Genomic DNA, 72,089 nt, shown 5'->3' with positions numbered 1-72,089 from the left:
GGGTGGCTAGTACTACCCCAACAAAATGTTGGAACTACATAGACATGTACCCCGTCACATGTGCCTCTGCCCTCCGAGAACACACCTTCTATGTGCTCCAGCACCATTATTGACACTGTCAGTAGATGGACTACGTAATTACAGCCCGATGTGGAGGCTGCCTTAAACACCGCAACACAATTCCTGTGTTTGGTGCGAAGGTTAATCCGGGAAGTATGGACTGCTTGCGTAAGGCGTCGCATTATGTTCAGTGATGAATCGCGGTTTTATGATACCCCGTACCACCACCGTGGACGAGTGTGGTGGCAACCTATGGAGATATACCAATAATTCAATGTTACTTCCGAGTTACCCCTGTTGTGAGAAGCCAACAGATATGCCTTCAGATGACGCCAGGCAGTGACTGAGTGAAATCTACGTATCAACTGTACGTCACGGTCATCCTGGATTCTCACACGTTTCCTTTCATCCGACGAAATGGTGGTGCCACTTTTCAACAGGACAATACCCGGCGAAAAATTGTACGTACCTCTATGAACTGTGTGACGCACATCCCTGGCCACCAAGGTGTTCCTTAGTGGGAATGGAGTTCATCCGCTTTTGGTCTCGGCTTCCTCAACTTCTAGTGATTTAAACATTCTAGGTGTGGACTCTCGGATCGTGTCGATGGGGATAAAGGTCAGCGTGTGATGCTGCGCCTTTACCTGAAAGCAGTATTCTGTGCAGGGAGTCACGACGAAGAGCCATTCACTTGAGGAAGAAAGTGAAATATAGTGTGTAATTGGCAGCGCAGAGTGGCCGCGCGGTTAGAGGCGCTATGTCACTGACTGCGCGGCCCCTCTCGTCAGAGTTTCGAGTCCTCCCTCGGGCATGGGTGTATGTGTTGTTCTTAGCACAGGTTAGTTTAAGTTAGTTTAAATAGTGTGTAAGTCTAGGAATCAATGACCTCTGCAGTTTGCTCCCTTTAGAATTCATACACATCTGAACATTTTAGCTTGCAATTTTCGACCATTTGCATCTGCTTTCAAGCCTCTTTATGGTAATTTATTATCTGCAAGTAAGCTGATAAATTTTGCAATTTGTGTACGTAAACTTACGAACACTGTTACTGAAATATTTATTTGGAGGTAGTGTTCACGATTCCCGTCCCCCATCAACTCTTGCCCAACTAAGATCTGTGCCTGCAGGAATCAATCACCGTTTTTACCGCGGTGAATGGCAAATTTGCGAGTGGTGCATGAACTTGCCGTATTGCAGTGGTGGAATATGTGTCAGATGCTACTGTGGAGACCTAAATGTGGCCGTTTGCATTGTCGTGAGACCATTGACGATTTTCAGCGACACTGAATTCAGTATGCGTTATCGACTCACAGGAATTCCAGCTGGGAAGAAGATCTTCCGTTACGTCATCGACGTCCGCTTCTATGAATGCAGGGTGAGGCAGCGAAGGCAGGCTACCCCAGATATAAACGGAATGAATAAAAACGAGAAGTATTCCAAAAGTATGTCAGGTGATCAGTAAGTAATTGATGGTAGTCCTGAATGTATTCCCTCACATGTAACTCAGTCTACCGACTCTTTGGGAAAGTAATGCAGTTTTGGTTTGATACAGTAGTCGTTTGCCAATCGGTGAGAGCGGATGGCAACGGCAGAGACAATCGTAGATCCTGCCAGTTGTAAAGAGCGCGGTGTGATTAGATTTGTGCTGGCAAAAGAATCTTCAGCTGCTGAAATCTATCGCGAGTTATTCCAAGTGTATGACCTGAAATAATGTGCGACAAACAAGTCGAAAATGGTGTCGAGAATTTCAAAGTGGCCGCACAAATGTTCGTGATGAACAGCGGGGTGTGCTAGGACCAAAAACATCGTTGATGAAGTGAACCAAAAACTTCGAAGTGATCGGCCATTGGCGGTTAATGGTACGGCTGATGAATTCCAAAATGTTGCTCCAGCCTCAAATATCACAAATTTTGTGGGGGGATGGGTTCAAAAACTGCTCACTGATCAGTACAAAGAGCAAAAAATGTGTAGCGCATGACTTTTTGGAGGGCTATAGACGAGAGGGAGATAATTCGTTTTCCCGCATTGTTATGGGCGACGAGTGACGAATATAGTATACTAACGCAATATCGAAACAACAGTCAATGTGGTGGCGCCATGGAAGTTCATCCAAAACGAAACAGTTTAAGGAATCTCCGTAGGCGAATAGAAAAATGTTGGCTACACTGTTTTGCAAAGAAATGGCGACGTTTTGATTGATTTCATGGACAATGGATCAATAGTTACAGCTGACGTATACTATGAAACCTGGACCAAACTGAGACGTAAGATCGGAAATCGGCGCCGCGCGAAATTGTTTTCTGGCATAATCCTTCTTGACGACAACGCACGCCCTCAGACAGCAGTCAAAACCAAGAAGAAGATTCAAGCTTTTCTTTGGAAATGATTTGAGCACCTTTTGTACAGTCCCGAACTCGCACAAGGCGACTACTTCCTCCTCTTACATTTGAAAAAGTGGCTGGGTGATCAGGTAGTTCAAAACTTTGATGAACTCAAGGGTGGCGATATCAACTGGTTTAACTCCGAGGCCGCAGACTTCGGTGCAGAGGGGTTAAAGAAGATGTATAGATGGGAGCGGTGACTATGCGGAAAAGTAATGTAGATTTGTAGTAAAATATTATTGCCAATTAACACCTTTTCTTAATGACTTATTTTATTATGACCAAATGGACCGTAGTTTTGGAATACGCCGCGTATATCGAGGTGCTGTTTTCGTCAAGTTATAAGGCACAATATGGCTAATCTCCTGAAATTTACAGTAATTTTTATTGCCCATAGTAGCGAAACTTTGCCACCAACTTCGTTTGTTTTTTTCCCTAATAGAACTACATATATACTTTTGCTGTAGCATTTGAAAGAAGATTCTAAGAGAAATTCAGTATCACAATACGTATGAGACTTGACAAAGAATAGTAAGATAACAGTCCAGCAAACGACGCCCCCACCCTCAGCAAAAGTATGCAGCATTATACCAAATATAGTCGAACACATAACTCAGGTAAGGATCTTGCTTCTACCTGTGTGCTTGAAGCCCATCTGTGTTTGCTGTTGCAGCAATCATATAACTTGCTCGTTAAGTTTTGAGATGATCACAACTGATGCGACAGTCCAAAAATTATTATCGGTTGTGGCAAATGTTGCCAATTTGCTGGCAGTGGTGTGGTTGTCACCTAAAGGATATCTAAATCGTTCCAAGCACTCGCGATCTGTCTGCGAAGATGTTATAAAAAATTCTAGAAACTGGGCGTGTGGAGAATAAAAAACACCGAGGAAATAGAAGAGCGACTGATGAACGAAATAAAAGTAACATGTTAGCAGCAGTAACACAAAATACAAATGTCACTAAGAGACACCTTGGAAGTAAGAGAGGAATCAACCAAACAAGTGTTCTGGGAACACTAATTACCATCGCACTTCATCATCTTCACATTTCTTTTCATCTGCAGCTCCATGGCAATGACTTCCAAAGGTGGTTACAGTTCCCCAATTTTATCTACTAAAAGTGCAAAGTAAAGTGTAATGTCGATGCAAAATTTTGTTTAAGCAAGTAGCATGTTTACCCACCACGGGCATCTCAATTTTCGCAAAACGACGCTCTTGGTCTGTCAACATTTGGTACATGTTTTTCAAGACCCACGTGATTGGTCCCCGTTTTATTGATGGCAACCTAAATACACTTAGGCATCTGGAGTTCCTTAGATATGACGTCGCCATAGTTATTGGAAGACATCCCATTGTACATAAGGCACTCAGTGTGGTATCAACTTGACGGATGTGCCTTCTATATCTAGTGACAGATCCTCTAAGCCGTTTATTGCTTGACAGCTTGTCATTGCGATTATGGCATCTTGTTTCTTATCCGATTTACTGGCGTCACTAAGTTGCTGGGTTGCCTGGTCAGCCGGTCGGTGTGGCCGTGCGGTTCTAGGCGCTTCAGTCGGGAACCACGTTGCCGCTACGTGCGTAGGTTCGAATCCTGCCTCGGGCATGGATGTGTGTGATGTCCTTAGGTTAGTTAAGTTTAAGTTGTTCTACGTTCTAGGTAACTGATGCCCTCAGAACGTAAGTCCGATAGTGCTCAGAGTCATTTTTTTGTTGTGTCCTTCAGCCAATCAATAATTTCACTTTTTGGCGATAAGGCCTTCAGCCATGTTACAATAAGTTTTTTATGGCACACATGTTTTAAAAGCAAAGTAATTGTTGCTATTTGGAACTGTTCTTCTGACTTTTAATTCAGGCCTTCAGCCGTTTGTTGTTTGAGATTATTGTTGTTGGCCTTAGGCCTTAAAATTAGGGAATTTTTCTGTGATAAGGGCTTCAGCCGTAGTACAGTCAATTGTGTTTTTTTTAAAGACTGTTTAAAATTTTAATTTCTTTAAATAAAGTTTACCTATTTGTTGTGCAGCCGAGAGTAACTGATTACGATCCCATCCACAATCGTAACCTTATCTTGCCGCATCCTGAGAGACCAGCTCTCATCCTTTTAAGAGAATATTTGGCGAGCACGGCAATGATCGTTCAGGAAACGTAGAATGGTATGCACACTCAGCAAACTTAACACTTCTATCTGTGTCTAAAATTAAAACACACAATTACGAATCAACGGCGACTCCTGAAGAAATGAAATGGCTTATGACACTGTCCTGCGCTGCCGTTAACTCCAAATGAAATTCAACGTGCAAAATTAATTTCATAGTTGGCAAGATTAGTGGACACGTTGAACCTGTATTACAATCGCTCCAAATTTTGTATCGTGCAGTCAAAAGCAAAAAAACTGACTATACTTGAGGAACTGGAGATTGTGAAACACTCTGAAGTAGCTAAGCACTTAAATCTTAATGACGAACTAATTACTGAGAGAGAGAGATGTTTCATGGTTGAATGGCGACAACATTTCAAAGAGTATCACTGGAATAATTCTCCTTTTCAAGATGTTGACTCACCTGTAAGTCTTCTATCTTCATAATTATGTTTTGTATTGTAGTTGTAATGTTTGTGTACTACTTACGTGTGTCTTGTCTTTACCCTTGATGCCAAAAGATGGTGCCATGTGTTAGGTATTTTATTCTTTCTTTACCTGGTGTTGTATATATTTCACTTCTACCAATTAATTTAAGTCTATTTTTCACTTTGATTGTCTTTACTTACCAATATATAAATTTTAATTTAATCTTATTTATTCTACACCCACACATGTAAGGGACACGTAGCAGAACTTTTAATCCGCTACGTCGGCAGTCTCCTACTTGATAGTTCTACGTAGCGTGTGCATATATTTTATATATTCATAACAATTGCAATTTGCTTTGCAATATTTGTATTTCAAGATCATAAGTGTGGCCCTATCTTACCACTGCCGCATGCCTTCGCCGAAGGCTCCACTACGAATTTAGCTTTTCGTTCCTAGTTTTCGGTAACAGTCTCTTTTTATACCAGAATTTGGGTTATTTATGACTAATGCGTTATTCGTCGTACCAAAACGTAAGTCCCCTTTCATTCTGATTTCTTGTATAGTCTTTACATATTTGCCCCCTTGTTTTGCTAGATAAGACCATAATCCTAATCTACTGCTATACACTTTTCACGTATATAGATTCTGAAGCTGCGTCAAATAGGTGCACCACGACGTAAGTCCCCTTTCATTCTGATTTCTTATATAGTATTTACATATTTGCCTCCTTGTTTTGCTAGATAAGACCATACTCCTAATCTACTGCTATACACTTATCAGGTATATAGATTCTGAAGCTGCGTCAAATAGGCGCACCACAACGTAAGTCCCCTTTCATTCTGATTTCTTATATAGTTTTTACATATTTGCCTCCTTGTTTTGCTAGATAAGACCATACTCCTAATCTACTGCTATACACTTTTCACGTATATAGATTCTGAAGCTGCGTCAAATAGGTGCAGCACAACGTAAATCCCCTTTCATTCTGATTTCTTATATAGTATTTACATATTTGTCTCCTTGTTTTGCTAGATAAGACCATACTCCTAATCTACTGCTATACGCTTATAAGGTATATAGATTCTGAAGCTGAGTCAAATAGGAGCAACTCGTAAATATAGCTTTTGCCGTCATTTGCAACCTAGGCTGTTTTCCTTACCGAAAATCTTCCATTCGCCTTCCCCAATACTGATTTTAAGCGATCGTCCCATTTCATATCAATCAATAGCATTACTCCTAAATACTTATACGATGTGTACTTGGTATTCTCCACACCCTTGCAATCGAATTCTTTACCTTCTTTGCAAGCATATTGATTTACATATAAAGAGAGCTGCCATTCATTATACCAAGTGGAAGTTTTAACCAACTGTTCCTGCACTCCCTTACTACAATCCAACGGCTTTCAGTACAAAGCAACGTTGTTGGCAGAGACAACAGTACTGAGGCAACACCTGCAGGGAACTGGGCTGCCATATTTGAGATGGATACCATCCAATGGCAGACTACGTGGCATGTGGAATCTTCAGCGAAGACATTTATTGTCAAACATTTTGGTTGTTGAAAACTTGGTCCTCACGGTCCGCAAACAACCACCGTCGATGCATTATTAACTCGCACACACGGCGTATGAGTGGAGACAGTAATCCGTGTGTTTTTATGTACCTAATGTCAGGTATACACTTTAATTCAGACACGTGTATTCTTGAAACACCTTGGGCAGATTAAAACTGTGTGCCGGACCGAGACTCGAACTCAGGACATTTGCCTTCGCGGGCAAGTGCTCTAACAACTGAGGTATCCAAGGACGACTCACAACCCGTCCTCACAGCCTCAGTTCTGCATGTACCTCGTCTCCGACCCTCCAGATTGCACAGAAGCTCTTCTGCCAACCTTGCTGAAGTAGCTCTCCTGGAATAAAGGATATTGCGGAGAGATTGCTTAGCGCACACTCGCTGCAGAGTGAAAATTTCATTCTGGAAATGTCCCCCAGGCTGTGGCTAAACCAAGTCTTCACAATATCCTTTTTTTCCAGGAGTTTTAGTTCTGAAAGGTTCGCTGATAAGCTTCTGTGAAGTTTGGTAGGTAGGAGACGAGGTACTGGCAGAATTGAAGCTGTGAGCATAGGTCGTAAGTCGTGCTTGGCTAGCTCAGATGGTAGAGCACTTGCAAGCGAAAAGCAAAGGTCCCGAGTTCGAGTCTCAGTCCGGCACACACTTTTAATCTGCCAGGAACTTTCATATTATCGCACACTCCACTGCAGAGTGAAAATTTCATTCTGGAGACGTGTATTCTTCTTGATCTAGAAAGAAACTTAGACAGGGGGTTATTGTTGATCGAGATGGTGAGCCAGATTGTGAATAGAAGATAAAGTCGGCATTGGGGGTATTTTCCACCGCGAGTTTGAATCTTTCAGTCTATGAAAGAAATTGATTAGACCACTGCTCAGTTTCCCGGAATATTTCAGTAAGTGTGATGTTCAATCGCGATTTCGAAGACAGCTCCATCACTGTACTATAAGACATTCTTCAAAACATTCCTCTCGGTTGAGCTACGACGACGATAGTGAAATCATTATCGCACTAAATGTTATGTAAAACACTTACCATCATATCAGATACAAGGGAACCCCGTTCGTTTACAGTACTGCGTAAATCAATTTCTTGAATGTCAAGGAAATGAGCCTATAACTAAAGCTGTCGGTGTTATCAAGTCGTCTTCGATTCCCCTTCTTATCGAAATCACCACACCGCTGTTCTACAGACTACCTTTATCTAAACAGTTGTATACGATACGCATCACGTAAGCCCTCAAGCATAAAAAACGCAACACTTCCTTATATACAGGGTGTTTCAAAAATGACCAGTATATTTGAAACGGCAATACAAACTAAACGAGCAGCGATAGAAATACACCGTTTGTTGCAATATGCTTGGGACAACAGTACATTTTCAGGCAGACAAACTTTCGAAATTACAGTAGTTACAATTGTCAACAACAGATGGCGCTGCGGTCTGGGAAACTCTATAGTACGATATTTTCCACATATCCACCATGCGTAGCAATAATATGGCGTAGTCTCTGAATGAAATTACCCGAAACCTTTGACAACGTGTCTGGTGGAATGGCTTCACATGCAGATGAGATGTACTGCTTCAGCTGTTCAATTGTTTCTGGATTCTGGCGCTACACCTGGTCTTTCAAGTGTCCCCACAGAAAGAAGTCACAGGGGTTCATGTCTGGCGAATAGGGAGGCCAATGCACGCCGCCTCCTGTATGTTTCCGATAACCCAAAGCAATCACTCGATCATCGAAATATTCATTCAGGAAATTAAAGACGTCGGCCGTGCGATGTGACCGGGCACCATCTTCCATAAACCACGAGGTGTTCGCAGTGTCGTCTAAGGCAGTTTCTTCCACCACAAATTCACGAAGAATGTCCAGATAGCGTGATGCAGTAATCGTTTCGGATCTGAAAAATGGGCCAATGATTCCTTTGGAAGAAATGGCGGCCCAGACCAGTACTTTTTGAGGGTGCAGGGACGATGGGACTGCAACATTGGGCTTTTCGGTTCCCCATATGCGCTAGTTCTGTTTATTGACGAAGCCGTCCAGGTAAAAAACCAAATGCTGCCCACATGCATATCGCCGTCATCAATCCTGTGCACTATATCGTTAGCGAATGTCTCTCGTGCAGCAATGGTAGCGGCGCTGAGGGGCTGCCGCGTTTGAATTTTATATGGATAGAGGTGTAAACTCTGGCGCATGAGACGATACGTGGACGTTGGCGTCATTTGGACCGCAGCTGCAACACGGCGAACGGAAACCCGAGGCCGCTGTTGGATCACCTGCTGCACTAGCTGCACGTTGCCCTCTGTGGTTGCCGTACGCGGTCGCCCTACCTTTCCAGCACGTTCATCCGTCACGTTCCCAGTCCGTTGAAATTTTTCAAACAGATCCTTTATTGTATCGCTTTTCGGTCCTTTGGTTACATTAAACCTCCGTTGAAAACTTCGTCTTGTTGCAACAACACTGTGTTCTAGGCGGTGGAATTCCAACACCAGAACAATCCTCTGTTCTAAGGAATAAACCATGTTGTCCACAGCACACTTGCACGTTGTGAACAGCACACGCTTACAGCAGAAAGACGACGTACAGAATGGCGCACCCACAGACTGCGTTGTCTTCTATATCTTTCACATCACTTGCAGCGCCATCTGTTGTTGAAAATTGTAACTACTGTAATTTCGAAAGTTTGTCCGCCTGCAAATGTACTGTTGTCCCAAGCATATTGCAACAAACGGTGTATTTCTATCGCTGCTCGTTTAGTTTTTGTTGCCGTTTCAAATATACTGGTCATTTTTGAAACACCCTGTACATACATACTCTGCAATCCACTACATGTCATTTGCTTTCCGTTTACAGTCCCAAGCGATGGAAACGACTATTTCAAAGCCTCCGCACGAGCCCTAATGTCTCCGGCTTATTTTCGTGGTCCTTATGCGAATGTACGTTGGTGACAGTAGAACCGTTCTGCAACCTGCCCCAAACGCATGTTCTCTAAATTTCCATAACAATGCGTCGCGAGTAAAGTGTCGTCTTCCCTCCAGTGATCGCATTTGAATTCACGAAGCACCTATATAATACTTGCGTACTGATCGCACCTACCGCTAATAAATCTACTAGCATGGCTATGAACTTCTTCGACGATCTCCTGTTAACCACCTGATGGAGATTCCAAGCTCTCAATAGTACTCAATAGGTCGCACTATATATCTATATGACGGCTTTTTCAAAATTCTCCCAATAAAACGAAGTCGAGCATACGCCTTCCCTACTACCAATCTGACGACTTCATTCCGTCTCACAGTGTTTAAAAACGTGACTATTGATCATCACCCTACTAGCGCTGCATTCGAACGCTGCAGGATTGTTTGTCCCTACTCATCCAAATTAACTTACAATATCGTGCCTCATATCAAGCTGCCGGTCATAACACTAAATAGAAATTGTGTCTAAGTCATTTTGTATATTCATATAGTCACCCATCAACAGCACCTCCACTACGCAACTGTGATATCAGCAAACTGCAGTAAATTGCTACTCACCATATCCGTCAGATCATTTATGTATATAGGGAATATCACTAATCCAGACCTAACTGTGCTAGACTCCCAAGTGGCCAGCTTATCAAACACAGGCCTTCCACTTCTTGACCATCGGCTCGGAGCAGTCCGTACTTTACACATGGTATCAAACTACGATAGACTTAACTATTGCGAATGCAAGACATCAGTCCAACTTGTTTTCGCCTATTCGCACACAGACATTAGACGATACTTCAGAGAACTTTTGCTCCATCACGGACCCCAAATTGAGAACTGTCGTAAATTAGATTAGTTACCAGAAAATAGTAGTGCGTACTAAGGAGTTACTGTTGCTAATAAAGTATACAGTGCTGCTTGCCTTCTTGGGAAGTTGTTGTTTAATATGCTTCACTAGTCACAACGCAGTCAACATTCATCCTCCTTGGAGCCACCACTCACGGCTATGTCCATCATAATGCTGCATACAGACATGGTTTCCGTATGGGAAGACGATGTGGTGCCTCGGCTGAGGCCAGTGTTGTCGATGGATACACCACTGTCGGCCACTCTACCTCTGCTACTGCGTCAAGGGAAGTCACAACAATGGTTACTGTGACGACAGAGGCCGTCGCAATGACTGCGTGGATACTGCAGTTAAGCCCGTTTCCTTGTTGAAAGTAAGTAAGATTGCTCTCCGATCCTGATTTGTCGAGCGAACATTATGTCCCTGTTTACAGTTGCTTTTCGCTTATAAAAGTGAAGGTACTGTAAGGCGTTGGGAAGAGACCGCCTCAACCTACCGAACCCATATTCACACAACTGTATCTAGACTAATGCATCAACAATATCTCGGATCGATAAACCACAACGATCCTGCAGCTGTAGTATTCCGACATGAGTGAAAAACTTGTCTTTTTGTTAACCTGAAGACTAACACCATCTTCTCATAGGCAAACAACATTCAGATGTGATTTCTGAATGCGAAAGTCGTTGCGTCATCTCTTCTCATGTACAGAATGTACGAGGAATGTTGGATTAAGATTGGCATCCATTTTTTTTCCTTCTGTCACGTGCGCCGTACAACTACGTACTCTGGTCGCTAGTGTTGACAACCTGTGAGGGTGAAAGTGTTTCATAAATGGCTCTAAAGATCGTCATGGATGCTTTTCGTGATCAGCATTGTTGAATAAAGTATTATGTTGTTCTTAAGAAAACTACTACTGAAACCTACGACGATTGGAACAGAGCTTATGAGGACGCTGCATTATCTCATCAAGCATGTTTCCGTTGACAAAAAATGGTTCAAATGGCTCTGAGCACTATGGGACTTAACATCTGAGGTCATCAGTCCCCTAGAACTCAGAACTACTTAAACCTAACTAACCTAAGGACATCACACACATACATGCCCGAGTCAGGATTCGGACCTGCGACCGTTGCGGTCAAGCGGTTCCGGACTGAAGCGCCTAGAACCGCTCGGCCACTACGGCTGTCGTTTCCGTTGACATCATGCTTTCAAAATTGGCTAGAAAAATTCTAAATTGCAGGGAGGAGGATATACACCTTTTGCTGCCATGACAGAAACAACGATCAGCACAGTAAGTGCCATTATCAGTGGTTACTGGCGTCCTCTGTGAGACAGCATTCACTCATCGTTGGGATATCAGTTGGGAGCACTCACAAAATTTTAAAAGAAAATTTACAAATGCCTATGGTGCGTGCACGATGGATACCGAACTGCTTACCCGACAGCAAATGCAGACTCGTGTAGATGTGTGCCAATATTGGAAACAATATGCTGAGGACGAGGGCGATTCTTGGTGCCCAATATCTTCACTGCTGTTATGAGCCAGAAATGAAGCGGAGTAACACAGATTAGGTGCAACATGGTCAACCCCACCCAAGAGCTCAGAAATCAACAATAAACACGTGCTCACCAGTTTTTCTGATTACGAAGTGATGTTGTACACTCGCACAGTTCCACGACACACTAAAGTCACTACAGGTTACCGAAGAATCTGCTGAAGCATTTGTTAAAGGATCACATCCCCAAGCAAACGAGAAACCTCAGCCAGACCACATTTTACTAGTGCTATCGATTTCCTGGCAATAAAAACGCAACTTTGTGGTACTCCATCCGTGTTATAGTCCAGTACTGGCTCCATGCGACAATTTTTCTTACCCCCACGGCCAAAAAGAAGCGTAAGGGCCGCCTATTAGACAGCGAGACCAAGACAGTGAAACATGTAGAGGTGACACTGAAGAGGACGTCAAGCTATAGTTTCCGGCACGTCTTCCAGGAATAGCAAAGGAGGTGTAACGAGAGCACTGCGTTAGGGGTAAAGTATTTAGAGAGTGACGAAAGTCTATGTGAACGATTTTTTACAGGAAATTGTTGCCTGAGCATTAGAGCTTGTCTGTATTAAACAGCCTTCATAGAAGGCGTTACCCCTACCTACTTATTGTGGTTGCATTGAAATGTTGACAGTTTGAATATGGCAGCATGTAGTATACTACGAGTAAATTTGACGCTTGCTGCATGTCACCTTTATAGGGCAATTTTAAGGCGAACAGTGTACGATATAATCTTTACGGATGTCGAAAGGAGATCTATGCGACACTAGAGAGTTGTTCAAACGTTCAGTCATAAATACGTAGTCCCATTCAAACGTAAAGAAATGATTTGATTATTTGGCGTTATATGTATTTCTGTCTCATAATTTTAACAATGTTTCGTAGTAATCAGTAATTTATTTTACTTTCTTGGATAAATATTTTTACACTCGAGCTTCATTTTCTTCCGTGATACATGACTTCTCAGAGTAATTTTCAATGCATCCCGTCTAGTCATTACGATTCATTGTGATCTTCACTGCAGTTCAGTTAAGTGTGAAATCTGCAATGCTTAGTAATTTGGCTAATTACAAAGTCTTGCAAATTTCATTTTTAGATAAATTACAGCGAAAATCGTCACATGAAATTAAATCCCAATAGGAAAGAGAGCTTAAGGAAAAATGCGTATTTTTCATTTTAACAGTTGTCTCAATATAAAATAATAAGTACAAGAAGACTTCTTGACAGAGATAAAAAATCGAAAGCCCTGCTGAGTGGCTGCGAGGTTACGCGCTATGTATAGATTGTGCGGCCGCTCCCGCCGGAGGCTCGAGTCTTCCCTATTCCATGGGTGTGTATGCGTTGTTCTTAGCATAAATTAGTTTAAGTAGTGTGTAAGTCTAGGGACCGATGACCTCAGCAGTTTATTCCCTTAGGAATTCACACACATTTGAACATTTGAACAAATAGAAACGTATTCAATTATTCACCTAAAGCACTGTCGATTAACGTGTATTCACTTTAGTTAAGTCGCTGTAATCGCTTACTTGATGGTGGTACACAGCCTGTTGCGTAAAAATGTCGGAAGTGACACAATTATGTCACTGATGAAATGAACGTATCTAGGTATTATCAATGTTACGTAGCGAATTGCTTTAGTCTTATCGGATCTTCGCGTGGGAATAGTTTACAGATGTATCAGCAGGAGATTAGGTGTGAACGACGTTTAATGTCAGAGTGCACTGTGGAAAGTTTACATGTTGTCAAGAAAGGCGATTGTCTGAAAAAAGGAAGTGCGTGAGTCAATCGTAAGTACTTCTTATCGGTTAATTGAAATGCTGAAGAAAAACAAGGATACAATGGCCTGAGTGTGATTTGTGGAAAGTCACATGAAATGAAGTAATGAAATTCTCAGAAGTAGGTGACCGAAATTATCAGTAAAACGAGATTCTGAAACGAAATCATGGTCCAACTAAAAGTAAATAATATCTCAGATACATTAATTTCTTACTAACGTAAACGTTTCGGATGTTCCTACAGACGTTCGTTCATCTTAACAACATCACAGTCTTAATAAATTATACGAGATAAGCTGAAACGTCTTTGAAGCACTTTGATGCACTTTATGTCCACGCCAGTGATTGTGGCTTGTTCTCATCAGTTATATGTCAAATTTATGTTATTCAAGAACTCTGTCATGATTTAAGAAAGCCAGTTTTCCTTCTTAATATGGGCGAGACCTGTGATCTCGTGGACAGCGGCGTTTCGGTTTCGTTTCAGACCTCATGTCAGCATTTCCGGCAACTAGTATGAGAAATTCTGCAGCTACAGATGTTTCCGTAAGAGCGTGCAAAAGTGGAATGCTCCACTGTACAATTTTGGGTAGGGGACCTGGGGTCGGAGAAGCCATCTCAAGGAAATATGGAAGTGAATTTGTCTCCCGCTTTATCTGGCATTACTGTTTTACAGCTTATTTACAATTAATATGTGTGCAGATTTACACGTACTGTCTGTTTATTTACATCTGCTTTCTTTATTTCCTCCAAGGAAACAAGGCCAATGAACCTGATTACTAGAAAGTCGCGATGGAGGTTATGTTTACCTTACTTTTCTGTAATGTGGCTCTGTTGTATCGTTTTTACATTGCCCCCTTGGGTGTTTGTGAAAGTATGTGGATACCACATGACGGTCCACAGCCTCACTTCAGTGTGTATGTCCGCAACCATCTCAATGCCGTATTTTCTGGTCGCTAGATTGGAAGGGGCGTTCCTTTTCCATGGCCTACGACGTCTCGCGACATGAATTCCGTTGATTATTTCCTATGGGGATATCTAAAGTCACTGTGTATGAGATCCCAGTGGATAAGGAAATGGAATTAGCTGCCAGAATTGTAGCTTCCTGTAATGTGATTCGAAATACACCAGGGATATCTGTCAGGGTGCGTCAGAAACTTGTTCGCCGATGTCATGCTTGCATTGAGGCTGATGGTCATCAGTTTCAGCACATTTTGTAAGATACAGTACAAATGGTACGTTCATTGTGTCAGTGGTGGTATTTGCAGTTGACTGTAACTAATGTAAATAAAAAAGTACACAGTAATGTGACTTTATTCCTATTATTTCCCTAAGCTGTCTTCTCTGACCGCAGTTTCGCTATTTCAAATCGTTCAATGTAACATTCTCTATGTCTTTTTAAATTTTTCCACACCCTTACGAAAATATCCCGTATCCTTACGGCCTGAAAATCCTTTGGGGTCTTCTGAACGATCTCCAAAGCTGAATAGTTAAATAAAGGCAAATATTTGAAACGAAAGAGCATCAGGATTAAGCTTTTTTCCATGAATGCATTTTGGTCTCTGGATCGTTTATAATTATAAATTCAGGTTTTGGGATATCCCCCCTCCTCCCATTCGTCAGATCTGGCATCCGCTTATCTTCATTAAGTAACACGTTTAAACGGTCTTGTGATCTCAAAACCTTTAGAGCAATATGCTTCTCAAATTGTAGTAGCTTGAGCCTTATAGGTAATCATGGTAGTTCTCCGGCCCACAACATAAGCTGAAAGAAAATCCAGTCAAATTTTTGGACCGGAAAATGTGGAACACCTTTAAAATGATCTTCAATGTTGACTCTGCTCCACGTTAATATTCTCAGAGACTCGATAACTCCTGTTCACCCTGTTTCAGAAAGAAAGGAAACGAGTTCCAATTGTAGTCGAGAACTTAACGGAAATCTTTCAGCGAAGATTAAGTACTGTGACAGAAGCAATAGGTGGCGTCATTTGTTTGCCATCTCAGGACCATCATTAACTGTTGTTCACGTAATGCACTTTTGTTAAATATTACCGAAACTATAAGTGCACATATACAGTATCTCGGTAGTCGACGGCCTTTGGGTGGGACCTGCGAACACCAACGGCGTGTTAAACGGCAGGCTCCACCAGGTGACAGCAAAACTGCTGTGATAGGGGCTTCATGGAACACAAAAAAGTACATCTGAAACAAACGGTCTGTCGGAATAGAGGTCATGGAGGCCATGTGAGCAACCAAAATGTGTAATCAAGGTCTGTGGTGGCAGCCCCATACTAGAACCATGACGGCCGATCTTCTGTGCACAGAGACGCGTTCATCGGAAAAGATCCCATCCCCCCTCCCACACCGTAAAACGACCTCCTCAGTACCTCATCGTTGGCATTATAGAAGATGGCATGTAACGTTCCCGAGGCACTCGCCAAATCCAAATCCTTCTATGTGAAAAAAAAGTAAAAGAACGGACCCCCATAATTGTAGCCCAATATCGTAAATATCGGTTGTCTGCAGAATTCTTGAACAAATTCTGAGTTCGAACACTCTCAAGTTCTTTCAGTTAGTAAAGCATCTGTCCTCAAACCAGCAAGGTTTTAGAAAGCAGCGCTCGTACGAAATTCAGTTTGCCCTTTTCTCAAATGATATTCTGCATCTGTGGAAGAAAGAAAACAGGCCGATGCTTTATTCCTAGATTTCCGTAAAGGATTTGACATGATACCCAACTGCAGACTACTAGAAACGGTGCGAGCCCGTGGTTTACTTTTTAAGTAACAGAACCCAGTAGGTTGTCCTTCGATGTCTCTTCGGAAGCTAGGGTATCGGCTAGAGCGCCCCACGGAAGTGTGATAGGATATTATCCCTATATACATAAATGATCTGACGGACATGGTGAGAAGTAATTTACTGAAGTTTGCTGATGTCACAGTTGTGTGCGGGAAGGCGCCGTTGATATGTGACTATATGAATATACAAAATGACTTACACACAATTTCTAGTTGGTGTTATGACCGGTAGCTTGATATGAGGCACGATATTGTAAGTTAATTCGGATGAGTAGGGACAAACAATCCTGCAGCGTTCGAATGCAGTGCTAGTAGGGAAATGATTAATAGTGACGTTGCTAAACGGTGTGAAACGGAATGAGGTCGTTAGGTTGGTAGTAGGGAAGGCTTCGTTTTATTGGGAGAATTTTGAAAAAGCCATCATATAAATCGCTATTGCGACCCATTGAGTACTGTTAGAGAGTTTGGAATCTCCATCAGGTCGTTAACAGGAGATCATCGAAGTAGTTCATAGACGTGCTAGTAGATATATTAGCGGTAGGTGCGATCAATACGCAAGTATTGTGAACTCAAATGGGAATCGCTGGAGGGAACACGACGCTTTAATCGCGACGCACTGTTATAGAAATTTAGAGAATCTGCACTTGTGGCAGGTTGCAATGCGGTTCTACAGTCACCAACGTACATTCGCATAAGGACCACGAAAATAAGACGGAGACATTAGGGACCGTACGGAGGTTTTTAAATAGTCGTGTCCCTCGCTTGAGACTGGAACAGTAGAAGCAAATCACATGTAGTGGCTTGCAGAGTTTGGGTGCAGATAAGGAAGTGTAACGTTTTTTATGCTTGAGGGCTTACATGATACGTATCGCATACAACTGTTTAGATAAAGGTAGTCTGTAGAACTGCTCTGTCGTGATTCCGGTAAGAGTGACAATCGAAGACGACTTGATAACACAGAGAGCTTTAGTTATAGGCACATTTCCTTGACATTCAAGAAATGGATTTACGCAGTACTGTTAATGAACGGGGTTTCCTAGTATCTGATATGATGGTAAGTGTTTTACATAACATTTAGTGCGAAATTGATTTCAATATCGTCGTCGTGGCTCAACCAGAGGAATTTTTTGTAGAATAACTTACGGCACGGCGATGGAGATGTCTTTGAAATCGCGATTGAACATCACACTTACTGAAATAGTCCGGGAAACTGTAAAGTGGTCTGATCAATTTCATTCAGGGACTGATAGATTCAAACTCTCTGTGGAAAATATCTCCGATGCGGACTGTAGCTTCTATTCACACCCTGGCTCACCCTTTTGATCAACAATAACCTCCTCTCTAAGTACGTTGTTTTGCTCTAGATCAAGAAGAATACGCGTCTGCAGAATGAACTTTTCAGTCTGCAGTGGAGTGTGCGACGACATGAAACTGCCTGGTAGATTAAAACTGTGTGCCGGACCGAGACCCGAATTCCCGACCTTTGCCTTTCGCTTGCAAGTGCTCTACCATCATAGCCAGCAACTTAGTGACGCCAGTAAATCGGATAAAAAAGAAGATGCCATAATCGCAACGACAAGATGCCAAGCAATAAACGGCATGAACACGTGCCGCCCATGGCTCAGAAGATCTGTCACTAGATATGGGAGGGACATCCGTCAAGCTGGTACCACACTTGGTGCCTTATGTACAATGGGATGTCTTCCAATAACTATGGCGACGTCATATCTTAGAAACTCCCGATACCTAAGTGTTTTTAGATTGCCATCAATTAAACGGGGACCAGTGACGTGGGTCTTTAAAAATACGCACCCAACGTTGACAGACCAAGAGCGTCGTTTTGCGATTGAGCTGCCCATGGTGTGTAAACATGCTACTTCCCTAAACAAAATGTTGCACAGATATTACAGTTTACTTTGCACTTTTAGTAGATAAAATTGGAGAACTTTAACCAACTTTGGAAGTCATTGCCATGGAGCTGCAGATGAAAAGAAATGTGAAGATGATGTAGTGCGACGGGAATTAGTGTTCCCAGAACACTCGTTTGATTGATTCCTTACTGACTTCCGAGGTGTCTCTTAGTGACATTTGTATTTTGTGTTACTGCTACTAAAATGTTCGTTTCATTTCGTTCATCAGTCGCTCTTCTATTTCCTCAGTGTATTTTATTCTATACACTTCCTGTTTCTAGAACTTTTTATAACATCTACACAGACAGATCACGAGTGCTTGGAACGATTTAGATACTATTTTGGATACAACCACACCAGTGCCAGTAAATTGGGAACTTTTGCCATAACCGATAATAATTTCGGGTCTGTCGTATGAGTTGTGAACATTTCAAAACTTTGCGAGCAGGTCATGTGATTGCTGCAACAGCAAACACAGATGGGATTCAAGCACACAGGTAAAAGCAAGATCCTTACGTGAGTTACGTGTTCCATTATATTTGGTATAATACGGCATAGTTTTGCTGAGGGCGGGGTCGTCGTTTGCGGGACTGTTGTCTTGATATTCTTTGCCAAGTGTCATACGTATTATGCTACTGAATTTCTCATAGAATTTTCTTTCAAATGCTACAGCAAAAGTATATACGTAGTTCTATTAGGAAAAAGCAAAGAAAGTTGGGGGCAAAGTTTCGCTACTATGGGCAATAAAAATTACTGTAAATTTCAGGAGATTAGCCATATTGTGCCTTATAACTTGCCAAAAACAGCACCTCGATATACGAGGCCTATTCCAAAACTACGGTCCATTTGGTCATAATAAAATAAGCCCATAAGAAAAGGTTTTAATGGGCAATAATACATTACTACATTACTTTTCCACATAGACGCCGCTCACATCTATACATCTTCTTTAACCCCTGTGCACCGAACTCTGCGGCCTCGGAGTTCAACCAGTTGATATCGCCACCCTTGAGTTCATCATCGTTTTGAATTACCTGTTCAACCAGCCACTTTTTCAAATGCAAGAGGAGGAAGTAGTCGCTTAGTGCGAGGTCGGGACTGTGCAAAGGGTGCTCAAAACTTTTCCAAGGAAAATCTTGAATCTTCTTCTTGGTTTTGATTGCTGTGTGAGGGCGTGCGTTGTCGTGAAGGAGGATTATGCCAGAAAACAGCTTCGCGCGGTGCCGATTTTGGATCGTTCGTCTCAGTTTCGTCAGTGTTTCACAGTATACGTCAGCTGTAACTATTGACCCATTGTCCATGAAATCAAACGACGCCATTTTCACTGAAAAACAGAGTAGCCAACATTTTTCTATTCGTTGTTTTGATATTGCGTTAGTATACTACATCCATCACTCGTCGCCCATAACAATGCAGGAAAACGAATCATCTCTCTCTTGTCTATAACGCTCCAAAAAGTCATGCGCTACACATTCTTTGCTCTTTGTACAGATCAGGAAGCATTTTGGAACTCACCTCGCACAAAATTTGTGATATTCAGTGACACTCCAGTAAACTGAGGCTGGAGCAACATCTTGGAATTCATCTGACGTACCATTAACCGTCAATTGCTGACCACTTCAAAGTTTTTGGTTCACTTGATCAACGATGTTTTTGGTCCAAACACACGCCTCTGTTCATCATGAACATTTGTGCTGCTATTTTGAAATTCTCGTCACCATTTTCGACTTGCTAGCACAAATCTAATCACACCGTTGCCATCTGCTCTCACCGATTCGCCATCTACTCTCACCGATTGGCAAACGACTACTGTATCATACCAAAACTGCAGTACTTACCCAAAGAGTCGCTAGACACAATACTTAACCAAAAAGTCGCAAGACAGAGTTACATGTGAGGAAATACATTCAGGACTACCATCAATTAATTACAGACAACCTGACTTAATTTTGGAATACCCCTCATATTTATTCATTCCGTTTATATCTGGGGTAGCCTGCCTTCGCTGCCTCACCCTGTATTCGTAGAAGCGGACGTCGTTGACGTAACGGAAGATCTTCTTCCCAGCTGGAATACTTGCGAGTCGATATCGTATACTGAATTCAGTTTCGCTGAAAATCGTCAATGGTCTCACAAAAATGCAAACGGCTACATTTCGGTCTCCACAGTAGCATCTAATACTTATTCGACCATGCACGACTCGCAAATTTGCCATTCTCCGCGGGAACAACGGTGATTGATTCCTGCACGCACAGATCTTAGTTGGGCGGGGGCAAGAGTTGATGGGGGACGGGAATCGTGAACACTACCTTCAAATAAATATTTCAGTAACAGTGTTCGTATCGCCAGCCGGTGTGGCCGTGCGGTTCTAGGCGCTTCAGTCTGGAACCGCGTGACCACTACGGTCGCAGGCTCGATCCCTGCCTCGGGCATGGATGTGTGTGATGTCCTTAGGTTAGTTAGGTATAATTAGTTCTAAGCTCTAGGCGACTGATGGCCTCAGAAGTTAAGTCGCAAAGAAAAAAAAGAAAAAGTAGTGTTCGTATGTCTACGTACACAAATTGCCAAATTTATCAGTTAACTTCCAGAGAATGTATTACCATAAAGAGGCTGGAAAGCAGCAAGAAATGGTAGACAATTCCAAGCTAGAATGTTCAGATGTGAATGAGTTCTTAAGGGACCAAACTGCACAGGTCTTCGATTCCTAGGCTTAAACACTAACTTAAACTGTGCTAAGAACAACACACCAATACTTGAGGGAGGACTGGAACCTCCTCCGGTAGGGGCCGCTCAGTCAGTGACATGGAGCCTCTAACCGCGCTGCCTCTCTGCGCTGCCAATTACACGCTATCTTTCACTTTCTTGCTCAAGTGAATGGCTCTTCGTCCTGACTCACTGCACAAAATACTGATTTCAGGTAACGACACAGCATCACACGCTGACCTTTATCCCCATCGACACGATCCGAGAGTCCACAGCTAGAATGTTTAAATCACTAGAAGCTGAGGATGCCGAGACCAAAAGCGGATGAACTCCATTCTAACTAAGGAACACCTTGGTGGCCAGGGATGTGCATCACACAGTTCATAGAGGTACGTACCATTTTTCGCCGAGTATTGTCCTGTTGAAAAGTGGCACCACCATTTGGTCGGATGAAAGGAATCGTATGAGAATGCAGGATGACCGTGACGTGCAGTTGATACGTAGAATTCGCTCAGTCTCTGCGTGTGGTCATCTGAAGTCATACCCGCTGGCTCCTCACAACAGGGGTAACTCCGAAGTAACACTGAGTGATTGGTATATCTCCCAAGGTTGTCACCACACTCGTCCACGGTGGTCGTACTGGGTACCATAAAACCGCGATTCATCACTGAGCATAATGCGACGCCATACGCAAGCAGTCCATACTTCCCGGATGAGGCTTCGCACCAAACACAGGAATTGTGTTGCGGTGTTTAAGGCAGCCTCCAAATCGAGCTGTAATTACCTAGTCCATCTACTGCCAGTGTAACGAATGGTGCTGGAGCACACAGAAGGTGTGTTCTCGGAGGGCAGAGGCACATGTGGCGGGGTACATGTCTATGTAGTTCCATCATTTTGTTGCGGTAGTACTAGCCAATCCTGAGAATCCTTTATTTATATTTCTCTAACAGTTTCGTGTAATTTCTGCTAGCGACTATTTGCAAAGATACCTATTCCTCTTCAAAGCAGATCTGGCTAAAAGTGCTTACCAAGGGAGAATTCCACTGATATATTTTTCTTGAAGAACCAAGTTTGCCAAGATCATTAGTATCTCTTATTATTACTATTACAGGTTCGACATATCGGCATCGTATCTTGTAACGTCATTATATGTACATGTTTTTGCAACGTTGAAAGTCACATTGTGATGTTGCATCAAATTGTAATAAAATGTGCCTGAGAACATCAGCATGATACAAATAAAATATTGCACATGTCAGATGCCGATGTATCCTGCCACTTTTTATTACAAATTGAAGCAACATAACTATGTGACTCTCAGTATTGTAAAGAGCGTGTACATCTAATAATCGTCATTGTCTTTTCGTTTACCGTCGTTCCTCAGTTGCTTCAAAATTCACGGACGTATGTCCCGTCTTTGCAATTAAAGGAAAGGCAGTTTGTTTCCTACCACACGCCTTTCGCTGTATATAATGTAGTGGTTACAAATATGTTGCTATGTTACACTTTGTCGTGTAACAACATTGGGAATCATAAGTAACACCAAACCATAATTTAAACTCACGAAATTTGAGCTACGAAAGTTATTACTGGTCTGGAAAATAAGGGAAAATGTAACATAACGAGGTATTTATAACAACTAGATAATGTATACAAACATGCATTGCAGGCCACTGAAGGTGCTTCATAAATAAACGAAGCTAAATGCTTATTCAATAAACAAACTGCCTTACATTTAAATGCAAAAATGGAACATACCTCCATGAACACCTAATAATGTTACAAAAACGATTTTCACAGCGTAGGTCTCTCGAAACCGTCAATAGCAATAAAAAGAATTATTAGCAATCTTGTCAAACTTGATTCTTCAAGAGTATTATAACGTTCAGATCACCCACAACGACTGACACAGTGCCAAATATATATTCCACTGACATAGTTGTACAACATCCACATAGTTACACAATAGATAGGGATTGATATTATAAGTGTGATACAATCTATACGTGAAACTGCACAGTGCTTGGTGCATAGAAATGTAATCCTACCACGTGGAGGCCATTTGCGGTCGACCGGAAACAAGACGACACGCATGTCTGCTCTCAAGTCTCAAACATTCCAACATCCGGAACTGTCGTATATGAACTATGAATCTGGATCTTGCTGGATTAGACCAGCCAACTGAATGTAGATCCAAAATGAGACACCGTTCAAACATTGTCAGGTGCCGTGCTACGTGACTTTCAGAGTGATCACTCAACATTTGACGCTGTAAACGACCCTTTCATGCCCTACTGTAGCTATTAGCAAAGCTGAACACGAACAACACTAATGCCTCTGGCGGCCGTTCAGTCTTTCACAGATAACTGCAACATTAACATTAAAAAATCAAATGATTCAAATGGCTCTAAGCACTATGGGACTTAACATCTGAGGTCATCAGTCACCTAGACTTAGAACTACTTAAACCTAACTAACCTAAGAACATCACCCACAACGATGCCCGAGGCAGGATTCGAACCTGCGACCGTAGCAGCAGCGCGGTTCCGGACTGAAGTGCCTAGAAGCCCTCGGCCACATCGGCCGGCAACATTTATATTACAAAGGCGTTACATTTACATACATGCCAATGATGTATCATGCGCGAAGTTATACTAACATCGGACCCTGACTTCCGTCTGCTTCATTTTTTTTGTTTTTTGTAAGGCAATCTATATCCAGAAAGGAGAAAAGAGAATCAAAAGAGACTGGATCGGAAACGCAACATTTCAGAAAAATCGTTTGGCACGAAGGTGTAGAATGAGGCATTGTGAGGTATTATATTTTTCACTTCACAGGTCGAGTCCCTTTCCTTTTTCATTTTTAGTAATATTCTGCTTTTTTATCCCTTAACCCAAGGCATCTGGCTTCTTCGTGGATGTGTGGTGGACACAAACGAATGAAGGAATCATTTGTATATCATAGCGGTAGTACCAATAGTATGTCCTAGCTGTGAAACGAACCAGTTATACAGTTCCTAACTGGAAGGGATCATCAGACTTATCAAATCTTTTATCATCTCATTTGACAGCGCGTTATGAATGGAACTTCACAATCACGTGCAGGAGATAAGCGTTCCGAGAAAACCTGATTCTTATCGCGAAACAAGGGTTATATATTTGTCAGGCAGTGCGCTCGTTAACAGCAATCCTCCTTCGATTAAGTTTAAGGTAAGACTAATATGACTGTTACGGTTTATCTGTGTTCTGTATTCCCCTTGATTGTCTAATAGACAGTGACTAAATATCTGTGGTTTTTGTGATCTTAATGCTGCAGTGAAAATGTCCATACCGTATCACAGCTTTTCAGATTTAGATACGATAGGGTTCTGTATTTTATGATGTGCTGGCTGTTAAATGTGTTATACGAGTATACACATGTGTACACATGTACAGTTCTTGTTATTGCTTCGTTGTTCCTTACGTTTGGATCTTCGAGCTATAGACAGTGCAATTTTTTCATTTTATTACATTTCATACATTTGTTTCTATTATGTTAAAGCTTTTACATTATCACTATTGGTTACCCTTGAGTTTCTGATTTTATTTATGTGTCTTGTTCGTTTCCATCCAGTCACTGTATCCTAATTTCATTTCATTACCCTGAAACGTAATGACAAATATTTTACCGCGAGAATGGACGCGAGATCTTAAGACATAGACGATTGTCTCCGTTAAACAATGATGGAGAAGATACTAGGATGTGACCTATTAAGACGTACTATTCAGAAGTTCGTTTCAACTGGACTGTGGAAACAATCGAAATCTAAATATGGAAGTCTGGAAGGGAATCTGAATGCCGCTCCCTCAAATATGCTCCCGAAAAAATTAACGCACACCTGAACCTGACTCGTCACGTATAGTTTCGGACGTAAGGGAAAGTTTTTGCATCTAGAGCCGTCACTTTTCTGAGATCTTGTAAATTAATGAATCTTTTGTGAAAATTTTGCCACCATGAAATTTTTAAATTGTTCATTGGTATGTGCTGATGGTTTAATATCAAGAATATATGTTACAAAATTTGTATTAGCTAAATTTTTCGATGGATTTTAGTACACTGGTAAACACAATGACGATGATTTTGAATTTAAAAATACTCAGTAAATGCTATACTACAGTCTGGTGACTGTGCCGTCTGTACAGATATACATAACCCAAAATACAGGAACTTCACCAAGGCAACAACCTTTGGGCAAGATACATTCCCTCATATTAGAGCATTGCTAAAAAACTGTCCTCACTCAGTCAGGACTTTTTTTCAAAGTCTATATTGCTCTACAGCTAAAACGGCCACCCAGTCACTCACACCAAGTTGCAACTTAACGGCTTCCAGAGACCCAAAAATTTGATTTTCAATATTTCACACAGTTAATGACTAAATCCAAAAATTTAATATGCTTCCATAACCTACTCATTAAGATGTGTAATCCTATGTTAAGAGTTAACACATTAAGTCAGGAATTAAATTCAAAAACTGTATGGCTTGAGGCATCACAACTCATGGCGCGCAAATTACTAGTGCTATATTCACCCAGTATTTTAGAAATGGAGCAGTTAGCAATTTTAAAACTCTTTAAAAATAATTTCAAACATTTAGAAATTTTTCTTCGCTGTTACTCACCCCACCTCGCGCAAAATAGTGCAAGAAAGAAGAGGTTATCACTTACAAACTTTCGTTGTTCGTGCAGTGAAACTTGAACATCAGATGTCACACCACTGCATGTACTTACGAAATGGTCTTAGCACAGTACAACACATAGCTTGGAAGGAATTTATTTACCACCAGTAGGTGTGAAAAACTAGCTCTTCCTAGAACGAACCGCAAAATACTCAGGCTACATTCATCCAGCGTTTTATAACGCTAAGTGGGGGCGGGCGGGAATTGGGGAGAGGAAGATTAGTGGTGTCGACAGAAGGTAGGGAGATGTATTATATATTATAGTAAATCTATCAAAATTAAGCTTTTGATACGGTTCAAAAACAAACTGCGTGTTTGTCACCTTTCTAATTATATGGCTAAAGAGGGACATGATTAATGCTCCTATCAAGACTGTAAAGAAGCTTGCTTGTTCAGGGAAGAAATGCAAGGAATCCCTGTGGCAACAGGAAGATGGCTACAATGTATAATACCATTTTCTTTTTGTTCTGTCACTGGGAGCTGTGTTAAATAAAGTCGTGTCTCTAATGCCTCTTCGACAAAAATCAATTACATTTTCCTGGTGGTTTCAAGTACCTGAAGAAGAAAAATAGTTCGTATATTCTGATTTGAAAAATATAATTTTGGAAAACAACCCATTCAAACGTAGTTCGCAAGGATTGAACAAATGAACCAGAAACTTTAATGAAATTATTTGAGTAACAGAATTCTTACCTACCAACTAATTTGTGCTAGAGGAGATAATTTTTTCAGGGGTAGTTGTCTTCTTACACCGAAGCTGGAAATGTTCCCCATTATTGTCACTTTTAGAAAACCGAAATATTTCTGAGAAACGTGTCAGTTTCACTCATGAACTGCATTGACAAAACCTTAAAAAATCATGGTGTCAAGAGTTCTATGCCTATAACTCTTCAGCATTCCACAGCGTCATGAAATAACTGGCTCTATAATCGATTAAAAAGACTATGTACATTCAATATTCGTAGAACCAAACTGTTAAGATTGTCTTTGAACAATTGAAAAGTCTAAAATGAGAAGTATCTTTCGAAATTCTGTATGTCACAATGGCATTTAGGATGTGTTTTAGTTGAGTATACACCTAGTTCCTCATTTTAGCTGTGTACCTACTGTTTGAGCTGCCCCAAAACCATCAATAAGTAGGTAATTACTGACAATCTATTCAACAAATAATGATGAAATTCAAGATTCCAACGCTTGTAATATTCTCAATCCAAAGATACCGAAAATTTACATTTTTGCATATAAAGTGCGTTTTGACTGGTAATTGTTTAACGTAGCATAAAATGAGTACCTCATTTTATGTTATTTAAAAATATGGAAAGAAACCATTTTTTGTACAGATAATTTTATTGTTTCTCAAAATATTCGCCTGTAAATGAAATACAATACCGCATGCAATCGAAATAGTTCTGGTAACGTTTCACCCAATCTAATGTTGAGAGGACTGTCGATAAGGAAGGACACAAGTTACTCTCTTCACTGTTTATGCATTTCTTATTTGACGTGCGGGGAAAAAAGGAAGTGGCTACTCATAATGTGAGGTGAATACGGGCAATGAGACATTAATGCTGTGCTTTCTCAGTTAAAAAACCAATTGTTAACGTTCTAAGTGACAGCTTAGCGTATCTTACTTCTGCGCGATCCTCCAAAGCAATGGTCTCAACAAGTCTACTGTTGCTAAAGAAACAACAGATCATGTTCTTAGTTTTGTTTTTTCTTTTTTTTTAGCCTCGTTTAACTTTAAACAGTGAAACAGTTGTTTGCTGCTAGGTTACCCGCTCGTAAGAATACATCAAATTTTCATCTTGTGTTAGAATGTTGCGAACCGAATTTCATTTTCTCGGTCGAACTTTACAAGTATTTCTTTGTACCACTCGACACGAGCTCATGTTTGAGCTTCAGAAGAATTTGCTGGACCCATCGATAACAGGACTTTGCCAAGTATATATGCCAAACCAAATGTACAGCAATTTCGATATTCGTAAAGGTGTCTCTCTCTCTCTCTCTCTCTCATGGTAAACCACATGCAAAGGCCCTTTAATCACCCTGCATATAACATCGACGGTTTTTGGAAAGAGAACCGATTTCGGTGACTTTGTTTTTATACTGCCTTCAGCTATTAATCCTGATCGTGTAGATAGTAAGTTTGATGTGACACGTGGTATGACTATGTTCATGCGTTCGTACACATAGTCTAACGAAAAAGCTGTTGTCTGAAATTAGTTTCAGTTCAGAGTAGAACATGTGAGTGTTTTCCTTGATTTCTAATCACCTCCGAGAGTATTTAACTTGTCTTGTGATATACTAAATATCGCGTATTAAGGATTGAAATGTATTACTCACCCTGAAAGACCGAAAATGAATCAGATCTACACAGCAACTTACATGTTTGCAGGTCGTAAGCTATTAGAGAATGAAATCGCCTGCTTACGTTGCTGTGCTCGCACTGCTGTTGGGCAGTGTGGCAACTTCAGAAAGCTACGACCACAGACGCATGGTCGAAACACTGCTGCGCTTCGGTGCCGAAAACGTCAGCCCTAAACTGCTGCCAGCCCTGAAAAAGAGCCACGTCGGTGACATCAGAGCCCTCGCTGATGACGCTGTAATAGTCAGCAAATACTCCTTCTCACTGCAGTCTACAACCCAAAAGTAAGTGCAACCACAACATCTGTGCAGTAATGTTCACAAATTTTGCAAGGAATCACTGCATTTGATTACTTTTTGAGATTAAGTATACGATTAAAAGGTTCTACATACCTTCAGTGTGGTCTCCACCGGGTGCACGACAAGCATGCAAACGATAGCTGATCTCGTCCCATACTTTTCCGCGCTGGTCTGGAAATAACTGAAATCACTTCTGATGCTATGTACAGTTACATTTCATCTAACGTACTTGGAAATGGACACACAACGTCTTTCAGAAAATGTAGTTAGCTACTTCGTTACATGCTCCATATCCTGTTCGAACTTTTATCGAAATGATGTGAAACGAGTCGGTTTACAGGTATACATGACTAACGTTAACTTTGATGAAGATATTTTGTAGTCCTGCTCGAGCAAATACATTTTAAGTCTAGGCTTTATAGACTAGATCGAGTTGTCCAAGAGAAATGCCTTTACATTATACTTAAACTTACTTTGCTCCCTGTCAGACATTTTACATGGTGTTGGCTAAATGACAAAACATTTTTGATGCTGTATATTGAGCTCCTCTCTGTGCAACTGACAGTTTTAATAATGCGTAATAAAGGTTATTTTCTCCTCTAGACACGTAGGTATGAACATCACAACTGTTCTGAAATTTTGATGGACTGTTTATTATGAATTAAACTAACGAATATATAGGGTGTCCAGAAAAGGACTCTCTGATTTCAAAATTAAATATCTCGAAAACAAAGATCGATAGAGGAATGCAGTAAACGGTATGTTTATTGTGAAAGTTGTAAGACGTTTACACAGCAGTTTAAAATAATAATTACAAAAGCTGCTAACAGATGGTGCTGTAATCGCCATACGTAATGCCTAGTATAAATAGCGATCCGAAGCCCAGAGCGATCAGTTCCACTATTGAAACGTGAAAGGAAGAGATTAAAACCATGTACTCCATTGAACAACGCGTTGTTCTGGTACTAGAGTACCACAGGTTAGAAGAGAGTCCTACGGCAACAAGGCGAAGTTTTCAAGCACTATGTAATGTTCCAAAAGGACTCAATGCAAAAACCATACGTACGCTCTTCGCAAAATTTCAACGAACAAGCAGCGTAACTGATGATCTAGTGGGGCATGTTGGCCGCAAGCAAACAGTAGTTACGCCTGAAAATATCGCCAAAGTTTCTGGAATTATTCAGCGAAATCCAATGTCATCCGTCCGTAGAATTGCATCTGGACTGGTTTGAAGCGTTCCAGCACGCAGAAAATACTGAGAAAGAGCCTACACATGTTTCCATTCTAAATTCAAACGCACCAGACCATATCTGTACGAGATGTGCAATAAAGAGTTGCCTTTGCTAATCAGATGCTCACAATGATTGATAGTGAACGATTTGATGTTGGCTGCATGTGGTTTACAGATGAAGCACACTTACACCTGAATGGATACGTGAATAAGCAGAACTGGCGACTTTGGGGTTCCGAAAAGCCATATAGGTGTGAAGCGAAACCCCTGTATTCTCCTAAAGTTACTGTGTGGGCTGCAGTATGCAGCAGTGGCATTATTGGCCCTCTTTTCATTCGCGAAACGGTCACTGGTGGACGTTACGTTGGAATTTTGGAACAATTTGTGGCCACACAGCAAGCATTAGGGGATCGACCAGGTACTGAATGGTTTATGCAAGATGGAGCCCGACCACATCGGACCGAACAAGTGTTTCGCTTTCTTGAGGATTACTTCGGGAATCGAGTCATTGCTTTGGAATATCCCAAATTTACTGGTGCAGGCGTGGATTGGCCTCCCTGTGACTTCTTTTGTGGGGCACACTGAAAGACATGATCCACCCGAAGCATCCCGCCACGCTGGACGAGCTTGAATTGGCGATCTCTGTGGCATGTGAATCCATTTCGTTTGAGACACTACGAAATGTGATGGCGAATTTCATTCATCGTTTGCGCCACCTCTGTAGTGCCAATGGTGAACATTTTGAAAACATTGTGATGTGATTGTATGCAAAGATTGTTTTCGTACGATTATTTCACTTATGTATGCTGATATGAGCTGTACAGCGTACAGCGCCATCTGTTAGCGGTTTTTGTAACTATTATTTCAAACTGCTGTATAAACTTCTCACAGATTTCAAAATAAACATACCGTTTACTGCATTCCTCTATCGATCTTTGTTTTCGAGCTATTTAATTTCGAAATCAGGGAGTCCTTTTCTGGACACCCTGTATGTATTGTGACAGTTGCAGTTAAATGCTCAACTCCTTGGAGAGGTACCTACATGACGACTGCGAGTGAACACTACACAGTATTTTTACTGTTCCGTCTATCAACACTTCCTTTCAAATTATGAGCTACCCCGGAAAATTATTCCATATCAATTTATTGAGTTGATATATGAAAATAAGCCAGAGAGGTTTGTCTGTTTGCTAGCTGTTGAGTACAAAAGTAGCTCAACGTAACTGGTTGAGAAGCTCAGTAATATTCTTCCTCCAGTTAAAGTTTCCATAATTACGTATACCCGAAAATTTGGAGCATTCCATACTATTTCCTGACTCCCTCTCATGTGCTATATCAATTGTTGGCATGACTATCTGTTGCACAGCACTCAGTAAGTGTGTTTTTCCTTTTTCTTTTTTGAAAATTTAGGAAAAATCCATTGTCTGAGAACCACTTCAGAATTCTTCGAAGAATGTCATTTACCACTTCTCCTGATGCTTTCTCTATACACTTGTAGTGTATACAAAAAGTAAAACTTCCCATTGATGAATGTAATGTGGGAAATCATACTCATTAATGAGGAACAGAAGTGGACACAAAATTGAATCTACTAAACTGTTTTTGTGATTTCTTCCCATCGGTTCTAAAGCCATCTGAATTACTCAGGACAGCATTTCCATTATGTTTGTTAAGCATAATGGAAACTGGTTTTGTGTAAAGCTATCAGTTCCATAAAACTTCAGTTTTTCTAAGACTTTAGCGTGACCTACATTGTAAAATGCCTTGGAAAGAAAACAGAAATTGCCAACTTGTGACACTTCATTATCTAAGTTTTTTGATATTTGGCAGGTGAATGTGCGTTCTGTTGAGTCACAATAATGTTTGCTGCATTAGACTACGATAGTCACTGCTAATGGGAACAGGAAGCGGGACTGCAGGCATACAATGGTGCAGAAACCATGAAGCTACGGAGTGCAGCTAACCTGGTTAGTTGACGAGTAACATACAACACAGCTGCTAGTGGTTTTGATACAAAGCAAAGCAATGGCAAATATAAACAAAGCAAACGTTGCATTATATCTACAAGAACATTTTGTCGGAAAGTACTCCAATGGATTCGATAGAGTTAGAAGGAAGACGTAGATGAAATATTAGCGTTTCTGCCAGATGAGTCAGTGGAAAGTGTGGTGTCGTATACGCTTGACAGTGCGGACAATGTACATGTAGAGTACAATAATGACGATACGTCTAAAGAGTGAAACAGGGGTCAAGCCATGTAGTTTATCTTCCATGTCAGACAGGGAGCCACAATTTCTGTCTCCAGTGAAACATATCAAAGGAGAATCGTCGTTCAAGGAGTGAGTACTAAACATAATTACGATAATACTTTGGGGATCGCCACAAATGCCTTTGCTGATTATTACTGTATCAGAATGACCGATTTGTTGATAGTGAGAGTACGTGCTGTGTTGCAGAACGATATAATGTCAGGTTCAATGATTTACTTTTTATCTAATGGTCACTCGAAGCGAATACAATGTTGGATTTTAGATAACGGTGGATCCTTCAGCTCAAGCTTCGTGTGTTGATCTGTGGGCTTGAAAACTATTTCATACTCATAGTTCTATAAAAGCAGTGCGAAACACCGCAAGCGTTAGCTGCAAAGATAGTCAAAAAAGCTTGTGTCCGTAAGTAGAATGAATCTTTGGTCGTTAACGTATTCATGAAACTTTCGAACCACAAAAGTGACTGCATGATTTTACTTCTCAGTTTGATTGTAGTTCCTCTGAGCAATTGTCAGTGTTTTGGACGTGAACGTTATCGGCCTTTCAAAATCATGTGATTTCCTTATGGATGCTGCATGTGGAAAAAAACGTTATATAAAAATTAAATTGACCTAGTACAGCAAACGATTGCTTCATACCCCTAGGAGCTGTATGGTTTGTGGGATTCTTCAACTTGTTCCGGCGTATTTGTTGCTCGAACAGTCGATGAGTGTACTGCCGGTTCATACTGTCCAACAGGCGCGTCGGCGGTCGCTTAGAGCCTGGCGTCGGCGTCTGTGGTGGCGTCGGTGTAACTGCCTCGTCAACCCTGATCGCTCGTTCGTTTTCTTTGCTGAGCCTCTTTTTAATTAGTGGTGGTTCCCACGGCTTGCTGACGTTATAGCCGCAATCTCTGTTGATAAGTCCGTCCCAGGTACGAATTCCGATAGCCTCTCTAACGACGCTGTCCCAGTATTTAGAAGACTGTGCCTGGTATGTTGGTAGTCCATTTCGTGATTTTCGGACAAACAGTGCTCTGCAACTGCCGACTCGTTTGGGTACGTAAGTCGAGTGTGCCTCTGACGTTCTCGGCAACGATCTTCGATGGTGCACACTGTCTGTCCAATGTAAGTCTTCCCACACTCACGGGGAATCTGGTATATGCCGGCCTTCTGCAAACCGAGATCGTCTTTGACACTTCCCTGTAATGTTCGTGTTTTATTGGGCGGGCAAAAGACAGTTCCTACTCGGTGTTTCCTCAATGTTCGTCCGATTTTCCCCGATAGTGGTTCAAAAATGGCTCAAATGGCTCTGAGTACTATGGGACTCAACTGCTGTGGTCATTAGTCCCCTAGAACTTAGAACTACTGAAACCTAACTAACCTAAGGACATCACACACATCCATGCCCGAGGCAGGATTCGAACCTGCGACCGTAACAGTCGCACGGTTCCGGACTGCGCGCCTAGAACCGCGAGACCTCCCCGATAGTGCTCCAGTGTACGGTATATAGGCGGTGGCTATCTCTTCCGCCGTGACTTCGTCCATCTCCACACGCTGTACTGTAGACGTGGGGTGGAGAGAGCGTTTGATCTGCCATTCCGAGTACCCCTTTTTCCGAAATACAGTTTTGAGGTGTTCCAGCTCATGGGGCAGACTCTCTGCGTCCGAGATGGTGCGCGCCCTGTGCACCAGTGTTTTTAGCACCCCATTCCTCTGCGCAAGGTGGTGGCAGCTATCCGCATGCAAATACAGGTCGGTGTGCGTTTTCTTCCTGTGTACCTCATGGCCTAGGGTGCCATCCGCTCTTCTTTTGACCCTGGTGTCCTGGAATGATAAACTTCCTTCTGCTTCGGTCTCCATAGTGTATTTGATTTTCGGATGTATGGAGGTCTGGTGTGTAAAGAAGTCAAGGAGCTTGTCCCTTCCATGGGGCCATATCACGAACGTGTCATCAACATAACGTAGAAAACAAGCAGGTTTGAATGACGCCAAAGCTTCCTCCTCGAAATACTTCATATAGAAATTCGCGACCACAGGCAAAAGTGGGTTCCCAATTGTCACACCTTCTGTCATAGTATTCTCCATTAAACAGAAAAGACGTGGAGGTCAGAACGTGCCTGAAAAGGTCGGTCATCTTCTCTGCAAATTTCTGTGCAATGAGCTCAACTGAATCTGGAAGCGGCACCCTGGTGAATAACGAGATAACGTCAAAACTCACCAGGATATCTGAGTCTTTCAGCTTGAAGTTCTCAAGATGTTTTTCGAAATCCATAGAATTCCGAGCGTGATGAGGTCATTTACCCACGTAAGGGCTTAGTAGTTCTGCCAGGTATTTGGCCAGCAAATAAGTAGGTGCCCTAATGTTGTTGACAATTGGGCGTAACCGCACCCCTTCTTTGTGGACTTTAGGGAGTCCATAAAATCTTGACGCTATAGGTTCTTGAGGTGTCAGTTTCTGGCGACACCCTCTGATAAATCCGCGTCCTTGAGAACAAGAGTAGGGCTCACAGTATTCAGTACATGTGCTATGGTTGTTCCTCTGCTAAAGTGTTAAATGGAAACTATGGAAGCTTATTATTAAGTTGAATGTTCATCTGGTAGCTGCTACGTCGCAATTTACTATCGTGTTAGCGATAGATTGGACAATTCATGTTAGCTATCGGTGGCTGACATCAGGAAGTATGATTCTGCGACTGATGTGGAGCTGACAGTTCAGCCCTAATCCTTCTATAGAGATATATCAGGTACATAAAATCGATTACCTGCACTCTCTTCACTTGTATGCCCTGATCTCTTCCAAGGAAGTGTCTGAAAGAAAGGATTCGCTGAATGTAAACAAAATCTTCACCTCGCTGGGTAAAAGAAAATTTTGTGTCGTAATTACATAGTCATTTCAATGAATCATGTTGCGAGCATAAACCAGAATCGATACTAAGGCGATAGCTGAAAACACAGTAGGGTGTGAATATTACGAATGTAAGTAACGTTAGCTGAAATCAGTACTGACCATCAGAGTCAGAATCGTGTCAACAGAATCAAACTGAGTTCCGAGCTAAATTCATGGTCCATAAGGGCTGTAACTATCGAGATGCGAACTGGCGATCCATCCGTTGATTAGGTTTTTATTTGTTGTTGAGGACTGACCTCAATCCCTATGTGACACGTTTGCCGCGACCCCTTGAATTGCGGCTGTCGAAAACGGTACAGCAATATCGGCATCACTCTCAGAGTACGGCTCCATATCGCTGGTTAAATGGAACATTACCAGATTTATACGATGAGCCACTCATGAACTTCTCTCCTATATCAAACCTCTTCCCCTCTGAGTAGCGCTCCCAATGGACGCCCCAGATTATTTGTTGGCCGCATTCCAAGCTCTTACTTCCCGGACTGATTTTACAACTGTTTCCAGCTCAACAGAATTTATTCCTTGATGTCTTAAGACATGTCCTATCATTTTGCCCCTTCTTGATGTAAATATTTTCTACATTTCCTCCTTTCGCCGAATCTGCAGGAAAATGTAAGTTACGAGGCCAACTACTCTTTATCATCCTCGTATAGCATCGCATTGAAAACGCTTTTTAATATTAAGCAAAAAAATCTGTCTTTCGATTCACAAGTAATTGACAGGTTTGTAGAACTGGTAAAGTTACTATCCTGTGGCAGCCTCTCTTTGTATTGCTCCATGCTCTCGTGGCCAGTCTTCTTCCTGTAATCGCTGTGATTTGTTTTAATCGCTGTGCATTGTGTTTCAGCGTGGACGGCGTCCTGGCTAACCTTACTCTCTCTGGTCTCCCGACGCTTAAAGTGGGCAGGAATGGAAAATCTCTTCTAGCAAGCGGTACTCTATCTATCGATGGACAATACAGCTTGTATGGAACTTCTAGCGGTTCCCTTTTGGAAGGACAAGGAGGGATCAGGTGAGTTGTCAATTAACTTCTAGCCTATTTACTAGATATTTCAGTGGCACAGTATAAAAACTAGCCGACCATGCTTTGCTGGTACGGATAATTGTTCTTTTTGTTATTATTGTGGCCTTCGGTGGATTTGATGCATCTCTCCACGGTAGTCTATCACGTTTAACTGTCTTCATCTCTATGTAACTATTCAGTCTATGTTCCCTTGAACCATGTTTAATGGAGTGAAACCCTGGTATCCCTCACTTATTCCCCACCTCTCACCACCCCCACCAGACATTCTTCATTCCCACGTTAACTATACCTAAGTACCTTTGAATGTGAACTTCCAAGTAATTCTTTCCTTCAGCCATAAATTTATTTTCTCCCTGATCCGATTCAGTACATCTTCATCAGTTAACTGAACTATAACGTAACCTTCTGTATCATGACATTTCAAAAGATCCTGTTCTCTTCTGGTATGCGCTCTTTCACTTCCTTATAAAGCTACATTCCAGACAAACGCTTTCAGGAAAGACATGCTAACACATACATTTAAAATACATTTGTGTGATGATGTTAATCTTGCAGGTGTTGGGTAAGAAATCTAACGCTAATAGAGATTGATTGGTGACCAAGTAATTTTAATGTACTCTAAAAAAAAATTAACGAACTATACACTTTATATACACAGACAATCCCAAAATCTCTAGCATATAAAACCAAAACTGATATCTGCAAGGTTACAAGGTAGCAGCACTCTTACGTGAGGTTCGTTGAACTAGTTAGCCGATTCAACTGATTGGGTTTCCATTCTTTCACCCAACATCTAGTGACGGTTGTGAGGAAGCCTCATTAATGATGGCACGCAATGCACTCAGTTCATTTCGAAGAAAGGGTACTTCAAAGCTCTTTGTGTAGTTTACTAACTGTTGCTTACATATAAGGTACAGAACACAATATGGAGTGCAACTATATGAGCTCCGTGAAGTGATTATGTGTTATGTTGATATGGGGGTCAACGGAAGACGCAAAAGCGGCTTGTCGTTATCTGTAAGCCCCCCAGTTCATAAAAGGAGGCATCTGCCTCTGCTGCATTTGCGGCGCCCTCGATGAGAATGTAGGGTGTTCCAAGAATATCACATTTTTGGTCATAGAAAGCTCCAGTTGTACACTTTCAGCCAGTACGAGTGCTGTGGCAATGACTGCGGCCACAGGTCACGCAGTCGCTTCGAACGTCATTCAGAGTAGGCTACACATGGCAGTTGTTTCAGCAGCAGAAAGAGACACTCCTAGGCAAAATTGTCTGACATTTGGAAATATCGACTTGGACTATCAACGAAGCACAGTAAAAATCAAGCTTTTCGAAAAGACCCTAAGTATCAGCTACTAGTCTTGATGGTCAATGATGGATGATTTTCTTGATATTATAACGCGAAAAGAGTTGCGAGTTGTAACTTTCTTCATTTCTCATTCAGTTTTCAATGAAATTTATCAAATTCGATTTAAATATGAGGGTGATGTTGCAAGTTATGAACTAGTTTTTATATTTGTATTGACAAAGAATTTATTATATGGTATTGTTTTTCCAGTATACAACTGACTGACTACGATGTCGAAGCTTCTTCAGATTATACTGTCATTGACGAAAGCAAACTGGCTATCAACTCTGTGGACATAAAACTAAACGCACCTTCAATTAAGGTAAGTATTTTTTAAAATCAGTGGTAATATCCTGAACTCTAGAATTGTTCTGTGGAAAACGTTAATCATCTGAGGACAAAACCAATATTCCAGATAGCAGTTCAAAAACTTATCTTTATGACCAGATAATGTTGGGTGCTAGATTTTAGTATGATGTGTTTTGAAAATTCAATTAGTTTCTCACGTGATATCAAATGGACTAAATTCAGTGAAGAGAAACAAAAGGGATCAATGATTTTTCAGGGCAGCCGCAAGTGACACTCATAATATTCCAGAAATGCTTAACGTGAAATGTTAATATGATGTGACATTTTCTGTTCATCGCGTCCAGTCACCTTAATCAGTTACGCTGTATGAGCACGTCTCGAAAAATAATCAAACATTAAATTACACGTACGTTTCCCTTCTACGAAAGGTTCAATTAATTTAATCTCGCTGAATACAGCTGATGTTTATTCCTATGGTAAGGTAAGACACAGAATCTCATTATAACTATTCCTCCGGTGGTGCTACTCCCGAAGGAATTACCTTCGTATGTTAGTAAGCAAAATTCAAAGGGAACCGTAACTGACATTAAAGGTTTGGTAATTCCTGGAATTGCCCCTGATGGACAAATTGGTGAAGATGACTTCTTATGACAAGCAAAAGATCCAGAATTTGGCTCAAAATGTCATTTTTCACAACACAGTTACTATGAATGTGACTTCAGTCTAGCTCTTCAACAGTTCTGTCATCTAACAGGAGGACTAAATAAACGCTGTGAACTCGACCTTACGCCTAACTGCTTACGCTACAGCTAATATGAAGGAGCTTAAAAAATTTGTATGGTTGTATAATAAAATGTGGACTACTGTCATTCTACTTTATTTTCAGGCATGAGTCTTCTGACTCGTTTAATGCGGCCGTCACGGTCCTGTGCTAAATTGCACCCTACTCCTCAATTATTTGTTAGATGTATTTCAATCTCTGTCTTCTCTACAATTTTCCCCTTGTATCTACATTTCCATGAAAGATATTCAGTTACGTCTTAAAACATGTCCTGAAATTCTGTCGATTTTTCTTGTCAGTGGTGTCCATACATTCCTTTCTTCGCCCATTCTGAGGAGAACCTGCTCATTCCTTTTCTTATCAGTCCACCTAATTTATGAATTTTCCTGTGTTGCACTACATTTCAAACTCTTCGGTGCTCTTCCGTTCCGGTTTTCTTGCAGTCATGACTCACTACCACACAGTGCTGTGCTCCTAATGTGCACTCACAGAAGTGTCTTCCTGAAATTATGGCATATGGTTGACACTATGACACTAATAGGCTTCTCTTGGCCAAGGATGCCCTGTTTGCATCTGCTGGTCTGCTTTATATGTCCTCTTTGCTTCGTCCATAATGGCTTGGTTTTCTTCCAAGGTAACTGAAGTAGGTCAAGAGACGACACGGATTGATTTTTAATTAAATATGTATTTCTGCATCTGTCTGAATGGTTCGATAACTTTTTGGCAAATGATATGCTCTAAAGAGATTTTTAACATTTTTTTCACTGGATCAAAGAAAAAGTTTCCGTTTAGACATATCAATTTCCAGTTGTCAACAAATTGTCGGTGTCCTAGAATGTAAGATGATATAAGAATTAAGTGTCCAATTGAAACAAAGTTTATGACAGTGCCAAGCATTAACTAAATTCAGTAAGTCACAAAATACATGGCTGTTGATGAGAAACAATAACCAATAATTCAGAAGATATTTGAGAGAGGCACTTGTATTATGGTGGGCAAGAAGAAGTGCCAAAGTCATTACAATTAACGAAAATAGAGAACGTTGCGATCTGATTGAAGACGACTTTTTACACGTAGTTGACTGTATTCACATTAACGTACAGACATCGTAGTATTACTCTGCTTTAATTCGACGTCACTCATCTAATCCTACTGTAGTTTACAGATAAATGATTTGTTGTAGTTTCACCGAGTCTGGGTATATAAACTTGCTAACAATCGTCGAATGGTCATTTGTGCAAAAAGACTCTTCAGTTCTACGTAAGCCAGAGGAATGTAGTAAAATTAAAAATTATTCTAGTGTTCCAGTTCCATAAATTATATTTTGTTTATTATCATTTTTGTTACTGAAAGCTCACTCTGTGTCTTTTTCTGCAGATAACCTACGAGAACCTTATACTAGATATGGGTGCAACACAATTTCTCAACGACCTTCTACGACATTAAAAAATAACAAAGCTCAAGTGCAATGGTCAGAAAAGGAATCAACCGCTACATTGTGTACAATGTGCAAATGGGTGCAAAACAAAAGAGAAATGGAAGCAGAAGAAGCTCATAATATGAGACTGCATAAATTTTGTAACGCTGGTGGCATTATGTTCACCAAGAAGTTCACTTTTCAGGAGCAATTTGTATTGTACCCACGTTTGTATTGTAACCAATAAAGCTAATTAATATTTTAAAGAATTAAATGTGTTTCACACAATATTTCTGACACCTCAAACAACATATATTGCAAACAATCTATGTTAAAAACTTGCTGCAACCTAATAAAAGGGTTGTGCGACTAACTGTATTATTCCGTGGCATGTGAGTAGAACACGCTTCCACTGAAAAGCTCTTCCTTTTATTTGTAAACAAGCATTTATCTGTACGAAGAGACGTAATTTTTAAACTTACTATGTTCAGGATAATATCTCTGTTATGTGAAACTTGCCACAGCTCACAAGAAAAATTAAATTTTCTTAAAAAAAGTTATTTTTACGTGAAGATGATTTGCTTAAGTTCCTCGTACTTACGTTTATTTTAAGCTTAAAAGAGTAAGGATATACTACGTTTTACTAAATTCCCCTTAAAAATGGAAGTGGTATACCATATAGAAACTGAGTAAGCATATATAAAGTGGCATGTAACCTAAAGAAGATTGGTTTTCTACACACGTAGCGTCCTGTCTGTTACTAAAAATAATTATTATTTGTTACAAAATGCAAATAGTCAATTTTTAACTCATCTTTTATTCGAATATTGTTGATTTGTAACGTAAAGCAGAGGAATGCTACAGCGAAAATAAAAATACCGATATATACAACCACAGATAACGTGATTTACATGAAAACAAAAGGTAAATTTATATATATACGCAATGGTTGGAACTTTAATATAACACTTGGACCTTCACATTGACGATGGAACACAGAAATTGCATCGGGATTGAATACAACAGGCAGTGTGCCGACTTCTGCCCACTTGAGTAATGCCTCAAACGGTCCATGCTTGGTACCTTTCCTGGGAGTCCAATAGTAGTTTCCGATGCACAACTGCATGTTTACTGTAACCCTTGGACTTCACATTGACGATGATACACAGAAATTACATCGGGAATGAATACAACAGGCACCATGCCGATATCTGTCCCGGCGAGTAATGCTTCAAACAGTCTGTGTGCTTTGAACCTTTCCTGGGAGTCCAGTAGTAGTTTCCGATGCACCACTGCAGGTTTACTGTAACCGTTTGACGTTCGCAATGTTGATGAAAGGCAGAAATTGCATTGGAACTGAATACAGTAGGCAATACGCCGACTTCTGTCCAGGCGAGCAACGCTTCAAGCTTTCTGTGCTTGGAACATTTCCTGGGACTCAAGTAGTAGTTTCAGATGAACCACTGCCGGTTTACTGTAACCCTTGGACCTTCATATTGACGATGAAACACAGAAATTACATTCTGATTAAGTAAAACAGGTACCACGTCGTCTTCTGTTCATGGGAGTATGGCTTCAGACGGTCTGTGCTTGGAACCATTCCTGGGAGTTCGGTGGTAGTTTCCGATGCACCACTGCAGGTTTACTGTTACCCTTTGCCTTCACATTGACGATGAAACACAGAAATTGCATCGGGTTTGAATAAAGAAGGCACCATGGAGTCTTCAGTCCAGGGGAGTTTCGCTGCAAACGGTATGTGTTTGGAACCTTTTCTGGTAGTGCAGAAGTTGTTTCCGATGCACCACTGCAGGTTTACTGTAACCCGTGGATCTTCTCATTGAAGATGAAACACAGAAATTGCGTCGGAATTGAGTGCAACAAGCACCATATCGACGATAGTCCAGGGGAGTAACGCTTGAAACGGTCTGTGCTTGGAGCCTTTCCTGGAACTCCAGTAGTAGTTGCCGATGCACCACTGCAGGAGTACTGTAACCCTTGGATCTTCACATTGACAATGAAACACAAAAATGGAATCGGGATTGAATGGAACAGGCGCTACGCAGACTAATGTCCAGGAGAGTAATGCTTCAAACGGTCTGTGCTTGGAAACTATCCTGCGACTTCAGTAATAGTTTCCGATGCCAACTATTTATTCACAACCGATACAAAAGAGTTACGTGTATGCGCCTGTTACTCTCCTTCAAAGTACTCACCAGCGTCGTGTAGAACCCCTTGCCAGCGATGTGAAAGGCGTGATATAACGTTAGCAGAACCTGTTCTGTTGATGGTATGAATGGAGCGGTCTACAGTTATGATGACACTTGCGTACAACTGTGATTGTGTTATCCTAACGCATTATGTTCCTCCACGGCAGACCGTCAACGGACAGTATTATAGTTCGTTTTTGGAGCATCATCTGCGACCAGCGTTGCGAGAGAAGCGGCGACACTTTATGTGCAACCCACACAATATTTTTCACGACAATGCGAGGGCACATACAGCGCAAGCTGTGACTGCTGTGTTCGGTCGATGGGACTGAGAAGTACTGTAAATGGTTCAAATGCCTCTGAGCACTATGGGACTTACCGTCTAAGGTCATCAGTCGCCTAGAGCTTAGAACTACTTAAACCTAACTAAACTAAGGACATCACATACATCCATGCCCGAGGCAAGATTCGAACCTGCGACCGTAGCGGTCACGCGGTTCCAGACTGCTCGGCCCGGCAGAAGTACTGTACCATTCACCACACTCTACGTAGTCCTTGTGACTTTGATTTGATTCCGAAGATGAAGGGACCACTTCGTGGCATTCTCTTCAAACTGTTCTATACATCCGACAGGCAGTAGACGGCTCAATTCGCACAATCGACAGAGAAGACTCTGGTAACGGTATGCTACGTCTTCCACATTGCTGGCAGCGGGCTCTACGCAACGTTGGTGACTACTTTGAAGGACAGTTACAGGTGCAAACCTGTAACTCTTTTGTATCGGGTGTGAATAAATAGTTGCCACTATTTAAGTTCCGACCCTCATATATATATATATATATGTTGATGATGCACTTAAGGAAATCATCTTCACGTAAAAATAAATTTTCTTATGACAATGTCATTTTTCTTGTGAAATGTGGCAACTTTTTTATATCAAAAACAGCTTCAGTTCTTCGTCGAGATTATATAAACCATGTACCTGTTACGAAACTTCCTGGCAGATTAAAACTGTGTGCCGGACCGAGAATCGAACTCGGGACCATTGCCTTTGGGCAGGCAAGTGCTGTGTCTGTTGTTACTAAAAAAGTTTTGGACGTATCAACAATAATAAGAAGCTCTCGCCAGTGCTCTTTTTGTAGGACTTTCTGCAGAGAACAAAATAACAACAATAATTAGATAGATTTTTTAAGTCTGTGCATGTAAACTGTATTTGCGTCAAAAGTAATTGCTCTGGTGACAAAAAGCGCAGATGTTACGTGGGCAGCTTATTTTTATTACTTATAAAATGCAATTCATGCTTTGTAAATGTGCAGTATACACGATGCTCTAACACCGAACGATGCGCTGTTTTAATTACTTGCAGAACAAACAAACAAACAAAAAAACAATAAGAGTTCATTGGTTCAAATTTCCTCTCTCACACATTCAACTATGTTTCCTTCTCTACCAATGCTACCAGTACTGCCAGTAATCTTAGTATTTAGTATGTCATTTATGTATTGCATAAAAATTAACAAACCGTAGGTCTGGTGGAGTGCAACACTAGCCCCACCTCTGTGGTTGAGTTCATGAATCTTAGAGGATGGCTAGGGTGTAGCGTGTGTGAAATATGTGGAGATCGTGCTGAGAGAGGCAACAGTCTGTAGGTTTGTCACGAGAAACATGCAGTCTTGTGTTACCTTGTTGAAAGGCGAAGTCTCAGAGATCTCGAAAGTCAGGAAAAATCGCCAGCTTTAACATACCAAAAATGCAATAGCTACAGACTGGATCACCAGTTTTGGGAAACAGGGGTTATCTAGTTTTCTACAGCAACGAAGTCCATACCGTCAGGCCGGATGTAGGGCGATGGTGATTCTCCCCGGAGTATCAAACAAGTGGATACTTTTGTCGTGGTTATGAAGCAGAACGGGCGTTTGTCACAAAAGACGACGTCTTGCCACTCCTCTGTCCAGTGATGTCGATGGGGGCGCTGTATTCTGCCTTTCTGCTGCTCCATTAGAGGATCCCCAAACAATGCTCTCCGTGATGGCATTCCGTGATGTGGCAAGTGTGGTCATATTGCCCATACCAATATTTGTTGCAAAAAAATCTTGTTTCCTGACTAAAACAAGGAATGTGAGGTGCGTTTGCGTCCTTGGAACGCCCGAGCGAACAATATGACGTGATATTCCAGATCATCGCTAATATGATGATATTGCCGAACAGTTCCAAATGTGGACTAGAAATGAGGAAACACTGTTATTATTGTCTCTCCAACACAGAATCCCACTTAGAAGGTCATCACTCAGACATATTCGTAAGGTTTTCATCTCACCGCAGTTTAGAACTGGATATTGACTTACTATATCGAATGTCCAAATCAAGCACTGAGACAGAGCCATCACCATCATGCACACTTCATCAGACAACACCATTCTTAGAAACTGTAGTAATATTTGCTAAAGGAAACTACTTTTAAACATGAACATTCCCTATAATAAGAATACACGCAGTTTGCTAGGAACTCTCCAGCTCAGGGACATATGTATTAACCATCATCAGAGTATACAAGACTGATATATTGTAGGATATTGAAATATGTTCAACTATAGTGCAGTAGTTCTTGATAGGTCTTGGAGATGTATACTGTCAGGTGTTAAGGAAATTCTTGTTCGATTATGATTTTGCAATTGGAATTTCCCATTGTCCCAAAAAAAAAGAAAAGCTTCCCGACTTTGGAGACGGAGGTACCAGGATCTGACCCTTGGTCGACGCTACGCTGTCAGTTGTTGGGTCTTTGGAAACAGATCCCTCTGCTCTGGATTCTTCTAACAAACAGCAAGTAATAAAGGGGACCACAGCCATATGCCAGCTTTCCCTTCATGTTTCTTGCAGGGAATCTACCGTTCTCTATTGGCTTTACATTGGCCACCTTTGTCTGACCCATGGACACATCCTATGATGTGAGGATCCACCCCACTTTCAGTGTGGCACCTGTCCGATGATGGCCAACATCCTACTAGACTGCTCTCATTTGGCCACTTTACGGCAAAACCTTAATCTTGACACATGGCCTCTGGTGTTAGCTGATGACGCCAAAGTGGCTCACCTGGTATTACATTTTACCTGTGAAGGAGATTTATACTCTTTTGTGTTAGGTAGAACACAGTGGCCTCGTTGGCTACTTGAGGGTTGCCCCATAATTTGTTCCCTCCCTGTAAGCCCAAGGGTACACTTGCCCAGTGATATTCCTTTACTTTCTTCGTTGATTTACTATCTAGGAGTCGTTGTTCTTCTTCATGAGATTTTATCAACTTTCCTATGTCGCTAATTTTTGTATAGTAATGGAGGGTGAGGAAGCACTAGTTGGAAACAGAGGGTACACCTCCCGTCACATAACAAGTCCCACAGGCCTCCAGCTGCTTTCTGGATGGAGCAACCCATCCTTTTATACCTCTTTCAGTTCTGAGTGCTTCTATCTCTTGGTTTTCAAGATTCTCAGACATGTGTGGGTTCATCAGGATTTGTCTCTTGTGCCTTTCCTGTTTGGCGACTAGTTCTGGCTTAAAATATATAGGTTGAAAGATCTGATGGCCATATTCTGTGGTCCCTTTAGCCCCATCAGTCAATGCATCCATCCACGTCGGATGTCGAAATACCACGAGAAAAGCGCTATAATTCCTGCAGAAATCAGAAACTCTAAGAGAGTTACTATTAGTTCTAGAAAACTGGGAAGTGTTCTGGATAGAAAATCGGTATACACTACAACATTGATTCTGTGTTACATACGACAGGAACGCTGTTGTTGGCAATGATACTTTTCGAATTTGACACTCAAAATCAAGAATCCATCGTTCAATGTGTAATATTTTCCAAAAAAAGTTGTTTCTTAAGAAATCAACCACAAAAGCTTTCCGTGAGCATAATCGTTTGACAGGATGTGGGATATCTGTTTGATGGCAAGGTAAGCTTAAGACTACTTTATGTGACAGGCACATAAGTAAAATATTCGGCGCTGTTAGATAAGCAGACAAGATGTCTTTTCAGACATAGCTATACGAGGTGTAGCACTTCACTTCCACTGATGATCACTAGAGAAAAGTATGAATAGTGCTGACAGAATCTCACCACCTCCTGTGACTGATTCTGAATAGTAAGTGCTATGAATCTGAACAATTCGGTTTAATTCCAACTGCCTAAGACGACATATGAGAAGGAGATAATTTCTTTAAGAGTTTGGTACAACTTTTTACTGTAGAGCATTCCCTGCAATCCAAAGAACACAGTTCGTTATACAGGACTGCGGAGGCCCCACATCTCAATTTACATAAACGACATTCATAGATTTCCACTTAATCCGTATGTAAGTTAACCATAACAGAAAATCGAATTATCGTTAAGTACAGTTATTTCATCAGTTTTAAAACTCAATGAACTGTTTTCCCGTTTCCAGATTCCCAGTATGAAATTATTATAACCCACTGGATACACCATAGAACACAGTCACAAAGTCACACAGTCCACAATACACAGAAGCACATGAAATATAACGCCTTACAAATATTGTTTATTTGTGTGAAATATTCCCAGTGGCACCGTGGAATGGAGACAGCGGCTCCACCACCAAAGTCGCCTCTGGTCACTAACTACTGTATAAGGTGGAAATAAGCGACACTATTTCAAGGCACCCTAAGTTTAGATCAAAGTTACTGCTACCCGTCACAGCACGGACGCAGATCTGATTAGCAGTCTTATGTGCTGGAAGGAATGCGATGCAGCTGTTGCTGGAGCTATTGACAGTAATACATCTCTGACTATTTATTATGCACAAACCATTCATTGCCATGGCTGTATGACATACTTCACGATTTGCAATGCTACTCACTGTTAATATTAAGAGCGGTTGTCATACGCATCAATAAAAAAGAATCTCGCCCGTAACCCTTACATAAGGCTGAAAAAAATCTTATGTTTTGGTCTGAAACACCTAAATGCAAATGTGCTTTGTGTGCAGCGTATGGAAGTTGTTTAAGTCATTTTAAAATTTTCCTACCTAACATTTTACGTCTTTAGTCAAGGGATATTTAACTAACAGAACACACTGCATTACAATGGACAGAGAATGCCTTTTACCATTTTCAGTTGCTGTAGATATTTTTTCGGCCGGCCGCAGTGGCCGAGCGATTCTAAGCGCTACAGTCTGGAACCGCGCGACCGCTATGGTAGCAGGTTCGAATCCTACCTTGGGCATGGATGTGTGTCATTTCCTTAGGTTAGTTAGGTTTAAGTAGTTCTAAGTTCTAGGGGACTGATGACCTCAGAGGTTAAGTTCCATAGTGCTCAGAGCCATTTTTTGTAGATATTCTTCTGCATTCGTCAGAGCAGAAATACTCACCGTCTTCTCATTTCACTTCACCAATTCCTGCTGTGTGCAGCTGAGCCTTTTCACTGGCTTTCTTGAATTTCTGAGTTTCCCTATTACGTACAAATCTTTGACATTCGCTTCGACTCGTAATATCTTACCCTTCGTTGGTTATTCAATATTTTTCTCAAAGTTCCCTTCCCCTTGGCATCTTTTTTACTATTGGAAGGTTTCGGGACTTTTACTGTTGAGAGGGTCCACTAAATGTGAATATTATTCATATTATTTTACTGTGGGTAGGTTACAGAGAGATACATTGAAATCCTTATTTCCAATCCAGTGTATGGCCAGAACAGTCCTATTGAGAAGTATCCAGCACTTTAGAGCGAGCTTACACCATTAGTATGAGGATCCAACGAAATGTCGGATCGAATTTTGCTGTATGTAAAGTGGTTACTCCAAATATGTTATGTAAGAGTGGACCTAGGTGTTGTTAACCTTACTGTGGGCTATGATGTTGGCGCAGCAGGTACGTGCAACTAGGTAGTCAGTCGAGATGGAGTCAGAGGCAGTGAGAGAATAACGATAAGTTATCAAAATTTATGTACTAGTAGAAAGCGTTGCCTCACAGCAATCGGCGCCCCACAGGCGTATGCTGTCCACGGGCGCCAGTGATTGCCTAGATCAGCAGGCAATTGTAGGAGGTAACTGATGGCACTGAGCCGGTAGGTCAGACATGAGCCGGCAGTCAAGAAGACGAGTCAGCGCACTGCTGGGCACAGAGAGATGCATCAGGCTCGGACAGGTGACAGAGACGCTGCAGTAACCAATTCCAGTATGAGACCAGGTCACACCGCTTAGCACAAATGCGAGGAGAACCAGCAGCCTGAGACAGGACCAGTGCAGTGGGCATCATAAGGCAGATTGTGAATCATGGATAACCGGGGAAATGCTCTGAACTCGGCTAAGACAGGCAGCAGTTAGCACTCATCTGGACCGCATAGGTTAAGCCCCCAGCAGCAAAATGGCTAGGTGCAGACCATAGTGTTACAGTAAGCGAAGGTAGCCTCTAGCTGTAGATGAGGCCTGATAACTCGTATCATGTCGACGAACGGTGTGGAATACCTCCTTGTGGTGGATGTAGACAATGACAGTACCACACAAGTGGAGTGGGCAGTGCTTATGGCAGATTAACGTGGCCTTGTGGTAACAGGACATCATTTTTGACCACATGGAGTCCAGAAATGGCGCAATGCCAAACACTGGCATGTGTAATCCAGGTCAACAATGGGACTCAAAATGGCCCTGAGCATTATGGGACTTAACATCTGAGGTCATCAGTCCCCTAGACTGAGAACTACTTAAACCTAACTAACATAAGGACATCACACACATGTGATGGATTCGAACCTGCGACCCTAGCAGGGACTGAAGTGCCTAGAACCGCTCGGTCCAAGGGTAAGCGAACACCGGGACTGTATGGCCCTTGAACTATGGTATGTCAACAATTTTCCAGGGACCAGGGAGTGGTGCTAGACATGTGACACCCAAACTCGCCTGAGTGCCATGGTGGAGACTTGTGTCATGTCATCTAGGTCCTTTTTCAGGTTCTGACAGAGGAATACAGCGACACCCTTCTACATGCTTGGCCACAAATTATGCTTCGCAATTTGGGAAGCATTTGCCTAACATTCATCCAGAACGCATTATTGTGGCCAAGATAGATACGAAGCCCACACCTACTACAGTAGTACAAGTTTATATGCCAACTAGCTCTGCAGATGATGAAGAAATTGAAGAAATGTATGATGAAATAAAAGAAATTATTCAGATAGTGAAGGGAGACGAAAATTTAATAGTAATGGGTGACTGGAATTCGAGTGTAGGAAAAGGGAGAGAAGGAAACATAGTAGGTGAATATGGATTGGGGCTAAGAAATGAAAGAGGAAGCCGCCTAGTAGAATTTTGCACAGAGCACAACTTAATCATAGCTAACACTTGGTTTAAGAATCATGAAAGAAGGTTGTATACGTGGAAGAACCCTGGAGATACCAAAAGGTATCAGATAGATTATATAATGGTAAGACAGAGATTTAGGAACCAGGTTTTAAGTTGTAAGACATTTCCAGGGGCAGATGTGGACTCCGACCACAATCTATTGGTTATGACCTGTAGATTAAAACTGAAGAAACTGCAAAAATGTGGGAAATTAAGGAGATGGGACCTGGATAAACTGAAAGAACCAGAGGTTGTACAGAGTTTCAGGGAGAGCATAAGGGAACAATTGACAGGAATAGGGGAAAGAAATACAGTAGAAGAAGAATGGGTAGCTCTGAGGGATGTAGTAGTGAAGGCAGCAGAGGATAAAGTAGGTACAAAGACGAGGGCTGCTAGAAATCCTTGGGTAACAGAAGAAATATTGAATTTAATTGATGAAAGGAGAAAATATAAAAATGCAGTAAATGAAGCAGGCAAAAAGGAATACACACGTCTCAAAAATGAGATCGACAGGAAGTGCAAAATGGCTAAACAGGGATGGCTAGAGGACAAATGTAAGGATGTAGAAGCTTATCTCACTAGGGGTAAGATAGATACTGCCTACAGGAAAATTAAAGAGACGTTTGGAGATAAGAGAACCACGTGTATGAATATCAAGAGCTCAGATGGCAGCCCAGTTCTAAGCAAAGAAGGGAAGGCAGAAAGGTGGAAGGAGTATATAGAAGGTTTATACAAGGGCGATGTACTTGAGGACAATATTATGGAAATGGAAGAGGATGTAGATGAAGACGAAATGGGAGATACGATACTGCGTGAAGAGTTTGACAGAGCACTGAAAGACCTGAGTCGAAACAAGGCCCCCGGTGTAGACAACATTCCATTAGAACTACTGACAGCCTTGGGACAACCAGTCCTGACAAAACTCTACCAGCTGGTGAGCAAGATGTATAAGACAGGCGAAATACCCTCAGTCTTCAAGAAGAATATAATAATTCCAATCCCAAAGAAAGCAGGTGCTGACAGATGTGAAAATTACCGAACTATCAGTTTAATAAGCCACGGCTGCAAAATACTAACGCGAATTCTTTACAGACGAATGGAAAAACTGATAGATGCAGACCTCGGGGAGGATCAGTTTGGATTCCGTCGAAATGTTGGGACACGTGAGGCAATACTGACCTTACGACTTATCTTAGAAGAAAGATTAAGAAAAGGCAAACCTACGTTTCTAGCATTTGTAGACTTAGAGAAAGCTTTTGACAATGTTGAGTGGAATACTCTTTTTCAAATTCTAAAGGTGGTAGGGGTAAAATACAGGGAGCGAAAGGCTATTTATAATTTGTACAGAAACCAGATGGCAGTAATAAGAGTCGAGGGGCATGAAAGGGAAGCAGTGGTTGGGAAAGGAGTGAGACAGGGTTGTAGCCTCTCCCCGATGTTATTCAATCTGTATATTGAGCAAGCAGTAAAGGAAACAAAAGAAAAATTTGGAGTAGGTATTAAAATTCATGGAGACGAAGTAAAAACTTTGAGGTTCGCCGATGACATTGTAATTCTGTCAGAGAAGGCAAAGGACTTGGAAGAGCAGTTGAACGGAATGGACAGTGTCTTGAAAGGAGGATATAAGATGAACATTAACAAAAGCAAAACGAGGATAATGGAATGTAGTCAAATTAAATCGGGTGATGCTGAGGGAATTAGATTAGGAAATGAGACACTTAAAGTAGTAAAGGAGTTTTGCTATTTAGGAAGTAAAATAACTGATGATGGTCGAAGTAGAGAGGATATAAAATGTAGACTGGCAATGGCAAGGAAAGCGTTTCTGAAGAAGAGAAATTTGTTAACATCGAATATAGATTTATGTATCAGGAAGTCGTTTCTGAAAGTATTTGTTTGGAGTGTAGCCATGTATGGAAGTGAAACATGGACGATAACTAGTTTGGACAAGAAGAGAATAGAAGCTTTCGAAATGTGGTGCTACAGAAGAATACTGAAGATAAGGTGGATAGAGCACGTAACTAATGAGGAGGTATTGAATAGGATTGGGGAGAAGAGAAGTTTGTGGCACAACTTGATTAGAAGAAGGGATCGGTTGGTAGGACATGTTTTGAGGCATCAAGGGATCACAAATTTAGCATTGGAGGGCAGCGTGGAGGGTAAAAATCGTAGAGGGAGACCGAGAGATGAGTACACTAAGCAGATTCAGAAGGATGTAGGTTGCAGTAGGTACTGGGAGATGAAGCAGCTTGCACAGGATAGAGTAGCATGGAGAGCTGCATCAAACCAGTCTCAGGACTGAAGACAACAACAACTCTTTAGAATATCCAGTCCATAATACCATAGACTTGGTAATATTTCTGAAAATTGCTTAAAATGCATCTTACCTAGTTACACTTCGCATTATACTTGATTTTATGGTAACTCAGTCCAGTTTACAGTGAACAATGGCAATTATTTGCTGAAGTAACCCATTTGGTCTGTACATGATGTGCAGAGACCTCAGGAGAGTGGACAGTTTTCCACTGCAAAAGTGTTAGCTTGGTTGTGGGTGAGTAGGTCAGTGATGGGGATGGACAGCAGGTGATGAAGATGGTGACAGATAATTTAATGATTGTGAATTTGGACAGACATAAGTACAGTGCCACAATTAGTGGGCAGCTGCAGTGGTTGATGAACATAGACTGAGACGAACTGGCGCTGGTGCACTTGAGTCAGAATTTTTCTTCATTATGGCTCTGCAGTGACCTCGCTAATAGCACATCGTTATACCCTGGTACTGCATCGGGTACAAGAGCCTCTGATCTCGTAACTGAGGTTGGAACAGCCAATTGGTAGTCATAGCGGTATTTGGTGGAGTTCCAGGGTAAAGCTTGGGACCAGTGGTTGGAGAATGATGGTTGGCACTGTTAGACTCCCGTGGCTGAGAGCAGCGAGACGTTAGTTCCATCTCTGGCCCATATAGTCTGTGGCTGGTTGCCTACACTCCTCGTCTCTTGGAACAATTGAGCCCACTAAATACCTGACTGGAAAAAGTCTGGCTGAAACAGAGGTGCTGTTACCTTCACAATGTACACTCTTCAAGCACCCAACAAAAACAGAAACTGAAGGACTAATTCTAGGGTATCTGCCATGTGCCTATACTCTTTGTGCTTCTCTGTACATGTACACTATTCATCCCACTTCACATTCATGGACTCAGTCACCTAGTCTTTAATTGTTTACTTCTGCACTAGCTCACTTCAATTCTCCAAGTCTCAGTCATTTCCTCATTAGTGCCAACACTATTAGTGTGGACCTACATGGTCAAACCATGGGCAGGGTGGGATATTGGCAGCTGTGTGCTTGAATTAGCGATATAAAATACTTATCACCACAAAGATGGTGAACGTGACTGATGTGATGAGTCATTGCTAAAATTTTACATAATCTTTTTTCATATGTTCCAGTAGATATTCCAACGATATTCTGGATGGTCATCATCTGGTCCAGGGAAACTATAACGATCGTTTCTAAGATGACAATCAGATAGGTACTGTTTTCTTGAGGCAGAATTTCGAAGGGAACGTCCAGTAAATAAAACAGCGAGTAACTAGAAAGTGGGTCCAGAAATGTAGCAACTCGTACGATTGATCAATAACATTTGTTCTTACAGTTCTAGAATCTGTGTGCACCGAGACATCTTTGGCCAAAGCAGTACAGATGATGACTACAAGATCCTTAGAGGGAAAAGCTTCTGTCCAAAAACCAGCACTGTTTTGGAAAGCGTCTTCGTGCAAAACTCAGCTGCCCTATTCTCATATGACATCCTGCGAACTATGGATGCATGATAACAGGCGGATTCTATATTTCTAGATTTTCGTAAAGCATTTGACATGGTGCCACACTGCCAACTATTAGCGAAGGTACAAGCATACGTAATAGGTTCACAGATATGTGGGTGACTAGAAGACTTCTTAAGTAAAACAACCCAGTATGTTGTCCTCTACGGAGAATGTTCATAAGAAACATGTTTATCGTCAGAAGTGTCCCACGGAAGTGTGATAGGGCCACTGCTATTTTCTACACACATAAATAATCTGACGGGCAAGGTAAACAGAAATTTGCGGGTTTTTTGCGGATGTTTCTGAGGTGTATGGGAAGGTGTCATTATTCAGTGAGTGAAGGAGAATACAAGATGACCACATTTCTTGTTGGTGTGATGAATGGCGTACAGCATGGATTGAGCATGTAAAGATTGCGGGTAGTGTTATGCCAGCTTAAATTTTTTGGGAGAATTTAGGAAAGTGTGGCTCATATGTAAAGGAGACCGTGTATAGGACATTAGTGCGACACAATGTTGAGTATTGTTCGAGGCTTCTGGATCCGCATGAGGTCAGATTGAAGGAAGACATCAAAGGAATTTATAGGAGGACTGCTAGATTAATTACCTGTAGGTTTGAACAATATGCAAGTATTATGGACATGCTTTGGGAATCACTGGAGGGAAGGCGACGTTATTTTAGAGGAGCACAACTGAGAAAATTTACAGAACCAGGGTTTGAGGCTGGCTGCAGAATGATTCTACTGACACACCAACGTACATCTGGCTTGAGGACCACAAAGGTAAGATTAGAGAGATTAGGGCTCGTACGGAGGCATATAGACACTTTTTCCCCTCGCTCTGTTTACGAGTGGAACAGGAAAGGAAATGACTAGTAACGGCTAAGGCTACCCTCCACCAGGTACGGTGGATTACGGGGTTACGGAGTATGTATGTAGATGTAGACGCAGATGCAAATGAAAAGGATGAAAAGGGCCAATGCAGTACCATGTGTGGAACAACTTATTTTTACTTGCAGTTACCTTCCTACGCCACTCAAGCATTCAGCCATTAATAGGTTGCGCTCACAAGACGCTGGTATGTATTTGTTTCGTGACGTGGACGGTAACTCGGTCAGCCTGGCAATGCAGCAACTCCAAAGCCAAGAACAGTGAATGAGTCTTCTTACATGCAAGGAAATCTCCCCATCGCACCCCCCTCAGATTTAGTTATAAGTTGGCACAGTGGATACTCTTGAAAAACTGAACACAGATCAATCGAGAAAACAGGAAAAAGTTGTGTGGAACTATGAAAAAAATAAGCAAAATATACAAACTGAATAGTCCATGCGCAAGATATGCGACATCAAGGTTAATCTCAGTGCAGGAGCGCTGTGGTACCGTGGATAGCGTGAGCAGCTGCGGAACGAGAGGTCCTTGGTTCAAGACCTCTTTCGACCTAAGAGTTTACCTACTTTATTTTCGCAAAGTTATGATCTGTCCGTTCGTTCATTGACGTCTCTGTTCACTGTAATAAGTTTAGGGTCTGTGTTTTGCGACCGCACCGCAAAACAGTGGGATTAGTAGACGAAAGGACGTGCCTCTCCAATGGGAACCGAAAACATTTGATCGCAAGGTCATAGGTCAACCGATTCCTCCACAGGAAAACACATCTGATATATTCTATACGACACTGGTGACGGCATGTGTGTCACATGACAGTAATATGTTGTCGACCCACCTAACTTCTACACTTGGCGAATGGGTAAAAAGATTCTTCTACCTTGCCCGATTTAGGTTTTCTTGTGGATGTGATAATCAATTCCACCACTCGCAGCTTACGGACAGATAAGAAATTAAAATCTTGGCTTGAGGAAAGACTTGAACCAAGGATCTTTTGTTTCGCAACCACGCACGCTAACCACGGGCCCACGGGGTTCCTGAGCTTCCAGTCTCCTGATGTTTCTTATGTTGGACATGGACCACTCAATTTGTATATTTTGCTTATTTTTTTCATATTTCCACACAATTCTTCCCTTTTTCTCGAGTGATCTGTGTTTAGTTTTTTAAGGCCTATCCACTGTGCCAATTTATAAATAAATCTGATGGGGGTGCGATGTGGAGGTTCCCTTGTTAGTGCTACCAGAAATACCTCATGTGTTCTCGTTCACATGAATTTACTCGGGATTCCCCATACCACCGACTGTAAACATTCAAACAGAATTACAAAACATTATATCCTACAGTCCGTGCAGGTCCGTCATATATGCACTCGAACTTGCGACCTGGCTCCTCTCTGGGTGAGAGCAATGTTCGCTCCATGTTAACAAATTGGCAGGCATTCATCAACTACCTTTGTTAGAAATTCAAGGGGTGTTGGTGGTTCTTCCTCAACCTTCAATAAGAATTAAAGAAAGTGTCCCACATGGCATACTATCAGAGTTAGTGTGGGTGAATGCCTCCTGCCGTTTCGTGGTCACAATAAGTACATTAGTGATAGCTTCAGTGGGAGGGCGAAGCAACCTCGCTGTGGTTAACTGTGTGTCAACATTACCTGAACGGTCCATAAAAATAACTAAGTTGTGGTTTATCGTGGCTGCTGACTTTTGAATGTGTGTTAGTCATCGCGGTGGCAACTGAATGGAGATCTATGGAAATATTTACCTAGTCTTTATCGAGATTTCTCAGCTGTTCAGTACGGAGCTCGATGGCCCATTGATTATCCTCCGCATCTGTCTTCACACGATGCTACACTAAGTTCTTTTCTTTTAGATTTTCCACAACAGGAGAAATGAAGGCTGTCTTCGAGTTCCGAACTCCTGCAACTATCCAGAATCTCTTTTGTAGAACTCGCAGAACCAGGTGCATATTATGGCCCAGCTAGCACCATAACAATGAAAAAGAGGGCCATGACAGGTGATACACCTCTTCAGTGTTGATCCACAATGTTTTCATCTGTATCATGTGTTGCAATTTTCCAGAGGTTTCCCCCAACCGTCGAACTTCGTTTTTTGCTACCTATCCTTAGCCCTTAAGTACTGATGAAGAGTAGGCTGAAGTTTAAGAGACTAGTCGGGAAGAATCAATGTGCAAATAAATGTGACTCGGAAATGAATCTAAAGCCGTAGGAATATCTCTAAAGCTGTAGGAATGAACATATCACAAAGGTACAGTCACAGATTTTGGAAATAAAGATATAGGTAATAGAAGTTAAATGCACAGAAACCATGGGTGACATAAGAAATACTTGATTTATTCGATTAAAGAAGGAAGTTCCAAAACGTTGAGGGAAATTCAGGAACGCAGAAATATAAGTTACCTGGGAATGAAATAAATAACAAGTGAAAGGAAGCTAAGTTGAGGCGAAATGGCTGCATCAAAAAATGTGAAGAAATCGAAAAAGAAATGATGGTCGGCAGGGGTCACTCAGCATATAGAAAAGTTGAAACAACCTTCGGTGAAATTAAGAGAAAGGGTTATAATATTAAGAAGGGAGAATGAATGAGTGGAGGAAGTACACTGAAGATCTGTATGATGGGAAGACTTGTGTGATGACGTGATACAAAAAAAAGTTGTCGATCTAGAGGAGCGAGGGGATTCGGACTAGAATCAGAATTTAAAAAAAAAAAAGTATTTCGGAAGCCTTAAGATAGGATAAGACAGAAGAGACAGATAACATACCATTGAAATTTCTAAATTCACTGGCTGAATTGGCAGCAAAACATCTATTCACATTGTTGTGCAGAATGTATGAGTCTGGCGAAATACCCACTCACTTTAGGAAAAGCATCATTCACACAGTTCCCAAAACTAAAGTGTGTACATGGGCGAGAATTATCGCAAAACCAGCTTAACAGCTCATGTATGCAAGATGCAAGAAAAGAAACTGAGGATCTGTAAGATGACGATCAGTTTGGCTTTAGGTAAAGGCAGCAGAGAGCATTTTTGATGTTCCTGTTTATAATGGACCAAGACTAAAGAAAAATCGAGACACGTTCATAGCATCTGTCGACCTCGAAAGAGCGTTTGACATTGTCAAATTGTATTAGATGTTCTAAATTCTGAGAAAAATAGGGATAAGCTTGAGGGAAAATGGGTAATATACAATATACACAACAGTCAAGAGGGAACAATAAGAATGGAAGACTAACAACGAAGTGTTCGGATTAAAAATGGTGTAAGACATGTATATAGTCTTTATCCCCCATTGTTCAATCTCTACGTCGAAGAAGCAATGACGGAAATAAAAGAAAGGGTCAAGAGTGGAATTAAAATTCAAGCTGATAAGATTTCAGTTATAAGAGTCGCTGATGACATTGCTGTCCTGAGTGAAAGTGAAGAAGAATTACACGATCTTCTGAATGGAATTAACAGTCTAATTAGTATATAATTTGGATGAAGAGTAAGTCGAAGAAAGACGAAAATAATGAGAAGTAGCATAAATGAGAACAATGAGAAACTTAACAACAAAGCATTTGAGATATTGTGCTGCAGAAGAACGTCTAAAATTAGGTACACTCACCAGGTAAGAAATGAGAAGATCTCCAGAGAATATTCCAGGAAAAGTATATATGAAAACACTGACAAGAAGCAGGGGCAGGATAGTAGAACATCCATACAGATATCACGGAATAACTTCCATGGTACTTGCGGGAGCTGTAAGGGATAAAAACTGTATAGGAAGACAGAGATTGGAATGCATCCAACATATAATTAAGGACATATGTTGCAAGCGTTACCCTGAGATGAAAGGATGGCACAGGAGAGAAATTCGTGGGGTACCGCATCAGTCCAGTCAGAAAACCGAAAAAAAGTGCCCCTAAGCTGAAGCCTATTCTTTGCGTCCATTGATAGACAGTATTACTCGTACATTTGATTGCTGGGTGAATAGTACGCCACAGTTCTAACCACCACCCAACAGACTTGACATGAGAGGCTTTGCCATCCTGTAACTGCACATCAAGCAAAAGTTCGTCACTATGGTAATGACCCTCGAATTCACAATACCCTTTGACCAGTAGCCAGTGGCCGAAAGCAGTGCCGCCACCCCTCATCCTCTGCAGATTCGTCAGGGCTTCAATTCGGACCGAGCCCAATGCTCTGGGGAAATCTGTTACCTTTCTGTGACCATCAGAGCTGGTAGAGCATCGAACCATCTTCAAGCCATTTTTTTTTTCCATTCCACTCCCGAAAGGTGCACATGAAAAACAAACACTTAAATTTTTCCATGCAAACTCTGATTTATGTTATTTTATTACGATGATTAAGCCTCTCCTTGTATGCGGGCGCCAAGAAAACATTTTGGCATTCAAGGAAAAGGCTGGCGATTGAGATTTCGTGAACAGATCTAGGCACATAGCAAAACGCCTTTTTTTAAAAATATAATTGCCATCCTACCTGGAGTATCATACTCGTGATTTGCAGTACTACAAATTGAAATGTCCTTCTTTGAACTTTTTTGATGTCCTATCTGATGCGGATCCCGTACCGCGCAGTAATACTCCAGAAGAGGTCGAACAAGCATAGTCTAGGTAGTCTCTACAGTGGACCTGTTGCATCCTTCAAGATTTCTACCAATAAAACCTAGTCCTCCGTTCGCTTTCCCCACAACGTTATCTATGAGATCGTTCCGACTTAAGTTATTCGTAAATATAATCCCTAAGTATTTCGTTGAACTGACAGCCTTTAAATCTGTTTGATTTGTCATGTAACTAAAATTTAACGGATTTCTTTTAGTACTCGTGTGGATGACTTCAACCTTTCCTTACTTAGAGTCAATCACTTTTCACATGATATAGATATAAACTGAGTTGATAAAAGTCGTGGGATAACTCCTAATATCTAGTCAGACTTCCATTTGCCTGATGTAATGCAGCAACTCTACGTGGCGTATACTCAACATTTCGTTGAAAGCCTCCTATAGAGATATTGAGTCATGCTATCTCTACAGCCGTCCATAATTGCGAATGTGCTGCCACTGTAGGATACTGTGTACGAACTGAGCTTTCGACTATGTCCCATAAATATTCGATGGGATTTATGACAGGAGACCTGGGGTGCCAAATCATCGGATTATCCAGATTAATTGCGGCTCGTCGACATAGTAAATCCATAAAATCCATAAAAATTCCTTGGTTGTTTGGAACATGAAGTCCATTAAGGCTACAAGCGGTTTCCAATTAGTCGAACATCACGGTCTTAAGTCAATGATCGGTCCAGTTGGTGACAGAGAACGCAGTCAGTTCCATGTAAACACAGACCACACCATTATGGGGCCACTACCAGCTTGTACAACAGCTTGTTGTCAAGTTGGACCCATGGCTTAGCTGGGTCTACGCCACACTCGAACTCTACCACCAGCTCTTATCAACTGAACTCATCTGACCAGGCCACCGTTTTCCAGTATATGGTGAAAGCAATATGGTCGCGAGAACAGTAGAGATGCTGCAGGCGATCTCGTGCTGTTAGCAAAAGCACTCGAGTCGATCGTCTGCTACCACTGCCCATTGACGCCAGATTTTGCCTTGCTGTCCTACCGGTTACGTTCACTGTATATCCTACATTGATTTCTGCGGTTGTTTCTTGTCTGTTAGCACTGAAAGTCCACGCAAACGCCGCTGCTCTCGGTCGTTAAGTGAAGCCGTCGGCTCCTGCGTTGTTCGTGGTGAGAGGTAATGCCTGAGATACAGTATTCGCTGCTCACTCTTGACACTGTGGATCTCTGAATACTGATTTGCCTAGCTATTTCCGAAACTGAATGTCACATGCGTCTAGTTACAACTGCCATTCCGCATTCAGTGTCTGTTAATTCTCGTCGTGTGGCCATAATCACGTTGTAAACATTTTGCACACGAATCAGCTGAGTACATGACAGTTCTGCTAATGCATTGCCCTTTTATACCTTGTGTGCGCGATTGCACCGCTATCTGTTATGTATGTACGCCTATTCCATGGCAGTTGTTACCTCAGTGTATTATCTAAATCATTATGCAGGGAGTTTTGGTGTTCTGAAGACTTTAACAGACGGTAAATGATAGCATGATCTGGAAAAAATCAGAGAGAGCTGCTCTAATTGTCTCCAAAATTATTTAAATAAAGAATTGCAGATGGCCTGTGAACACTTCCTTCGGAAACGCCAGATACCGCTTCTGTTTTCCTCGGCGATTTTCAGACAGTTTCTAAGAACTGTGACCTCTCTGACAGGTAATCCAGTCGCACAACTTAAACAGTATTCCATAGGCGGGCAGTGAGTACCACTATAAATATGGAATTAATTGCAGATCCCCTGCTGACAGCATTCATTACTTCGTGTGAACAAAGAGCTAGTTCTGTCTGACAAGACCAATATGAATCCGTGCTATTTATCAATAACTCTTTTCTCCCAGGTGATATACAATGTTCGAGCACAGTATATGTGCCGAAATGCTGCTGCGAATCAAGGCTGTAATTCAGCGAATTACTCCTGAGTATTGATGTGACCCTTATTTTTTCTGTATTGTATTTCAATTCCCCATCGGGGCAGGCTGGCAGCAGCATATGCGCTGCCCTTCAGCCGAAAGACATAGAACAAACAATAGAAGACATTTAAAAATAACAAAGGAGAGAATATGTTGAACATAGAAATAAAAAAGGGGGAACATCATGGAAGGCAAGAGACAAAAAACGGGGTGACTGTAAAAAGGAGATAAAAAAACTGTTTAAAAGTAGCACACACAAAAAGCCACACACTGCGACGATTAAACGAACACAAGGCACAGTATGACTGCAGCATAAAAGTATCGATGGATGGCGTAGCACATAACGTAACACTGACGGCGAACCTCAAGGCAATACACAATTAAAATCACAACTGTTGACGCACAGGAAAAACAGCACTAAACACAACACTGATGTGGCCCACTGATGATGATCAAAACAGAGGATCTGCCAGGCGCTAGGAAATGAGGGAGACCTGAAGAAGGGAGGGAGGGGAAGAGATTGGGGAGATGAGCGGGTGGCGCGCTGAAGAGGGCCAATTAGGGAGGGATGTGGGAAGGGAAGAGGCAAGCATGGGGTGCAGGGTTTCAGGGGAGGGGGGGATGGAGGAAAATCCGCTCTGGGAGGAGGGAAGATGAAAAAAGGGGGCCCTTGGAGGGGGGGAACAAGGCCAGGTCATAGGTGGAAGGAAGGGTAGGTGTCACGGCGAAGTTCGTCATCCGGGAGGGGGAGGCGTTGGAAATTGCCCTGATGAAGGAGATGGAGGGTGTGGAGGTGGAGAGAGGGAGTGATACAGCGATAGAGGCACCACAACGGTCGGGGGTGGAGAGGACAAAGGAAACCAGAGGGTGGGGGGGATCAAGCCTGCAGACAATGTAAAGGATGCAGAGATGGTGGAGGAACACGACGAGGTGGGGGGAAGGGGATCAGTTCATACAGGAGCCGTGTGGAGGAAGGAAGGCGGATACGGAAGGCAAGGCGGAGTGCATGGCGTTCAAGGATTTGAAGGGCGTTGTAAAAGCGGGTGGGGGTGGAGATCCAGGCAACGCTGGCATAACAGAGGATAGGACGGATGAGGGATTTGTAGGTGTGGAGGATGGTACAAGGATGCAATCCCCGTATCTGGCCAGACAGGAGTTTCAGAAGGCAGAGGCGGAAATGGGCTTCCTGCTGGATGGTCTGGAGATGAGGGGTCGGTCGAGGGTGAGGCCAAGGTATTTCAGTGTGGGGGTGAGCTGGATAGGACGACCATAAGGGGTGAGGTAGAAATCATGGAGGCGAAAGGAGCGGGTGGTGCGGCCTCTGATGATTGCCTGGGTTTTGGAGGGTTTGAGATGGAGGAACCACTGGTTGCACCAAGTGGTGAACTGGTTAAGGTGGGTTTGGAGGGTATGTTGAGACCGTTGAAGGGTAGGATAGAGAGCCAGGAAGGCAGAGTCATCAGCATACTGGAGAAGGTGGGCCGGTGGGGGTGGCTTGTGCATATCAGCTGTACTTTTTTGTTTGGTCATCAGTCTACTGACTGCCACGAATTCCGTTCCTGTGCTGACCTCTTCATCTCAGCTGTATACAAGAGATAAAGGAGAGGGGAGAGGACAGAACCCTGGGGGACGCCAGCTGTGGGATAAAAGATATGGGAGTTGGTGTTGTGGAGGGTGACGTAGGAAGGACGGTGCGAGAGGAAGAAAGCGACCAGATAGACAAAACTGATAGGCAGGGCGTAGGTTTGGAGTTTAAAGAGGAGACTGGGATGCCATACACAGTCATAGGCATTTTGGAGGTCAAGAGAGACAAAAATGGAGAAGCGACGGGAGTTGAGCTGGAGGGACAGAAGGTGAACAAGGTTGAGGAGTTGGTATTCAGCAGAAAAGGAGGGTAGGAAGCCATACTGGGTAAGGGGGAGGAGCTGGTGTTGAGCAAGGTGCTGATGGATACGGTGGGAGAGGATGGATTGAGAGACGTTACTGAAGACGAAGGTGAGGCAGATGGACGATAGGAAGAGGTGGCAGAAGCGGATTTGTTGGGTTTGAGGAATAAGAGGTCATTATATAAGCCAGTAGAGAGAATGACATTATAGAGATGGGTGAGGACAGTCAAGAACGAATAGGGGCTTTCTTGAAGGGGATGGTAGGTGACACAGTCATGACCAGGGACCGTGCTGCCTTTGGACTGGAGGATAAGTTTAATGTCTTGTGCTGTGATGGGAGTGTTTATGTCAGAGGGGGGCAACTGCCCCAAGTACTGGAGACTAGGAGCAAGTGGAGCGACTGAGGTATCGGCACGTTCCATGACGCTGGGGAAAATAGAATAATCATCGGGGATGTAGAAGACCTCGGAAAGGTGGGAAGCGAAGTGGTTGGCCTTACTGAGGTTGTCAGGAAGGGGCTGATCGTTATGGAGAAGGGGGTAGTGGGGAGCGGAAAGGGGTCCAGTAAGACGATGGAAGGCGGACCAGTACTTGGAGGATAGCGAGGGTGGCGTTGAGTCATGTGCAGGTCTGGCACCAGTCTCGGCGTTTTGTTGCTGTAATAAGGTTCTGTACGTGTCGCTGTATTTGCCAGTGGCGTTGGAGTGTATCCCTGTCACGAATGTGCAGGAAGCAGCAATAGAGGCGGCGGGATTCACGGAGGAGGACAGCCCGTGGAGTGAGAGTGGGACAGTGTGGGTGGATGGTTTTAGTAAGAACATGAACCTCCACAGCGTCAGTAATTAGCTTCTGAAAGAAGGACGAGGTGTGGACGATGTCGTCAGGATTGTGATAGGTAAGAAAAATGGCTCTGAGCACTATGGGACTTAACATCTATCGTCATCAGTCCTCTGGAACTTAGAACTACTTAAATCTAACTAATTGAAGGACAACGCACAACACCCAGCCATCACGAGGCAGAGAAAATCCCTGACCCCGCCGGGAATCGAACCCGGGAACCCAGGTGCGGGAATCGCAAACGCTACCACGCGACCACGAGATGCGTGCGATAGGTAACAGGGTGGCTTTCGACCTAGGTGGAGATGGAGTCCCGGTAGGCATCCCAGTTGGCATGGCGGTAGTCATGGACGAACTTGGGAGGGGGTGCAGGGTGCGGAGCCAGAGGGGGGCGGTGAGCAGACCTTATGGTGAGAGGGACAGGGAGGTGATTTCTACCTGTGTGGTCAAGGACGGCGACAGGGATACGCCCAAGGAGGTTGGCAGAGGCAATGACAACATCGGGGCTGGTGTCACTTTCAGGTCGGGTATGCTGGGGAAGGGGAACAAGGTCACTTTGGAATGTGGAGAGGAACTGATGCCACCGCCGAAGGGCAGCAGGAGTGCGGTTATGGATGTTGAGTTCGGCGGCAATCACATAGGTGGAGAAGGTATGGTCAATGTGTGAGATGAAGTCATAAGGAAGAGGAGCAGTGAAGCGGACATAGATGGTGGCACAGGTAATGGTGAGGGAGGGGAAGAAGACGCTAAGGATAAGGTGTTCAGTGGGGTCATTGAGGAGAGGTTGTGGCCGGGCGGGGATCTGCTTAAGGTGGCCAATCGCGACTCCACCCTGCGCACGAGGACCAGGAGCATCAGTGCGGTGGAGAATATAGGGAGAGGTGCGGATAGAATGGTGGGGCTGAGAAAGGTTTCGTTCAAGAGGAAAGTGTCGACCTGGTGGTGGGAGGGAGTGTGCATGAGGAGGTGTTTGTTGGAGTAGAAGGAGCGAATGTTCTGGAAGAGGATGCAATACTCGTGCTGCGCCATGGCGGGAAGGAGGGGGGGGAGGGAGGAGAGGGAAGGAAAGAGACTTAAACTAGGGTGTCGAGGTGGTTGAAAGTGAAGTGGGTTTGGTTGTGGGAGTAAGTGGCGAAGGTGTTCAGGTGGAAAACAGAGCGAGCAGCAAGGGAGATTTGTTGGAAGGTGTGGGGGCGCTGAAAAGGGTGAATGTTTTGGAGTACAATGGTAAGGAACCGAATGATATCCTCGGCCATGGGGGGTGGACGGAGGGAATTGTTGGGATGGACAGGGGGATCGATGGGACGAACTGGGACTGTAAGCTCAGGGGTGGCTGGAGGTGGTTTACCTTTACACTTGTGGGAGTAGGTGGGATGTGGGCCATTGCAGGTATTACAGGAAGGAGGAGCAGTGAGGATGGGGCAGTTCTTAAGAAAGTGGGAGGCCTTGCAATGCGGACAGGTGGGGGGGTTTTTGAAGTTGGGAGTCAGGTGGTCATTGTACATCAGGCACTGCTGGCAATGGTAGGATTGGGGAGGGGATTTGGAGGATTCGACAGGGTGGCGACTGTGGTATATCAGGGCACCCTGGCTGAGGAGATGGTCAATGGATGGGGCAGACTCAAAGAATACCCGCATGAGGTAGGTGGGACCAGAGGCATTGTGGATACGCAGGGCAGAGCGGATTTCCAACTCACAACAGTGTAGTTTGGGGGGGGGGGGGCGACGGGGAGGCTGGGGCTGACGAGGAGTGGAAGCGGAAAGGAAGGGTGACAGAGAGGTGTGCGGGCCAAACATAACTCATGGGGGTTTTTGCAGGATGTCTGTATGAGAGGATGGGGACAGGGACTTGATAAGGATTGAGTCCCTGTGGGGAATGAGTTGGGAGATGGGAGCACCAGGTAAGTACTTTCGTTTCTCCATGGTGAGGGTACGAGCGTCGAGGAACTTAGGATCGGGAGTTGACAGGGCAAAGGTGTGGAGGGTGGGGGCCGAAGTATGGGTGGCAGGAGGATGGGTGGTGTCCATGGAGACTGCAGGGGGGCCGGCAACGGTAGCCGTGCGATTCTGGCGCTGCAGTCCGGAACCTCGGGACTGCTACGGTCACAGGTTCGAATCCTGCCTCCGGCATGGATGTTTGTGATGTCGTTAGGTTAGTTAGTTTTAAGTATTTCTAAGTTCTAGGGGACTTATGACCTAAGATGTTGAGTCCCCTAGTGCTCAGAGCCATTTGAACCATTTTTTTTTACTGCAGGGGGAGGGGGAGCTGGTGTTGACTTTTTGTGGGAAGTGGCGGGAGCAGAACCGGTAATAACGCGCTTTTGGGCGGGAGTAGTAGCGGGAGGTGTTGAGGGTGTGGAGGCTGGTGGAAGGGTGTAGATGTGTGGGTATACAGCAGGGGAGGAGATAGGGGGATGGGTAAGTGGGGGAAGGGAAGGGGAGGTGTAAGGAGGGAGGCCAGGGGTGACACTATAGGAAGTGACTGTGGGAGAGGCGGAGGGGGAGGTTTAGATGACAGTGGAGGTGGGAGTACACATTGCAGACGAACGGCGACGGACACACGGACGTGCAGCAGGCGGGGGAGGCGTCGGCGATGGACGGCGGCGAACAGACGGACGAACAGCAGGCAGCAGCGGCGGCGGCGGCAGCGGTTACGACGACGGCGACGGACAGCGAGCAGGCAGGCGGATGGACAGACAGAGAGACAGACACAATCTTCGAAGACGGAGATTCCACCCTGATAGTAGCCCAGGCTATGCAATCTGACGCTTTCGAAGGGGGGTATCCAACCCTCTAGATGTGATGTGACCTATGCAACTTCTCCATCTTTAGCTACGAACCTTTCGTCAAGAGAGCGGTACTAGATGATTGCTAAGTATGAAGTAACTGTCTCAGCATACTGAGAAGGGCACCTATTAGGTATACAGGGTGGTCCACTGATAGTGACCCGGCCAAATATCTAACGAAATAAGCGTCAAACAAAAAACTACAAAGAACGAAACTTGTCTAGCTTGAAGGGGGAAACCAGATGGCGCTATGATTGGCCCGCTAGATGGCGCTGCCATAGGTCAAACGCATATCGACTGCGTTTTTTAAATAGAAACCTATATTTTTTATTACATGTTCGTGTGGTACATAAAGAAATATGAATGTTTTCGCTGGACCACTTTTTTCGCTCTGTGATAGATGGCGCTGTAATAGACATGGCTCACAATTTTAGACGAACAGTTTGTAAGAGGTAGGTTTTTTTAAATTAAAATGCAGAACGTAGGTACGTTTGAGCATTTTATTTCGGTTATTCCAATGAGATACATGTACCTTTGAGAACGCATGGCCCACATCTCGTGGTCGTGCGGTAGCGTTCTCGCTTCCCGCGCCTGGGTCCCGGGTTCGATTCCCGGGGGGGGTCTGGGATTTTCTCTGCCTCGTGATGGCTGGGTGTTGTGTGTTGTCCTTAGGTTAGTTAGGTTTAAGTAGTTCTGAGTTCTAGGGGACCATAGGTGTTAAGTCCCATAGTGCTCAGAGCCATTTTTTGAGAACGCACGCTGTTGCAGCGTGATTACTTGTAAATACCACATTAATGCAATAAATTCTCAAAATGATGTCCGTCGACCGCAATCCATTTGGCAATACGTGTAACATTACTCTCAACAGCGATTAGTTCGCCTTCCGCAATGTTCACACATGCATTGACAATGCGCAGACGCATGTTGTCAGGCGTTGTCGGTGGATCACGATAGGAAATATCCTTCAACTTTCCCCAAAGAAAGAAATCCGGGGACGTAGATACGGTGAACGTGTGGGCCATGGTATGGTGCTTCGACGACCAATCCACCTGTCATGAAATATGCTATTCAATACCGCTTCAACCGCGCGCGAGGTATGTGCCGGACATCCATCATGTTGGAAGTGCATCGCCATTCAGTCATCCAGTGAAACATCTTGCAGTAACATCGGTAGAACATTACGTAGGAAATCAGCAAACATTGCACCATTTAGATCGATAGATCAATGCAGCGATAAAATAGGGGCCAACTATCCTTCCTCTCATAATGCCGCACAGTACATTAACCCGCCAAGGTCGCTGATGTTCCACTTGTTGCAGCCATCGTGGATTTTCCGTTTCCCAATAGTGCATATTATGTCGGTTTACGTTACCGCTGTTGGCGAATGACGCTCCGTCGCTGAATAGAAAGCGTGCAAAAAATCTGTCATCCTCCCGTAATTTCTCTTGTGCTCAGTGGCAGAACTGTACACGACGTTCAAAGTCGTCGCTATGGAATTCCGGGTGCATAGAAATATGGTACGGGTGCAATCGATGTTGATGTACCATTCTCAACACCGACGTTTTTGAGATTCCCGATTCTCGCGCAGTATGTCTGCTACTGATGTGTGGATTAGCCGCGACTGCAGCTAAAACTCCTACTTGAGCATCATCATTTGTTGCATTGCGTGGTTGACGTTTCACATGTGGCTGAACACTCCCTGTTTCCTTAAGTAACGTAACTATCCGGCGAACGGTCCGGACACTTGAATGATGTCGTCCAGGATAACGAGCAGCATACATAGCACACGCCCGTTGCTCATTTTGATCACAATAGCCACATATCTACACAATATCGACCATTTCCGCAAATGGTAAACGGTCCGTTTTAACACCGGTAATGTATCACGAAGCAAATACCGTCCGCACTGGCGGAATGTTACGGGATACCACGTACTTAAACGTTTGTGACTTTTACAGCGCCATCTATCACAAAGCGAAAAAAGTGGTCCAACTGAAACATTCATATTTCTTTACGTACCACACGAATATGTAATAAAAATGGGGGTTCCTATTTAAAAAAACGCAGTTGATATCCATTTAACCTATGGCAGCGCCATCTAGCGGACAACCGTAGCGCCATCTGGTTTCCCCCTTCAAGCTAGACAACTTTCGTTCTTTGTAGTTTTTTCGTGTAGCGCTTATTTCCTGAGATATTTGACCCGGTTACTATCAATGAACCATCCTGTATAATTAGGACCGGTGGACTTGTCTTTATTAAGTGAGTTAAGCTGCTTCGCTGCACTGAGGATATCTACTTCTAAGTTACTTGTATTCGCAGCTGTTCTTGGTTTGAATTCCACGATATTTACTTCGTGATCTATTGTGAAGGAATTTTGGAAAACCGTGCATGGTAACTCTGCTTTAGTATTACTATCATCGGTAAAGTTACCATTGCTATCCTGCAACGAAGGCATTAATTTTGTCTTGCCGCTGGTGTACTTACATAAGACCAGAATCTCTTTGGATTTTTTGCCGGGTTTCGAGAGAGAGTTTCGTTGTGCCTACTGTTAAAGGTATCTCGCATTGAACTCCGCACTAAATTTCCAACTTCAGTAAAATTTCTCCCATCTCAGAGATTTTGTGTTCTTTTAAATTTGGTATGCTTTTATCGTTGCTTCTGCAAAAATGTTCTGACCTATTTTGCCTACCATGAGGAATCAGTACCATTTCATATTAATTTATTCGGCATGTATCCTTCTGTTGCCGTTGGTACTACTTACTTAATTTACGCCCCATCTGGTCTACGTCTTCATAGCAAGTTTGGCAAGCTTGGAGACTGTCTCTTATAAAGGTACTATGCATATTTTTACTTGCTTTTTTAAACATATATATATTGCGTTTATTTTTGGTGGATTTGAACGTTACAGTTTTCAGATTTGTTACAACTACCTTGTGGTCACTTCAAGGTGCTTTCAATTTGCTCAGCCACTTACTCTTCAAGTGGGCCACCACCAACTATACTTTTTAACTGTTCGGCCACTGAATCATCTGAGTCATCGAGTACGTAAAAGGAACCAGTTTTTAATTCATTTAAGTTGTTGAGTATTAGATCCCCATACCTACTGGCGGGATCTGTGTACTTCAATTTCACTACAGTCTAATCCACTTCTAACATCTACAAGCATTTCACCACAAACTGTATTTAATCTATTCTTTCTGAAAATTGTTAGTCTTTTTAAAAATTTAGGCTGAACTTTTCTCCTACTTTAGCTAGCTTTTAATATCTATAACGATTTTAGGTTCAGTGCCTTCTATTAGCGCTTGGCCCAGGATTTTTCTCTCACGCAGCTATGACCATTTACAACTACAAGGCAGGTTGTTACGAGGTATACCCGTCGTCCTGTATTTTGCCTGAGCTCCTTGAAGATCAAGACATATCATTCTCATCACAGCCACGACTCTCATGGAAACTGGATTCAATCCCATTGATGAATGGAAACGCTGCTGACAATAAAACTGTTTCCCACAATGCGTGAAGCTGCCTTGCATCCAGAGGAAACCCAGTTGATTCGACTAGCCTCGGGCAATTTGGATTACCTTAAACTACATCTGAACAGACTATGGACGATGTGCAGACACTCTCCAACTCGCGAAGTGGGCCAAGTATCTCCATCCTGTGAATGCGGTGTGGATCGACAGGCAGTTGCTCATGTTCTATCGACATGTCCCGCATGTGTCGACATGGATCCTTTCGGAGATTTCTCACAGCCGTGAACGATGGTATAAAACACATAAAAGACCTTGATATCCATGCTGTTGTTATTTGTATTATTTTATACTGGAGAAATGTACTTAAATTTTGACGTGTAGTAGTTTTGTAATCTTTGTATACATATTGATACACTAGAAATAAACAAATAAATTTGAGTTTGAAGCCCTTTCTGCAATTCCACGAGACCCTATAATCTAAAAAAAACACCCAATTCACTCCACTATGCCCCCTCTACCCGTGTAGTCTCTTCCTGTGTGTAACCAACGCCTGATCTATTAAGGTGAATCAGAAATCCCACCACACTAGGGTCCAAGACCCATTGGCAGAACTGTCTGCGCCTCTGACTCAGACCCTCCATTTGGCTCTGTACCAAAGGTCCTGTGAATGATGTTACAGATGGTGACTGGATTTTAGAATCAAGTCAAGATAAGTGCCCATATACGCGTTTCTCATTTGGTGCTTTCTGATCTAACGTCTGCTAATTATTCACAAATGTTTCCCCCTTAAAGAATATCCTTAATATTGTGGTATTCTGTGAATCGGTTATTTGGGAAATCGGTAAGGCACATAGATAAGTCTTTTTACCCTCTCAGACTTCATTGTTCGTTAAACTGCGTAACGTACCTGGAATAATCAAGGTTTGAATTATATTTTAAGATATCACTCATTAACGTTTATAATCAGCATATTATGCCCCAGAACATTATTCACAGAGGACACTAAAAATTCGTCCACTTCCTACACTGGCAGCTCCTGGAAGGCGAAACACCTGTGTCAGTGATCAGTAGATTACCCGCTAGATTGAAATGCCGAGAGAATTGTGGTAAACACGCTCCAAAGGATTGGAAAAGGGCACAGGTCATCCCCGTTTTCAAGAAGGGACGTGTAACAGATGTGCAGAACTATAGACCTATATCTCTAACGTCGATCAGTTGTAGAATTTTGGAACACTTATTATGTTCGAGTATAATTTTTCTGGAGACTAGAAATCTACTCTGTAAGAATCAGCATGGGTTTCGAAAAAGACGGTCGTGTGAACCCAGCTCGCGCTATTCGTTCACGAGACTCAGAGGGCCATAGACATGGGTTCACAGGTAGATGCCGTGTTTCTTGACTTCCGCAAGGTGTTCGATACAGTTCCCCACAGTCGTTTAATGAACAAAGTAAGAGCATATGGCCTATCAGACGAATTGAGTGGTTGGACTGAGGAGTTCCTAGATAAAAGAACGCAGCATGTCATTCTCAATGGAGAGAAGTCTTCCGAAGTAAGAGTGATTTCAGGTGTGCCGCAGTGAAAGACTCTGCAGGAGAGACGCTCTGTAGCTCGGTACGGGCTTTTGTTAAAGTTGCGAGAACATACCTTCACCGAAGAGTCAAGCAGTATATTGCTCCCTCCTACGTATATCTCGCGAAGAGACTATGAGAATAAAATCAGAGAGATTAGAGCCCACACAGCAGCATACCGACCATCCTTCTTTCCACGAACAATACGAGACTGGAATAGAAGGGAGAACCGATAGAGGTACTCAGGGTACCCTCCGCCACACACCGTCAGGTGGCTTGCGGAGTATGGATGTAGATGTAGATGTAGACACACGGAAGCTATCACAACACAGTGGAACGAATGAGTGTCCAAGTCCACATGCGAAACATAATGACGCGGTGGAAGCTGAGAGATACCGTCATAATAGCGTCAAAGAAGAGTATCACAAGGAGGATTAGGTACAACGCAACAGAAAATATTCAGGTGCCAGGCCAGCACCAAAGAGCATCTGAATGGATACAATTGTGAATGTCTAAAATCACTAGGAGCGCTGACAATGCGGGAAAACCAGAACACAAGATGTCACAGCCAACGCTGCAGCCGCAGAAAAATGTAGGAATGCACACTGGTGACTGCCGACTGCCTAGTGTGTAATCTCAGCCATTGTGCCAATTGCAGCTATCAAGTGTGAGGGGAGGCTAGGGAGGCCGACCTTCGGCATGCCTAGTTGTCTTCGATCGTCTGTGGAACCACAGGTCTGGCTGGAAGGACGCTGCTATTGCCTACTGCACTATCAATCTCATAGCCATCAGCCATCACCCTGCAGGCCTGCTGATGGTGAGACTCCTGAGTTTAAGCTAGAGCACTTTGAAGATCGAAACATTGAACTGGAAGCTACTGGATTATGTGAGGCAATGGCTGACCCAGGACGTAACAACTGCTACCTGAGGCTTAGCTGTGCTGGCGGTACTGCAAGACGACTGTA

At 42.6% G+C, this 72,089-nt stretch overlaps 1 protein-coding gene across 1 annotated transcript; it reads left to right on the top strand.

The window, feature by feature from the left end:
- The first annotated feature begins 28,248 nt into the window (after positions 1 to 28,248).
- On the top strand, positions 28,249 to 40,335 carry LOC126336880 (uncharacterized). Its single transcript, XM_050000987.1, has 4 exons — positions 28,249 to 28,496; positions 35,746 to 35,910; positions 37,479 to 37,590; positions 39,736 to 40,335. The coding sequence occupies exons 1-4, from the start codon at positions 28,261 to 28,263 to the stop codon at positions 39,802 to 39,804; spliced, it is 582 nt and encodes a 193-aa protein (XP_049856944.1). The 5' UTR covers positions 28,249 to 28,260; the 3' UTR covers positions 39,805 to 40,335.
- Positions 40,336 to 72,089: the final 31,754 nt, after the last annotated feature.

This window comes from Schistocerca gregaria, chromosome 2 (assembly GCF_023897955.1).
Source record: "Schistocerca gregaria isolate iqSchGreg1 chromosome 2, iqSchGreg1.2, whole genome shotgun sequence".
Taxonomy (NCBI): domain Eukaryota; kingdom Metazoa; phylum Arthropoda; class Insecta; order Orthoptera; family Acrididae; genus Schistocerca; species Schistocerca gregaria.
This window is presented reverse-complemented; position numbering and strand designations above follow the sequence as displayed.

Coding starts and splice junctions, on each gene's coding strand:
- LOC126336880 (XM_050000987.1), top strand. CDS start 28,261: ATGAAATCGCCTGCTTACGTTGCTGTGCTCGCACTGCTGTTGGGCAGT. Junction 28,497..35,745: donor CTGCAGTCTACAACCCAAAA/GTAAGTGCAACC, acceptor ATTGTGTTTCAG/CGTGGACGGCGTCCTGGCTA. Junction 37,591..39,735: donor TAAACGCACCTTCAATTAAG/GTAAGTATTTTT, acceptor CTTTTTCTGCAG/ATAACCTACGAGAACCTTAT.